Source organism: Pelophylax lessonae, assembly GCF_965119305.1.
Source record: "Pelophylax lessonae genome assembly, chromosome: 7".
Taxonomy (NCBI): Eukaryota; Metazoa; Chordata; class Amphibia; order Anura; family Ranidae; genus Pelophylax; species Pelophylax lessonae.
This window is the reverse complement of record NC_138774.1, coordinates 87,943,034-88,015,122: the sequence shown is the minus strand read 5'-3', so window position 1 is coordinate 88,015,122 and position 72,089 is coordinate 87,943,034. Positions and strand designations below refer to the sequence as shown.

The 72,089-nt window shown below is 42.2% G+C and overlaps 2 protein-coding genes across 2 annotated transcripts; both read right to left on the bottom strand.

Moving 5' to 3' along the window:
* Positions 1–39,195: 39,195 nt before the first annotated feature.
* On the bottom strand, positions 39,196–40,113 carry LOC309560495 (olfactory receptor 8D1-like; the record flags this gene model as incomplete). Its single annotated transcript, XM_082264127.1, has 1 exon — positions 39,196–40,113. The coding sequence occupies one exon, from the start codon at positions 40,111–40,113 to the stop codon at positions 39,196–39,198; it is 918 nt and encodes a 305-aa protein (XP_082120253.1).
* Positions 40,114–66,279: 26,166 nt separating this feature from the next.
* Positions 66,280–67,215, bottom strand: LOC309560287 (olfactory receptor 8G17-like; the record flags this gene model as incomplete). Its single annotated transcript, XM_082263887.1, has 1 exon — positions 66,280–67,215. The coding sequence occupies one exon, from the start codon at positions 67,213–67,215 to the stop codon at positions 66,280–66,282; it is 936 nt and encodes a 311-aa protein (XP_082120013.1).
* Between the last annotated feature and the right edge of the window lie 4,874 nt (positions 67,216–72,089).

The following is a 72,089-nucleotide window of genomic DNA, read 5'->3' as shown; positions in this document are numbered from 1 at the left end:
AAATTAATCATATTGTGATGCTGATGCTGTGCGTAAGTCAAGCTCTTTGTAAAATAAAAAAATTAAAAAAACAATTGAACAGCCAAATATGCACTGCCACTGTATGTTGCTGAGATTGTTCATGCAATTCATATTGTTCTCTGACACCATGTGTAACTTTAAGGCACCCCCAAGCGTGTTAATTAAAATAATTTGTGTATTTTAGATGTTGCCCTTCATGAAAAACTTTCTCCCGCCTCTCTGTAATTTTTATGGTTCAATATTTTTCATTTGGTTTTCAAGAAAATACAAATTAATGTATTGAATAGACAGTCATACCAAGGTGCAAATGCAGAGCTTCATGTAAAGGTAATGCCACATAGACTAAAGTGTATAGGTGATTTTCCATGTCAGATTACACTGAGAAAGTAGTAATGTATACAGTTCAACCAACATTTGAACAAATAGATTTACCCAAACATTTGGTTCCTTCATGCAGAAACATATTCTGGTCTGTCACAAATGAAGGGGTGAGGAAAGATGGGGAGGACAGGGGTAAAGCAAGGACAAAAGGGAAAACATGGAAACATGACACTAATGGTGAGATTTAGTAAATCTGGTACACACAGATGCTGGTGCAGCTGTGCATAGTAACCAGTCATGTTCTATGTCTTATTGGCAAATCTTAATTGAACAAGCTGAAATTAGAAGCTGATTGGTTACTGTGCAAAGCTGCACCAGATTCTGTCTGCACCAGTTTTAGTAAATCTCCCCTAAAGCTCCTACAGACTTACAAAGTCTGTATCCTGATACTCAAGGGGTACCATATTGCCATCAGAGTTGTATAAAGTACTCGAAACCCATACTTGAGTAAAAGTACAAGTGCTCGATCAAAAAGTGACTTGAGTAGAAGTGGAAGTGCTCTATCAAAAAGTGACTTGAGTAGAAGTACTAAAGTATTCAACATTTTTTTGTACTTAAGTATTGCAAGTATTTTTTTTTTTAATTTTGCTACTCAAGTACTGAAAGTAAAAGTACCAGTAGTTTTTTAAAAAAATTTGCTACTCAAGTACTGAAAGTAAAAGTACCAGTAGTTTTGAAAAAAAAATTGCTACTCAAGTACTGAAAGTAAAAGTACCAGTAGTATTGAAAAAAAAATTGCTACTCAAGTACTGAAAGTAAAAGTAAAAGTACTGTGTTATGTAGTTATTAAAGAAAGAAGTCAAACGTTTGAACATCATATTGTTTTTTATTATTTCAAATGATTAAGGACAATCACAATTCCTTTGGCTGTCACTTTTTGTAAACAAAAACAGATAAAGTATGTCCCTCCCTTCCCCCTTTAAAGTGTCCCTCCTTCTCTTCCCTGCATGTTTTTTTTTCTCCACGGCTTATTGGTGCGCAAAATCATATATAAACCAATGTGATATACAACAATATATTCCAATAATGAAATAAAGGAAGAGTGTATGAAATCAAAGTCAATGAAAAGTCCAAAATATTGTGAATCTTCAAATATATATATATATATATATATATATATATATATATATATATATGCGACAAAACAAGATGAATATATTTTCAAGGGTGCAGGAATCAAACAGGTGCTATTCCAAATAATAGGTGCAGACTTCCACCACAATTTTTTGAACTTCATGAAACCTGCCATCTACTGTTCTGGCAGTGGTAATTTTTATAATTGTAAGTGGTAACTATGCAGCACAAAAAAAAAAATATCAGAGTAGAAGTATTGAAATCATTGAAAAAATGTAGTGAAGTAAAAGTGGAAGTAGGAGAAAAAAATTCTACTCTAGGAAAGTACAGATACCGCCTTTCGGTACTTAAGTACAGTAGTGAAGTAGTTCTACTTAGTTACTATACATCTCTGATTGTCATGTATTTACCTATTTGGTCAGAGACTCCAGCTTTGGTTTTCTCACGTTTAATGACCTGTGTGGCTTGAGCTTTGGCCTCTAGCAATAGAGAGGGTAACTGATTTCCATGCTTTTCAATAGTTTGCTTGCCAGCAGTGAGAATTTAGCCATTAAGTGAAATTGTAACGTAAGAAGTCTGGGTTATCGAATATTCAAAAACACATATTTGGGTAGGAGGAAATTGCAGCTCCAAGCAACTTTGTGAATATATGGAGCATTTCTACCCAAAATTGCTAAGCCACAGGGCATGTTCACTAATTTATTGGATATTTCTCCAGTGTTTGTAACCTTGTAAAAAAGGGGAGAATATCCAGGTGCAAAATGGGTGATTCTAACAGGTACTATATACCATTGTATAAGGACTTTGTAGTTGGTCTCAGTAGCCAGTACTTTATGAAAAGTGGCTTTCGTGTTGGTCCAGATAATGGACCAGTCTGCATACTATTGAAAAATGTGTATTGGTACTTTTCCCCAATTCACAATGCCAAGCTCCCCATACTCTTTTTGATAATAGCTTGCCTATTAGCCTTGAAATTGGTATCAAGATCACCTCCTATAATCTTCAATGGGGTTCTATGCTAAGTTTTGGTTTTCATGCTGTATTTGGTTTTTCATTCTGTCTTGGTTTAGAAATATGGAAAAAGAAGTCCCTGCATAAAAAAAAATAAAAAAAATAATAAATTCGAGATTTTGAGGCTGAGAGCAAAATAGGGTACTATTATGAGCTAAGAATACATACCTAAATAGATTTTTACAACTTTATCCAGAGTTTAGTGTCACTTTAAATTTACTGTTTCAGATCCTTGTGCTCTCTACTTCTGCATTGAAAATCTGTGGGTGTACCACAATGCTTCACAGTTTTCAGAGATGTAACTCTGAAATTGCATCTTGGTGGAAAATGTCAATTACACTTTACACTTAACTCCCGCCATCCCTTCTAGTTATTCTCCATGGAGCACTCCTTTAAATCAGTGGTCCTAAACTCTGGTCCTCGGGGCCCACTAACAAGCCAGACTTTAAGTATTACCTTGGGGAGATGCAGACTAGAATACTGCAATCACTGAGCAGCAAATGAGACCACCTGTGATGTAATTTAGTTATCTTGCAAACCTGGCCTGTTAGTGGGCCCCGAGGACCGGAGTTAAGGACCACTGCTTTAAATGAATAACAATTTATATACATTCAAATAGTATTAGTTGATTTTGTTTTTTTATGATTGCAAACAGATTCAGATAAGAAAATGTCAGCCTTTTATTTTCTCTTAAACATTCTTTGTAAAGCGGATTTTACATCATTATTTTTCAAACAGTAAATCATTGGGTTAAGCATAGGGACAACAGCTGTATTTAACAAGGCAAAAAGTTTGTTGTATGTTTTACTGTTAGTTGAAGCTGATGCAATATACTGAAAGATAATTGTTATATAGAACACAAGAACTACCATTATGTGTGAGGAACATGTATAGAAGGATTTGAGTCTTCTGGTTTTAAAGCTTATACGGAGGATACATAAGATAATGTACACGTATGGGATGTAGGTCAAGAAAAATGAAATAGACAGATGTAAAAGTCCAACTATAAATACATAAAGATCTAAAGAGGTTGCATCACTACATGTAATTTCTCTAAGTGGAAAAATATCACAAAAATAGTGATTTATCACATTGGACTTGTAGCAAGTGAAGAATGATAGTAGAAGAGTAAGAGGAATCATTTCTAAGAAACCCAACATCCAACAGACAGAGGCCAAGAGGACACAACATCTCCGACTCATGATCATGTTATAGTATAGGGGTTTACAGATGGCAACATATCGATCATAACTCATGGCTGCCAAAATCCAAAACTGATCACACATTAATGAACATAAAAAATGTATCTGGGATAAACAGGAAATATATGAAATTAATCTTTTTTTAAAAATAAATATTGTAAATATTTTGTGCAGAGCAGTTGTGGAGCAAGACATGTCTAACATCGATAAGTTGACCAAGAAAAAGTACATTGGAGTATAAAGGTGACAATCTAGACAAACAAGCAAAAGGGTGCTGATGTTACAACCAAGAGTGATGAGATAAACGAGAAGAATCAAAAGGAAGATCGTAAACTGTAACCCGGGAACATCCGAGATCCCTCTTAGTATGAATTCTGTTATGGTGTGGTTTATAGAAGCCATAGGCCCTCCTTATTTCATTATCTAAAAATGCATTCATATAAATAAATTAGTTTAGCGTTGGATCAGTTTACCAAAATAAAGTTATGACCTAAAAACAGGGTAAAAATAAAACAAAAATATGGACAGTATCTGTACAGAAATTGTTTACAATAAATGTATTTATATAGGTGAGGTAATTTATTTTCCTTGTCTTTATTAAAATATAATTGTTTCCCTTAGAACCCGTTGTGGAAAAAAAAGTTTTAAAAAAGCTTATTATTTACTTTTTGGTTGAACGAGAAATTACAATTTTCTTCATGTCTTTATTTTTTATCTGTGATCCCATTGTGGATATATTGACCAAGAAAAGCATTTAAAATAGTAATTCAGGTACACCAGTAAAAGGTTATGTTGTTATTTTACTATCAAGGGGATGAGACAAGAACAAGAAGAAAGTACAGAACCTGTAACTTGGGAACATCTGAAATCCCTTTTTGTATAAATTCTGCTATGATGTAGTTTATAGAAGGCATGGGCTCTTTTTTCATTATCTAAAAATACATTCCTGCATTCATTCATTCAAGAATTCAAGAAAATATTTTAGTCCCTGTTGTGGATTTTTTCTTTCATTTCCTTTCCCAGTGACACTGGTACAAGAAATGGGGGATGCAGTTATTAGCAAAGCTGGAAAACACAAGCAACAATGAAAATTGACGTTTCTAACTCTTCCTTAATGTAAGCACCAATTCACAACTAGGCAGTCCATTGTGATGCTTCAATCTGCATTAGGTCATGAATTAACATGCATGCATTAAAGTAGCAAATTCAAATAGACTGCCAATGCACTAAAATTGCCCAAAAATCTGACACAGTGCACTGCCACACACAGTAGTGGTTTACCATTCATTTTGGTGCAATGCAATTGGTGTGTTTCTTTAGTGCATTGGGGTGCCATTGAAAATTAATGGCACCAAATCATATGAACTTATTTATGTTATGTTTGTTACAGTATGTGTTACCGTGCATTGCAGTAACCACAACACACTGTAATTGATAGGGCCCTAAATCTTCTAAATAGACATCTAATGAAACCAATGAAAACCTGACAAAGGCTGTAATCCATACCTGCTATATCTAAAGGAAAATAAAACTTTTGGATGTAGTTGTGGTCACGTTTATGGTCACCGCCAAGAAGACTTTCAAAAATGTGCGAGGCGATGTTGAAAGCCCGAATGGGAGACAGGTAAACTGTAGGTGAGTTTGACCGATGGCAAAGCAGAGGAACTGCTGGAAATTTTCATGCTACAGGGACATGAAAATAGGCGTCCTTCAGGTCTATAGACACTAGCAAGTCTCCTGGCTGGACCGACTGCTAGATAGTCAACAGTGTCTCCATATTGAACCTCTCTTTCCTGATAAATTTATTCAGATGCATAAGATCTATGAAGGGTCTCCAGGCACCGCTCTTTTTCTGTACCATAAAGAGAGGTGAGGAGATTCCTTGCCCCCTCTTGATCTCCGGGACAGGAACAGTGGTGCCCTGAGCTAGCAGAGATTCTACATAGGACAGAAGCATCTACCTTTTTTCTGCCGAAGGTAGAAGGGAAGTGGGAACAAACCTGAGCCTGGGAGCGCTGCTGAAGGCCCAGGAATGCCTCAAATAGATCGTACTGATGGTACAGGAATCCTGGATTGAGGCCGCCCAGACATGCTGAAAGTGGCGAAGGCTGGCCTACACGGACATGTCTTAGCGGGCCCAATCTAAAAAGGCCTCCCGGTCACCAGAAGAATTACCCTTAGGGGCTTTCCGGGAAGCAGGATTGTCCTGACTTCCACTCCTTACGAATTCTCTACCGGGCTTGTAGCTGCGCGCCTCCCTGGCACGATCCATATTTTGCTTCCTGGGAAGACCCGTTTCTTATTGAGCAGGCGCCTGTCCTGGGGAAGGAACCCTGACCTACCACTCATGGCCCGGGTTATAGCGCTATCCAGCTTATTACCGAAGGGGGAGGAAAGCTCAAACAGGATTCGGCACCACACCTAACTAGAAGCAGGATCAGCTAACCAGGGCTGTAGCCAGAGGGCGCATTTAGCAGTGACCAAAGATAGCATAACCTGAGCCACAAGTTGGATAATGTCGATGGACGCTTCTCCCAGGAAAGCCAATGCCATTTTCAGCTTCTAGTCACCTCTTCCGAGACACTTCTGAGGGTCTCATCCACACTGTCCGCCCATATCTCCATTGCTTTGGACATTGCCGCCAGAGCTAAGGCTGGCTTGTAAGCAGTGTTGCTCATCTTAGTTTAAAAAAGTAATTAGTTACAGTTACAAATTACTTCTCCCAAAAAGTAATTGAGTTACTGACTCAGTTACCACATAGAAAAAGTAATTAGTTACTCAGCAAAGTAACTGACTTTTTTTTTTAATATTCTATAATGCAATTACGTTCTATAACATCTTATAACACAATAACACACTGGTGGTGGGGGTCTGAGTCCTCCTGACCTGACTTAAGTAACTTTTTTTTTTTGGTATCTGCTGGCTGCTGCTGTCTCTGGACTGGGTGGCTGCTGCTGGTGTTGGGCGGCTGCCTGGCTGGTGGTGGCGTGGCACACTGGTGGTGGCGTGGGCGCTTGGCACACTGGTGGTGGTGTGGCACACTGGTGGTGGCGTGGCACACTGGTGGTGACGTGGCAAACTTGTGGTGGCGGGTGGCACACTGGTGGTGACGTGGCACACTGGTTGTGGGGGTCCTCCTGACCTGACTTAATTTTTTTTCTGGTATCTGCTGGCTGCTGCTGTCTCAGTCTGGACTGGCTGGCTGCTGGTGTTGGTGGCACACTGGTGGTGGGTGGGTGGGTGGCTGGTGGGGGTCCTGACTGTGACTGTGAGTGACTGAGTTTGTGAGTTTTTTTTTTTTTTGGTACCTGCTGTGCTGGTGGTGTGTGGCACACTGTTGTTGTCCGGGTCCCTCTGGGCCTTTGGCTCCGTCCTCCTCCAGGCCTCAGGCTCTCTCCTCTTCTGGTATGTGCGTTGGTGGAGTCGGTGGTGGACTTCCTGCTGCCCTGTTGTGGTGGACCGGACCGGTGGTGTTAGTACAGATGAGTGATGATGACTGACTGGCTGGCTGCAACAAGCCGCTTACCTGCCTGGTCGGGTCGCCGATCCGCCGCCCGCCCGCCGGACTCTATGGCCTGCCCTCTTCTATGGCGCTCTGCCTGTTGCTGTTCTCCTGTGACTGTCCCCCCACAAGACGATCGTGACTCACTCCCGGGGATAGGCACGGACCAAGGCTGTGGCGGACATTTTCCGAAGTACAGACCTTAGTGAAGGACACCGAGGTACATTTCAAATTAAAACCATCAAAAAACACATTCTGTCTACTCTCTGGCCTAGTTCTACAAGTACAAATATGTTTAAAATAACATTTATATAAAGACTACTTGTGGTATACTGTTATAAACGGTTTAAAAGATTTTCAAAATTGGTACTTTATATTTTTTGGCCAGGGCAGATCCCCCCATAGATACCTCTTTTGAGCAGGCAAAGCCAGGGTGAGGGTTACCCATATAGATTCCCCTTTAGAGCCGGTCAAGGGCAGGCAGGTCCCCCATAGATCCCCTATCCCCATATATCCCCTTTAGAGCAGGCCAGGCCATGGTGAAGGTCCCCCATATAGATCCCCCTTTATAGCAAGAAAGGGCAGATAGGTCCCCCATAGATCCCCCTTTAGCACAGGCAGGTCCCCCATAGATCCCCTTTAGAGCAGGCCAGACCAGGGTGAGGGTCCCCCATATGTATAGATCCCCTTTAGAGCAGGCAGGTCCACCGTCCCCCATAGATCTCCCTTTAGCGCAGGCAAGGGCAGGAAGGTCCCTCATAGATCATCCTTAGAGTAGGCCAGGGTGACAGTCCCCATATAGATCCCCCTTAGAGCAGGCCAGGGTTCCCCTCCCATTATAGATCCCCCCTAGAGTTTGCCAGACACACACACACATACATACACAGTATATACACACACACAATATACATACATACATACATACATACACACGCACACAGTATACATACATACATACATACACTGTATATACACAGTATATACACACACACAATATACATACATACATACGCACACAGTATACATACATACATACATACATACACTGTATATACACACGCACACATACACAGTATATACACACACAATATACATACACACGCACACAATATACATACATACATACACTGTATATACACACGCACATATACACACACACACAATATACATACACACGCACACAATATACATACATACATACATACATACATACATACACACACACACAACATACATACATACACAGTATACACACACACACACCAGCACTTTCCATCTGAATATCCGCTTGATTGAACACATTGCTGCTGCCCCAATTTCCTGGCATGCTGGTACTTGTGGTGCTCCAGCAGCTCACAGACATTGGATCTGGTAATAGAGGAGGGGGTGGGCAGGTAATGAATAGGGAGGTGTAGCAGAGATTGGGGGAGAAGTTTAGAGGATATCCTCCCTCTAGAAGCAGTGCACTGCTCCTCACACAGCTAATCCATCTAACAGCCTCAGAGACAGGAGGAGCCCTGCTTGCTAGAAAAAACACACCCTCTCCCCTTCCCCTTCCCCCTCCTCAGCAGGAATACATATAGTTTATCTGCCCCAGCTCACCTTCTTCTATGAGGCTGCAGGCAGTGTACATTCCTCTCCTCTCTTCTCCAGCTGTCCACATCTCCTCCTCTGATGTTAAACAAGGCGCGCTGGGGAAGGGGGCGTGTACACTGTATTCCCATTGGCTGAGGAGGCAGTGGAGAGGCGGAGCAGCTATAGACTGTTTTTTTTCAGTGAAAGAATGTCGGTAACTGACATTTCAGCCGTCGCAGAGCCTGCAGTGAGACTCCAGTAGTACTAGTCAGTGGCGGTGTGCGGACACCTTGCAGACCCCTGCTCACTCCTGAGTCTCCTCCTCTTCTCTCTCCACTCCAGTACCGCGGACAGCGGTAATAGAGGAGAGGGGAATACAATTACATCTACTGCCATCTAGCGGCGGTAGATGTAATTGCAGTAACGCAGCCGAAAGTAACGGCAGTGGCGTTAAAGGGAAAGCACGAGTAATCTGATAGATTACTCGTTACCCTAAAAAGTAACTGCGTTAAGTAACGCCGTTTACTTAAACGCAGTTACTTCCAACACTGCTTGTAAGTCATGCCCACTGTCAGATAGCTACGTTTAGGATAAGTATCAATCCTTCTATCCAAAGAATCCTTAAAAGACATCGTATCTTCCAAAGGCAGGGTCACATGTTTGATGAGCCTCAATTCAGGCACATCCACTAGAGGTGGGGACTCTAAGTATTTCACTTCTTCTTCCTTGAAGGGATAGAGCTTTGACATTTTTGAGAGCATGGAATTTTTCCTCTCCACCTTGCTCCATTCCTCAGTAATAACCTCTCTCAGCTCTCCTAGAAAAGGGAAATTCACACAATCCTTATCCAGCTGCTTGAAAAACTTTCTCTGCTTGGGCAGAGACACTGCTGGATCTTCCAAACTCAGAGCTTCCCTTACAGGACTTGCCAGGGAATGTGGGGGGGGGGGGGGGGACAAGAAAAACAAAGCCCAGACAAGGATTCTCTGCCTCCGAATCACTGTCTGAAAGGAAGACAGAAGGACGGCTTAGCTGTGAGGATTCCAGGGTATGTTGGCCTGGGGCATCCCTCCTGGAAGAGTTTGGAAGATCCGAGGCTGGACCTTGGTGGCTAACTCTAAACTCACTCAGAGAATCTTTAAGGACACGTCTCACCATAGACTCCAACTGCTGATCCATACTTCCCCTTTCACCCTCCACCTGGGTATAACAATGGTCACAGAGGGACTTTCCGTTTGGGAACCGGGATCCACAACCCTAGCACTTCTTCTCACGCGAGAGGCCGGGATGACGAGAGGATATGGCTGGAGAGGCTGGGTCCTTGCTATGGTGTTTGATCTAGAAGGGGACCTGCGCCTAGAAGAGGAATGTCGGTGCTGCCATCTTGAGTGGCAATCTTCTCTATGTGCGTTGTGCTTTGGATCCGACCTAGAAGAGCTATATAACATAAAAAAAGAAAATAAAGAAATAAAAGAAAATACATGATTCTCCCCCCACAACCCCTACAGCCCGCACCCCCCTGACAGGTACTTGCTGTGAGAGGGCTGGCAACAGGGAGGCGGTGATGTTTCCATCCTGAGAGACTAGAGCAGGACTGCACTGGGAACATAATACATAGCCAGGTCAGCAAGGGGAGTGAGCTAGATAACAAAGATCCTCCTACCTTGAAACAACACTCCTGGAGCCTGGGGAAGTAGCTGCATAGCCCACGAACATTCCCACAGGCTACCAGGAGCTATCCTCTTTTGAAAACGGTGCTCTCCGTGAGGTCACCGCTGATGCGGCACCGGGTAGTACAGCGCATAAGTGATCACCACCAGATGGCGGGTACTGCACATGCGCGACCAAGCCTCGATCTCAGTGGGTGGCTGCGCTGGCGCAGACCTGTCGTGAGGCGGCGGCTTGTAACGCAGAGTGAACCACCTGCTGAGACCGGAAGCCACTGCCACCAGGGAAGGAAGAAACAGAAAAATACTGCCAGAAACAAGGTACAAAAAAACTTACATGCACACCATGACCTTCAGGGTCAGACAAAGGAACACACTGGACTTTAGGCAACACAGGGCCACCCGCAGCAGTTGGTCTATTCGTCCACACACCATTCGCCCGCCAATGGCCAGGCATAGGCTCCTCTCCATTTGCCCTCTCCATACCCTGCTAATAGCAAGTGCTTAGCAGAGTAAGTGACCCGTCATCCCTCGGTCCCCACATGCCAGACCCAGGAACTTTGAACTCCGAGGGTAGGGATTAAGGCACCCCTCAGGTGCACCGGAGGAGACCAAAAAGAGAACACTGATGCTGAAAGGGAGCAAAGATTTATGGGATCAGGGGCCTATAGGGTAGGAAAGGAGGCGGGGCTAAACCCAAACCTATGCTGTCATGGTGTCTGTCAGGAAAAGTAGTTTATCGCAGCCTGTAAAAGCCTTTTGAAGGCAATAATAAGAAAGATTTTTTTCAGTTTCTACGCATTTTTGTGCTTCAGTATACAACTGTCTAATAAATGATTTTTTTTGGAACAATATTTTCTAACTACCTGTTGAGGAAAATATCTCTAATGAGACACATTCGTTTTAACCCTTCTCTACTCTATTCAAAATAGAAAATAAAAATTATTTTAGATATAAAGTACTGTGCAAATGTTTTAGGCAGGTGTGGCAAAATGCTCTAAAGTAAGAATACTTTCAAAAATACATATTTCAATTATTTATTTAAATGCAATTTACAAAATGCAAAGTGAGTAAACAGAAGAAAAATGTAAATCAAATCAATATTTGGGGTGACTAGCCTTTGGCTTCAAATCAACATAAATTTTTACACTTGCACACTTTGTACACTTGCACAAAGTCAGCAATTTTGTAGGATTAAAGTCAGGTGTACAATTAACCAATTATGCCAAGGAGGTGCTAATGTTCATCAATTTCATATGTAGATTGAAACACAGTCATTAACTGAAGCAGAAACAGCTGTGTAGGAGGCTTAAAACCGAGCAAGGAACAGCCAAACTCTGCTACTAAGCTGAGGTTATGGAAGACGGTTTCATGGTACAGGTCATACACAATGACAAGATTGAGCACAGTAACAAGACACAAGAGGTTTGATTTACTAAAACTGGAGAGTGCAAAATCTGGTGCAGCTGTTTGGCAGCGGTCCCCATTCTTTTTGGCACCAGGGACTGGTCTCTTGATAGGAACTTTTTCCAGGGACGGGGGGGGGGGGGCGCAAAGTTCCCCCTTTATATCAGTGTCCACAGCCCCCTTTTACATCACATTTCCCCCTCTAAAACAGTCCCACAGTGTCCTCAGCTCCCCATTCACATCACAGATCACACCCCCTTTACATTACAGTGCTCCTTTACATCATAGTGCCCCTTTACATTGCAGTCCCCTTTATATCACAATGCCCCTTTACGGTTCAGTCCCCTTTTATCACAGTGCCCCTTTACAATGCAGTCCCCTTTATAAAACAATGTCCCTTCACGGTGCAGTTCCCTTTTAATCACAGTGCCCCTTTACAGTGCAGCCCCCTTTATATCACACTGCACCTTTACAGTGCAGTCCCCTTTATATCACAATGCCCCTTTACAGTGCAGTCCCCTTTTTATCACAGTGACCCTTTACATCACTGTGCCCCTTTACAGTGCAGGCCCCTTTACATTTTTAGGGAGATGTCCAGCATTGCAATCAGCACAGAACTAATGGAAACCAATGGGACCCAGGTACACCCATCTACTGTCTGGAGAAGTCTGGCCATCAGTGGTCTTTATGGAAGAATTGCAGCTAAAAAGCCATACCTTTAACGTGGTAACAAGGCTAAGCCACCAACCTATGTATGAAAGCATAGCAACTGGGGTGCAGAAAAATGGAAGCAGGTGCTCTGGACTGTTGAGTCAAATTTAGAAAAAATTGTCTGTAGTAGGAGACAGTTTGCTCACCGCGGGGCTGGAGAGCGATGCAATAAATTAATGCCTGCAGATAATAGTGAAGCATGGTGGAGGGTCCTTGCAAGTTTGGGGCTGCATTTCTGCAGATAGAGTTGGAGATTTGGTCAGGATCAATGGTGTCCTCAATGTTATGAAATACATGCAGATACCTATCCATCATGCCATATCATCCGGGAGGTGATTGGCCCCAAATAGATTCTGCAGCAGGACAACGACACCAAACATACGGCCAATGTTATTAAGAACTATCTTTGGTTTGGCCTCCACAGAGCCCTGATCTCAACATCATCGAATCTGTCTGGGATTACTTGAAGAGACAGAAGAATTTGAGGCAGTCTACATCCAGGGTAGATCTGTGATTAATTCTCCAAGATGTTTGGGTCAACCTACCCTCCACATTCCTTCAAAAACTGTGTGCAAGTGTACAGTATCTAGATGCCAAATATTGATTTGATTTGGATTTCTCTTCTGTTCATTTACTTTTCATTTTGTTTATTGATAAAAATAAACTATTAACACTTCTATTTCCAAAAACATTCTTTATTTACAGCATTTGTTCACATCTGCATAAAACGTTTGTACAGTAGTGTACTTTAACTACTCTTATGTGGGTGTAAATTAGTTAAAGTCATGGGGCCCAATACATTGATGCTGACAATCCCCCCCTCCACAGCGTTATAGCGTGCTTTACTGCAACACACATTCTGTGAGTTTGTGCAATGCAGCTCAATCTATTCTGAATGGCACCCCAACACACATTACAACTGATGTGTTATGCGCACCCAAAAAATATTGTGTGTACTATTTTATAGCAGTGCAACCCACATCTATTACAAAGTTAATTGCACCACATGGCACCAAGGCACATAACATACTATATGTTGCTGCAGTGTCATAGTGTGAACAGGCTCTAGATGTCAGTGCGGACATCTGCTTGGATAAAAGGGGGTATTGGGTGACCACAATACAGATAAGTCCAGGCTAGGTAATCAGGAGGTGGACAGCTAATCAGAGGGAGACCAGGAGGCAGAGATGTAACTAGAACCTTCAGGGCCCCAGTGCAAGAAACCATGAAGGGCCCCCGGATTTCTGGCTGGGGGCCCTTCCCTTCAAGCCTGGGGCTCTTCCCACTGATCCTGGGGCCCTTTACTCTCATTGCGGGGGCCCTTTATTACGGTCCCGCAGCGGGACCCTTTCACAGGTTCTGCAGTGGGCCCCCTTCCTGCCATCTTGGGGCCTCCCCACGGTGGTGGAATGCCAGGGCCCAGGTGCAAGTGTGACCTTTGCGATCCTGGAAGTTCACCCACTGGTGTCAGTGGTTTTTATTTTTTGGTATTTCAATTGTATTATTTTTTATCATTTTATGTTATTTTTTTACAGTGTCACTGACTATGACTCTGTCTATTCAGAAAAAGAAGGAGCTGGTAAATTACATATTTACCGACCCCTTCCTGGTTTTCTATTGTGACACATCCCCTGCAGCAGCCGGCAGGAGTGGGGAGGGAGCACAGTGGGGGGGGGGGAGGTACCAGGGGAGCACACAGGGGCCCAGAGACAGCAGAACACAAGTGAACTGGATAGGAGGGGCAGCGGGGGCAGCATACAGAGGAACCAATCTCCTCCATTTTCCTCCTGCAGCTACAGGAGGAAGAAGGAGGACAGCGATTTATCTACATGCTGCCCCCGCCGCCCCTCCTATCCAGGTGTACAGGGGAGCCGCACAGGCCCCCTGGAGCATGGGGCCCGGTTGCAATTGCAACCCCTGTAATTACGCCCCTGCCAGGAGGTGACCCAACTAAATACCCAAAGCCTAGGCCCCTCCCCATCTCTTGAAGGGGGACACTCACATGATGATATCTCTGGCCAGGGAAGTTCAAAAATTCTAGTCCCAGCTATTTACTGAGACATTGTGAGCTGCTGAGTGAGAAGCAGAGGTGGGGGTGGCATGAGTCTGATTGAAGGCACTCCTGACCAGGCACTATCTGCCTGCATGATAAAAAAGTTCTCAATGAACTATGAGGACGCTGGTGAGCATCCTCGTAGTCCATTGATCTTCCTGTTCTCAGGTAACTGCCTGCCTGTATGAGGGACAGCTATCTTGAGAGCCTGAGATTGCACAATCGATTTGCTGATCATGGGTGCAATGCTCTGCAGGCTCCTTAGTAAATAATAAATGCACATTTATTTTCCTTCAAAAAAATGTGAATTAAGCCCTGGTTCACATATATATGCAGATTGGATGTGCATCCGATTTGCAAGACATGTGGACCAAATTGACTTTCTATGGCACTGGTTCACGTATTTGTGGGCCAGCTGCAGTGCATTTTTAAAAAAAATCCTGTCTGATTTTCAGTTGAGTTCAGGTGCAAATTCAAGTGTCATATACTTTCAAATTCTGTACCTGAATCGCACCAGAACTGGTGAACGAAACTACACCAGACTCCTTTCACACTGAAACCAGCCCCACACATATATTTTTTCAAAAGCTGAACTTAGCCTTTAAAGCTGGTAGGTGCCAGTTATGTGAATAAGACCTAGGTCTACTTAACTAGTATAGAAAGTAGCTATTATTATTATATAGGATTTATTTAGCACCAACAGTTTGTGCAGCACATCACAAAATAAAGATTATTCTTTGTTAAGTTCATTTTTAAGCCTCCCAACTGACAAATCAAATCTTATTCAGTTCAAACAGATACACTAAACTGGATCACATTTAGTTTTCTAAGCACATCATAAACGACTGGCAATTTCTTTAAAATTAAATGCATTTTTACTACTTTTATCCTTTATTCATCACAGCACTGCTGATCCTCTGCAGATTCTTTCCTGTCTATATGTACTTACTCCAGACATAATATTTGCACAAATGTGAAGCTGTGCAGGGCTCTCTAAAACTCAGGGATCATTCTATACTGGACATGGGTTTTTAGACGGAGTTAGGACCTTTTCCAGCTTTAACCTAGATCTGAACATTGTTCAGCTCTTTAAAGCGGTGCTCCAGCCCCCCTATGGGAAAATTAAAAGTCAGCAGCTACACATACTGTAGCTGCTGACTTTTAATATTAGGACACTTACCTGTCCTGGAATCCAGCGATGTCGGCACCCCAGCTGATGTTTTCATCCGCTCTCGGGTGCTGCCGCCTCCAAAGCCTGTAAGGGGAACACAGCCGATTCCCTACTGCGCATGCGCAAAGAGCGCTGTGCTTTTTTTTATGTGTGTAAGCACAGCTACCTGTAGTCCCAACCAGAATCACTTGTGACAGGTAACAATGCAGAGAGACCTGCAACCCCAAACCTGGAAGTGCCTGGACCTTAATGGCAGGATCAATAAGTAATCATTTAATGAAATCTGTATATTAAAAAAGACTGAAACAACTCTTAAAATTACATTAATACATTAACGCATACAGTTTAGTGATCTACTTCAAGTAAACATGAAGCTAATCTTTATTGCTTTACAGTAGCCCAGAAATTAGATTTCTGGAACCAAAATGTATAGTCGCTAATCAAGTATTCTATGCTATTTTATAAAAATGAATGTGTAGGCAAAGTTTTTCATTATTAATGATAATAATAGCATCTCTTTAAAGCTGGGAAAATTACTAACTATGTGAAATTTATTCAAAAACACTTACCTACCACTTAAGAAAAGCTTAAAAAAAATACAGTATGGTATGAGCATTATGACTACTATACTTTAGAAGAAGATGTAATTATGTTGGTAAAAAGGCTAGATTTAGAAAACAAATTTAGAAAAAGAGTCATTCACACTATATTCCAGAAATCTTGCAAATAAAATTGAAACATATTCAGCAACTCTTCCTGTGTGATCCACAGTCAGTGGTTCAATTATTTATGATCTCTTGGCTAAGTTGAGTCAATATCACCTGAGATTCGGGAATCCCCTGAGCTCAAACTTAGACAACTATTGAAAGTTATTCAGTAGGTTTAACAAACTTTTTACAAACTTCTTACACTTATCGTTGTTAGAGCTTTTACATCCGTGCATTGGTGTCCAATTTGCTTCCTGATTCTAACAGATGACAATTAAATAAGAGTTAGGAATACACCAGCACAATATGCTTTAATAAGGAAAATCTTTTATTAAATCAAGATAGTAGCCACTAGAAAGAGTATTCATGTTTTAGGACCACACAAGGAACTTTTATCAAGGTGAAAATGTCACTCTATCAGTCCAGAAGTTTTGGCTTGTATTTAGTGCAAAGAACCAGAGGTGGACAGACCTGATATTTACCTTACTAGTATAATACACATAACGGTCCAGTTATAGTAAATAAATTAAAAGTAACAAACCAATAATTCTTGAGTACATTTATTCCACCATGGTGGTCTATGTAAAAACACATTTTGAGAACTAAAACCATACTGCCTTCTTCAGAGCTTCCAATGCTGTATTTGGTGGTGGAAAAAGGACAGTGGATACTAAAGGAACGTGTTTGTTATTGAAAAGACTTTAGCAGATAGTGTTATTTTAAAAATACTTTTTTCTTAGCCTTCTCATGATCAGGAGTCTGTGAAACCTGGATGTTCAATCAAAATTCAGCATGCAAAGTTCCATTAAGCTTTGGTTGACTTCATAACAACTCAATTTAGAGTAAAACCAGAATGATGACCTCAAATTTATAGGTGATTATATACTCCAGCCTTTCTCAACCTTTTCAACACAGAGGAACCCTTGAAATAAATGTCTGGTCTCAGGGAACCCCTGCTAAAAAATAAAAATCTACAACTCATGACACATTAGGACAGTCAGTGGGAAGAATGCTCCTTACTCTTGTCATCATTGGGAAGAATTACCCCCTTACAGATGGCTAAAAGTGGTGTCATTGGAAACTTATCTGAGAGGGAGAAATTGCCTATTGCTCAAGGAACCCCTAGCAACCACAGGAAGAACCCTATGGTTCTACAGAAAGCCTGGTTGAGAAACCCTGATATACTCTATGTAGCCAGGTGCTTGGCTAAGAATGAGAGTGAGAGAAACATTGTGCTGCAGCTGCTCTCTATGCTCTCACTAAACTGTTCCTGCTGAAACTAGCAACACTGCCTGTCTACAGCCAGTAGGCAGAGCAGAGAAACCTAAAGAATTCAAGAGACCACTATGCTGGCCACAATGGAATGTTGGAATCGAAGTTCAGGAAGGGAGCCATTGTATGGACTCTTATGGACCATTGGACTACAAATCCCAGAGGGAGGCAGTAATAGGTGGAGAAAGGAGCTTTTTTTCTCAGAATGCAGATTGAATATCTTCTGTTGCCATGAGGAAGCCAGGGTGCACCACTACTGCTGCATAACGGGGTCTGATCAGGATCCTGAGTGCTGACTCCAAATGTGCTGACAGCCAGAGTCACATGGGTGTGCTAATCTCTGTGTGTGACCAGATGATGAGCTGTATGGTCATTTATACTCAAACAACCATCTATTTAACCCCTATCTAACCCCTACCAATTCATTGAGTTAATCTACCCCTAAATGGTCTTGTGTCTTGTGATGGAATCCGGACACCCCGGGCTGGGTATCTCCGCCAGTAACCTGCTTCCTAAGCTCTGGAACACGGGATCTGTGAATCTGGCTATAGTTACCCCAAGAACTCGACAGTACAAGTTTTGGAGTCAAACCAGAATCAAACTGTTTATTCAAACACATGCACAAAGAGATATACACTCTGACAACCCATCCCCCTTAGAACCAATACACACAAACATACACATTCCATAATAAGCTTGCTCAAGGCAGACAGGAACAATAGAACAATGGAATGCAGGTATTCAACAATAACAAACCCCCACCCCACTAGCAAGGCTCTATGAAACACTTTTGCAATATCCTAGCAATCTGCAATATATCTTCATATATTTCCTAATGGACACTGTTCAGAAATATTATTGTCCCAAGTGAAAGAGCCCCTCACTCCCCCAACACAAACCACACATACTGAACCCAGGATAACCTGGGTAACACAAAAGGCCAGTGTGGTTGTACAGCGAGTCTGATTAGTGCAGACCCAACTGGGGTTCTTGGTCGCCATGTGCCCCTAATAGACACAGGGTGATTTACACATAAGAGGCACCGGGGAAGCTGGACAAGGAGTCTTCCAACCTCCGCAAAGCAATCTGGGCTCCACAAGCCCCCCAACCAAAGTGACTCACGTCACATCTGTTGCCTGGTACTAATTCACAGATAAGTTAAGGATACAGTATGTTTACTTATGTTTTTATAAGTGCTTGCAGTGATTTAAATTCAACAATGTGTGTCAGAGGACCTGAGGTTGTTCTTGGAGTCGAGGCGCAGAATAGAGAACCCAAATTACAAAGTTACTTCTTTGACAGTGGTGCTACATACTGCATGTATACAGGGCCGCTGATAAGCCAGTACAACCGGCCCTGTTGTACCGGGCCCGGTGTACTGAGCTCTGCAGGGGGGCCCGGGCAACCTCACAGTCACTGCAGAATTAAAAAAAAAAAACGGCTTTATAAATTACACCCCCTCTTAGCCGCTATGTCTATCTTAGGGGGGATTATTATTACTATTTTCTGGGCCCCTCTTTGGTGATCTGTGTTGGTGAGAGTGGAGGGACTTTTTTCCATTTTCGTGGCGCATGCGCAGTGCATTCCATGACCGCTCTACATGTCCCAGCTGTTTGCTCCCATTGTCATACCTTGGCGGACTAATCTTCCTTCATTCAGCTCCCCACTTAGTAATCAGACTCTCAGTGTGAGAGAGAGAGGAGAGGCAAGCAGCTGATCTCGTCCAGGAGGAGAGGAAAAGTTCTCAATGTCCCGCCTTATCTTTTTCCCGGCAGTTGTCCTGGAAATACAGATTCCAGCCGAACACACAGCAGCTCACCCTGACAGTCTATTGATATAGGCTTGCAGTACCTCTCCTCTCCATTGGTAGCCGCTGTATAGAAGGGGGACATTTTTACTAAGGCATGTATAGGCTTCAAGTTCTGAATAGAAGCATTGCCTATGCACACGTGGGCGGCTAAAACACTCCAGGTCTGCCCTCAGCATGTACTGTCAGCATAAGAGGATATGGAAGAAGATGGTGTGAAGGTAGCTACAATAATAGAGATGAGGTGTTTGGCCACAGAGTTGTCTTGAGAGAAGGGGGGCACATTTCAGGCAGTATTTTGTTGAGGGGGGGGGGGGCATTGGAGGCAGTGCTGTGTCCATTCATTCCTAGAAGATGACCCCTGATGACTGGACATTCACCCTTTTATTGCTGGCAGATGGATTGGAAGTGTGTGATTAACCCTTCCCTGGTGGAAATGCACATTTACCCCTTTAATAGCTAGATTAAAGGGTTTTTCATGCATTTCCACCAGGATCTGCTATCAAAAAAGGGTTAATAATGTGCTTCTATCAGGGATCTGGCAGCAAATAAATAGTTAATCATGTCGCTAGCCACCAGGGATCTTATTAGCCTAAGACCCCTGGTGGCTAGAGCCATGATTAACCTTATTATTGCTAGAAGATCCTTCCTGGCCTGGTGGCTGCATATGATTAACTATTTCATTGCTGTCAGATCCCTGATGGAAGCACATGATTAAACTTCTTTTAGGACCACGTCCATAATAAATTAATGTCCCGCCCCTAATTAAAATTCATGCTTCGCCTACTGCAGCTTTAAGCCACTTTCTCATGAACGATCCGATCAGATCCGCCTGTCAGTTTTTTAGGCGGATCTGATCGGATCCTCCATGCATCCCTATGTGGCATTGAATGTCAGTGGAGACACCTCCGCTGACACCCGCTGCCATCCGCTGACACCCGCTGCCAACCCTATTTTCCATCCGTCCAGTGGATCGGATGAGAACAGACAGGCGGTCCGTTCTCATCCGATTGTCCCATAGAGAACAGCGGGGATCTGACAGCTCCGTCTCCACAGACAGAGCAGAGAGGGAGCTGTCATCCGCCTGCTCAGCGGGGATCGGCGGATCGATCCCCCACTGAGCAGCACGGAGTCCTTATGGAAACACTGAAAAAAGGTGTCCCTAAAAACATTTTTGGAATATTGGAAACTATGGAATTACTGCACTGTACATTACTATGTCACCATTTATAACACACACACACACAGACAGCAGTCAGCAGGTTCTCTGTCACAGTGTGTCACATAGCATGGCTGTTGGGTGCTGATTGGTCAACAAGGTCAGCAACCAACAGACGTGCTATGTGACACACTGTGACAGAGAACCTGCTGACTGCTGTCTGTGTGTTATCATAATGCTGGTAATCTTAACCTGCCAGTGTTGCTGTCTGTTATCAAGGCTTCTATCACAAGGAGTGGAATCCGCTTGTTCAACGGGGGATCTGTCCGCTAATCCCCCAACGAGCAGAGCCCAGTCTGCTCTAAGGATGGTTGATGTAAACAAACTGGATGTCTTTTTACACCCAACTGTCCTCCAATCCGATCTGCTAGAGGGGAACAGATCCCCTTCCGTTTTGGTTAGCGGATCAAATTGGAGGTAGGCGGGTGTAAATGGACACAAGTTAATTTAGATCCTTCGCTCTATAGTAGTGAATGGAGGGTCAGAGCAGGACCACCTGTAAAATGTACAGGCAGACCTGATCAGACCTGTTGTGTGAACCCAACCCTAACATTTTCCCTTTAACTGCTTGTCCCACGCCCTCAATACATTTTCTGCGGAAGGGTGGTACAGGCAGGCTGGATGACATACATGTATGTCATCCAGCCTGTTCCAGGTTAGGGACACGCATGCGTGTGCCTGCTGCTAACCCACTCTGTCATTGGCTACAGCCAAATTTTGTCAGCAGGTCCTAGAAAGATTTAGGGCCGAGACATGCTGATCAGCTGTAGCCAATCACAGCACAATGTCCTGTGTTTACAAATACGGGGCTTCATACACAGATCAGTAATCTGGCTATTTCTTCTCCTTGCAAAGCAAGGGAGAAAAAACAGCCAGATCTGTTAGTAAAAACAGCACATGTTACACACAGTGCACTTGTTAGGCACACAGTTAACCCCCTTCATTGCCCCTTGACTTTAACCCAGCCAGCGGCATTAATATAGTGTACACTATAGAATAATTTAGCTGATCGCTGTTTTGGTGTCACTATTGATGTAAGTTTCAGTTAAAGCGGAGTTCCAGCCATTTCACTCACCTGTCCAACGGTCCAGCGATGCGGTCGCCCGAAGCCTCGATCCTCTCCCTCGGCGCCGGCATCACTGCTGTGGGCACCCGGCTGTGACAGTTTGCGGCTTCACAGCCGGGTACCCACTGCGCATGCGCGAATCGCGCTGCGTGCCGTGATTGGCCGGCAATCTTTTGGGACCTCTGACATGTCCCAGAAGATTGCAGGGAGGGAGGGGGAGAGGAGAACTTCCGCTCAGGGCGCCGCGGCGCTCCGAGCGGAAGTGGGAGCGGGTACCTGTCAAAACTAGGTACCCGCTCCCCCCCCCCCAAAAAATGACATGCTAAATGTGGCATGTCAGGGGGTTAGGACCACCTAAAGCGAAAGTTCCACTTTTGGGTGAAACTCCGCTTTAAGCCAGCCATAGATGATTACAATCTTGTCCAGGTTAGCAGGGACCAGCTAAGGCAGGCTGATTGTATCCAAGTAATAGGTCGACATGGGTACAACCTGCCCGTCCGATTTTTACATGCGATTGTTTCAAGTCGGGGTCTAGGGAGGGGCCAGGGGTGGGGTTAAGGGTGGGGCTGAAGGGGGCCCCATCAGGTAGGCTGTACGGGGCCCCACGATTTCTATCAGCAGCCCTGGTTAGGGGTGTCCCACCCACATTAAATAAAGGCCTTTAATATCTGGGGGGGTTCCTCTGCATTGGGGAGAGGTTCCTTCACCAACACGTGTGAGGTACAGGACAAGGGAAGAGTGTTGTGGAGCACTTTGTTTATGGATGAAACCCTTCTGGAAGAAGTGTGAATATTGGAGCGCTGCCATACAAGCTGAGACACTTTCACACCAACTGGATTGTTGTGCAGCACTGGGAAACTATCCGGACATTTTTGTTATCCTCTTCCTATCGGAGCCGATTCTGACACTTCGCTCCAACATGTAAAAAAATCGACTTCTGCTACAACCCCCAAACATTATATATATATATATATATATATATATATATATATATATATATATATACACATTTTTTTTTTTGCAGAGGCCCTCTAGAATAAAATGGTGGGTGTTGGAATTTTTTATTCTGTCCCAAGGTATTTGCGCAGCATTTTTTTGTTTAATGTAAAAGATGATGTCACACTGAGTAAATAGATACCTAACATGTCACGCTTTACAATTCTGGAGATAATGAGAAACAGAGAGGTGAAGCCGCTCAGGTGTGTGTCTCAAACCTGGTGCAGGTCGGATCCGTCGTCCAGAAACATGAAAGGTTTGAAATGTAAGACCGCACTCTGGTTAGTATTTTGTTGAAATCAAAAAATGTTTCCTTTATTCCTCAAAGTAAAAGCAGACAGACAGTGTACAAGCAGACGTGTTAGGTTGACGCGTTTCACTGGAACATCAGTGTGGTTATGAGTAAGCGACTAGGAATGTCGTGAAACGCGTCAACCTAACACGTCTGCTTGTACACTGTCTGTCTGCTTTTACTTTGAGGAATAAAGGAAACTTTTTTTGATTTCAACAAAATACTAACCAGAGTGCGGTCTTACATTTCAAACCTTTCACGCTTTACAATTCTGTCTGCCTGTGGAATGGCGGCAAACTATGGTGCTTAAAATTCTCCATAGGCGACACTTAAATGCCCTGACAGGTTACCAGTGTGGAGTTACACAGGAGGTACTGGGAAATGGGGGCACATGGGGGGGGGGGGCAGAAGCAGGCAGAACAGGGAGGGGGGGATCAGTGCTGGAGAAGAAATTACCGGAACGATGCCCTATGTCTGTCTCTCTTTTCCTGCAGCAGCTGAAAGTTGGCAGGAGGGGGAGAAACTGGCTTTCAGCTGCTGAGAGAGCTGCACAGGGCTTCCTTCTGTAATTTCCCCGGCCCGACCGCACTGATTCCCCGTGCTATTGGGGTCACCCCGGTCAGATTATTTTCTGCCATCTGTGTCCCAGATTTCCCTTCACTTCCTGTCCCCATAGCCAAAACAGGAAGAGGAAATCCCTGCAAATAAGGGGATTCCTTAGGGGCCCCCCAGGTGACCAGAACTAGTGTCCCCATTGGAAGATTTCTCCTCTATGACTTTTCTGGGGACACTTTGGATGATAATGGTAAACAGGATAAATAGAGAGGATGAATCCCCCTCATGGGGACACAGACAGCGATAAAAACCTGACAGGGGCTCCAATCCCTCTCTACTCAGTCCAAAGATAAAAAATACGTTTTTCCTTTAGAGCCGGTTCACACAACATGCGGTCCAGTGCGGTTCTTTTTCTGCATCAAAAACGCATGTAAAGTAGATTATATGGTTTTCAATGGCATGGATCACACCAATGCATTCCAGTTCCAGAAAATAAAGGAGAACATGCGGCATTTTGTCTGCACTAAACTGGAAAGCAGTAAAACGCATCAAAAACACACCGGAATACACAATGTCCTTATTTAAGGTGAAGGAAAAAAATGCACCAGAATGCATCAAAAACACGTGTGCAAAAAAGCATCCGGAACGCATCCAGACTGCATTTCTATGGTGTGAATTGGCCCTGAGTTATCATTTTATTCTTCAGGCCCCGTTCACACCCAGCTGTGTGCGATCCAAGGCAGAATCACCGCAATTCTGCCGCCATTCCAAACACGCTCTGCAAAGCTGACAATTCTTTTTTTTTTTTTTTACAAATTCGTTTTCAATGGCACCTAAACATGGGTGCGGTTCTGCCGCCATTGTTGCGTGACAAATCGTGCGAAGCGCGTCACTGAGAAAGGGGCGGGGCTTCTTCTGGGTGTCAAACCTTGCATGATGCGGTTTTGCAGAATGTTTTGGGTTGGCGGGAAGAACTGCGGCGATTCTGCCTGCGATTGCAAACGCCCGGATGTGACCTCACTGATTTTATGACACGGATCACAATCTGAGCAATCGGGGGATGGGGGGGTCATTATTGTATATAAAGGAGGGGGGATTATTGTATATATAGGGAGGGGAGTTAGCAGATGAAAGAACACTAAGGGGGGGTAATAGAGGAGACCCAGCTACATCTGTAGCCCCCCACTTTCTCCAGACATCACCTCTCTATCTATCAGGCCTTTCTATACACCCCCCCCCCTCAGTCTCTCCATAAAGCCCCCAACCTCCATCACCCTTCTCCTTCCCTCTCCTCCTCACCTGCTCAGCTCTGCTCCCCCCGGCCGCCATTTTCTCCCCCCTCACAATCTTTCATCCGACCTCCTCACATCCACATGACTGATAGAAATAACACATCGTTCTCTATTCTCTCTGATTTCTATTCAGTTAATCAGGAAGGGTGACCTCTATGGCGAGGATCGGTATTACATTGTAGAATGACATCGCCATCTTCTGGCCGATTTGAAAAATAACCATTCAAATGACCCATTACTGTTTCATTCAATGTAAAATCTATAAAATGATATAAAATTTATATGGTTACTGTGTTGTATGACCGACATATCGCCAATCAAAATATAGGCCTGAAATATAGGCCTGAAATGTAGGCCTGAAAAGTGACAGTTGGTGTGAGGCCCTGTGGTTTACCTGCAGCCTGAGTTGTCTCAGGTCACTTCTCCATAGCGAGTTGCCGAGGTGACATCGTCAGGGCCTAGCTCCAGCGATTCACTGCTATTCACTGCTATTTACTGCTACTTACTGCTATTTACTGCGAATATTATAACTTGTATTTATATTTACAGCTCTTACCATCATATTATTATAGTTTGTATTGTATATTAGTATTAATATTCAGTTTTTTTAGCCGTTTTCAGGTACACAGGCATCCAATACCATCAGGATGCCTCGTCCTTCACGTCCCAGATTCCGGCAAAGACGCTCCCGTCAGGAAGGCGAAGAGTCACCAATCGCCCACCGGACGAGGTCCAGAGTTCAACGTCGGCGGAGACAGGAGGACGAGCCAATCAACAGGAGCCATTCACCAAGAGACCGCAACAGGGCTGCTGAACACCACCCAGCACCACCACCGCCCATGGAGCCACGCGGCGAGGAGCAGGTGATTTGTTCCATTTGTCTTTCAGGATATGAAGATGGCGAAGACACCAGGATTCTGACCTGCGCTCACCAATTCCACACCGCCTGCATCCAACAATGGTTTCAGCAGAGCGCAACGTGTCCACTGTGCCGGGCTGCTGTTCCCAACCCACAACTGCAGGGCATCAGACTCGTCAGGATGGAGGAAATCAGCCTTCAATACCTGATCGACAACGACTACTTCTATTCCATACGGGTTGGTGAAAATGGTGTTCGGTATGTGCTATTAACCCCGATACTTTAACATATTTTTTCTTTTTATACAGGATGTTTATAATTGTGTTTTAATAGCTAATGATTTAAAAAAAATGTATAGTATAACAATTTTTTTCTTTTTATACAGGATGTGTATACTAGTTGTAGATGATGTTTCCCAAAAAACAAAAAAAAAACAAAAAAAACCCCCCCCCCCCCCTTCCCTTAAAAAAATGTATAACTATATAAGTGTAGATGTATAGTTTAATCAATCTTTTCTTTTTATACAGGATGTGTATACTAGTTGTAGTTGATGTTTCCCTAAAAAAGAAAGAAGGCCCCCCCCCCCCTTCAGCACTTACCGGCTGCCTGACGTCATTAAACGTCGGTCCTTTAACGCTAAATACCCGGTATTTTTTTAAATGGCGGGCGACCTCCTTTCAGAAAACAGTGGTCCCAGCGGGGGATTCGCCGTGGGATCACCCTTATGGTGCGCCCCCCCCCCTCCCGCCGCGTTCCGGCCGTTTTCCCAGCTTACCGGATCCGCCGTCAGCGAGGAAAATGATCCGGTCCCCGCTCCTCACAGACAGGAAGTCGAGTGAGGGCAAGATGGCCCCCACTCGACTCTATGGTCTTGGAGGACCGGAGCGACGTCAAACATCGTTGCCTAGCAACCGGATTTTTTTTCAGCAATTTTTTTTAGTCTTTTTCACCCCAGATCTCACAATAAAGAGGACCTGTCATACTTATTTCTATTACAAGGGATGTTTACATTCCTTGTAATAGGAATAAAAATGATCAACATTTTTTTTAAAACAGTGTAAAAATAAAAAATTATAAATAAAATAAATAGGAAAAAAAAAAAGTAAAGCGCCCTGTCCCCGTTAGCTCGAGCACAGAAGCGAACGCATACACAAGTCCCGCCCACATATATAAACGGTGTTAAAACCACACATGTGAGGTATCGCCGCGATCGTTAGAGCGAGAGAAATAATTTGAGCCCCAGAACTTCTCTGTAACTCTAAGCTGGTAACCTGTAGAAATTTTTAAAATGTCGCCTATGGGGATTTTTAAGTACCAATGTTTGTCGCCATTCCACAACCCCAGAAGTGGAGGCCACCCCATGTAGCCGATGTTCACATGCACAGTAGGATACAGGAACATGTTTCCAAGCTTCTTCCTCAGCCTGTCTACATTAAAAATGATGACTAGCATCAAGTAGGGTAGCTTAGTGTAGTTAGTGTAGGTCCTGCCCTAGAAGAGTCTACCTTGTCGTGGTGGGCAGGCTTGGAATCTCTTGGTCAAAGCGTGCCAGTGAATGGGAGTGATCCCTACTCTCTAGAGAGCTTCACTTTTGGCCAATTGATTTCACCAAAGGACTCTTGGTTTAATCAGAGTACATGAAAATAGTTACCCGGCAGCACCCGCAATGCTGTTCCAGGTTTGCCAATGGGTGCAGGGCTTGGAAATCAGGTGGAAGATGACACAAGCCTACCAGCGGGGGACACAAGAAGAGGAGGTTCAGGGGCACTCTGTACAATGCCAACGCAGAGAGAAGGTAAGTATAACATGTTTGTTACATGGTGCATTATCCTGCTGGAAGGAGCCATCAGAAGATGGGTACACTGTAGTCATAAAGGGACGGACATGGTCAGCAACAATACTCAGGTAGGCCGTGACGTTTAAACGATGCTCAATTGGTACTAAGGGGCCCAAAGTGTGCCAAGAAAATATCCCCCACACCATTACACCACCAAGACCAGCCTGGACCGTTGACAAAAGACAGGATGGATCCATGCTTTCATGTTGTTTACGCCAAATTCTAACCCTATCATGTGAATGTCGCAGCTGAAATCGAGACCCATCAGACCAGGCAAAGTTTTTCCAATATTCTATCGTCCAATTCTGGTGAGCCTGTGAAAAGTGTAGCCTCAGTTTCCTGTTCTTAGCTGACAGGAGGGGTGCCCAGTATGGTCTTCTGCTGCTGTAGCCCATCTGCTTCAAGGTTCAGTGTGTTGTGCGTTCAGAGATGGTATTCTGCATACCTTGGTTGCCTGTTGCCTTTCTTGAATCAGTCTGCTCATTCTCCTCTGACCTCTGACATCAACAAGGCATTTTCATCCACACAACTGCCGCTCACTGGATATTTCCTCTTTTTTGGACCATTCTCTGCAAACCTGCGAGATGGGTTTGCGTGAAAATCCCAGTAGATCAGCAGTTTTTGAAATACTCAGACCAGCTCATCTGGCACCAACAACCATGCTACGTTCAAAGTCACTTAAAACCCCTTTCTTCCCCATTCTGTTGTTCGGATTGAACTTCAGCAAGCTGTCTTCACCACGTCTAGATGCCTAAATGCATTGAGTTGCTGTCATGTGATTGGCTTATTAGCAATGTGTGTTACCAAGCAATTGAAAAAATGTACCTAATAAAGTGGCCGGTGAGTGTATATACAGCCTATGGGCTCAGAGTAATTCCACAACAAAATAAACACTGGGGTTCTATGCGATGTCCATGAGAGCCTTGGTTTTCCAGGGACTCGCACTCCTGATTGGCTTTTGGCAGCCGCTGGAGCCATCGGCTCTCCCTGCTGTCAATCACTGCCAGTGAGCCAGACAGGAGACGGAGGAGGCGGGGCCAAGCTATGACTCTGTGTGTGAATGGACACACAGAGCTGCGGTTCGGGAGTGCGCCAGCTTGGGTGCCCCCACAGCACGCTGCTTGCTGTAGGGGCACCCGGCAGGAGGGAGGGGCCAGGAGTGCTGGCGTGGGACCTGAGAAGAGGATGATCCGGGCTTCTCTGTGCAAAACCACTGCACAGAGCAGGTAAGGATGACATGTTTGTTATTTGAAAAACAAAAAAACAAAACTTTTATATCGCTTTAATATACATTACAATAAAAGGAGCACAATTACTCCCTAACTACAGAGGATCCGGCCTACTACCAAGTCATTTGGATTCAAGCCCAGGTTATCCATCCAAGGAGTCCAGAGTTTTTTATTCCATTTTATTGGGCCAGCCCCTATGTTTGTAAATGTATTTTTCCATTCTAAGTGTGTTGCCCATGCACAGTAGTGATTTTTTTATATGTGTGCGGGGTTCTCTGATCTCCAAGTGCCTCAGAATAACTTTGCATGCCTGAAACAGTGCCCTTGTTATAGCCCCTAATGGTTAGGTTTAGGCTGAGTGTGTTAGTTCACCTTTACAGATGTAGCACTGCCCCCTATGGAGCTGCTGAGTGTGGATTCCCCTGGGTTACCCATAGCAACAGTCTGTAGAACTGATCACTTTAAGACTTGGCTCAGACAATGAACAATCCAGGGGATTTTTTTTTTTTTTTTTTTGTGTTTTATTTTAGAACTTGGATGGGAGAAGGGATGAGTGGGATACTGCAACTTTAACTATGCACAATTTCTTAGGACAACTGACTGTAGTGTGTGCGGCAAGGCCGCTGCTTCACCTTGCCACTGAAGTGAAGTAGAAGATATAGTTACATAGTTTGTGAGGTTGAAAAAAGACATCAGTCCATCCAGTTCAACCTATGATGTGTGTGAGTTTGCTGTTAACCGTACATTGTATACCCCTGTATGTTGTGGTCTTTAACCGCTTGCCGACCGCCGCAAGTAGATTTACTGCGGCGGTCAGCCCCTCACAGGCAAAGTGACGTATATTTACATCACTAGACTGTGAGGCTCTGGGGAGCGTGTGACCGGCGAACCCGATGTCCGCCGCTCACTCTGCGATCGTCGGGGGAGAGGGAGAAAGGCAGGCAGCTTGTGTAAACAAGCTGCCTGTCATTCTCCCCTGTGTAGAAACACTGATCATACGGTTCTACTATGTAGGACCGTTGATCAGTGTAACTACAGCTCAAGCCACAGCCAATCACAGTTAGAATCACGCCCCTAGGGACACACACAGCCCCTCCCTCTCAAATAAAGTTAACCCCTTCACTGCCAGTGTATTTTTACAGTAACAGTGCATATATATAGCACTGATTACTGTAGAAATGTCACTGGTAACCCCAAAAGTGTCAAAAATGTCAGTCAAGGGTCCGATCTGTCCGCCCCAATGTCGCAGTACCGCAAAAAAAATCGCAGATCGCCCCCATTACGCGTTAAAAAAAAAACAACAAAAATGACAAAAATCTTTCCCTTTGTTAGTAAACGCAATAACTTTTGCGCAAACCAATCAAAATACGCTTTTTGCGTTTTTTTTTTACCAAGCATATGTAGCATAAAACAAATTGGCCGAAAATGTTAAAAAATTTTGATTTTTACTTTTTTTTTTTTGGGAAATTTCATATAAAAAAATGTGAAGGATATTGTTATTTTTGCAAAATTGTCGCTCTTTTTTTGTTTATAGCGCGTGATCAAAAAATCACACAGGTGATCAAATACCACCAAAAGAAAGCTCTGTTTGTGGGGAAAAAAAGGACGTCAAATTCGTTTAGGTACAGCGTCGCATGACCGCGCAATTGTCTGTTAAATTTCACACAGTGCTGAATCGCAAAATACCCCCTGGTCTTTTAGCAGCCAAATCCTCCGGGGCTTAAGTGGTTAAGCTGCCCATCTAATAGTTTTTTGAAGCCATCGATGCTCCCTGCTGATACGACTGCTTGTGGAAGAGAATTCCACATCTTTACTGCTCTGACAGTGAAGAACCCCCTACATATTTTAAGGTTAAACCGTTTTTCCTCTAGTTTTAGTGAGTGGCCACGTGTCTTATTGTATCTCCTTTCTCTGAATAGTTTGTTCCTTATGCTAGGGTCGCCAGTACAGTATTTGTACATTGATATCATATCCCCCCTCAATCGTCTCTTCTCCAGAGAGAATAGGTTCAGTGCTTGTAGTCTTTCCTCATAGCTGATGTCCTCCATTCCCCTAATTATTTTTGTTGCCCTTCTCTGGACTCTCTCCAGTTCCAGCACATCCTTCCTGAGGACCGGTGCCCAGAACTGGACAGCATACTCCAGATGCGGCCGGACCAGAGTCTTGTAGAGTGGGAGAATGATTCCTTTATTTCTGGAGTGAATCCCCTTTTTATACATGCCAGTATTTTGTTGGCTTTGCTTGCAGGGGCTTGGCATTGCATGCCACTGTCAAGCCTGTTGTCCACTAGGACCCCCAGGTCCTTTTCCATCTTAGATTTACCCAGAGGTTTCCCCCCTAGTGAGTAGCTTTTTCCTGAACGAATTCCTCTTCAGAGCCCTAACCTGGCACCCACTTGCTGTGTGTGCTAGCCCTTGTTCACTGACTCTCCACTGGAGTGGTCCCCTTCCTGGTCAGACCCCTGGCAAGCTTCCGGTACTCACAGACACTGTTTTTCCCTGGGTTGCTCTGCCTTCAGCTCCACTCATCAGTATCCTGGACCTCCTGACTCAGCATCACACACTTGGTCCACTAGACCGACTGCCTGTCACCACCTTCCTTGCTGACAGGAGGAGAGACAGCCGTCACCCTCCTCCTTGGACCTGGCTTCCCGCCCAAAGACGCCCTGTCACATGTGCCCCTGGCTTTTATGACCTATCCCAGAATGCACCACTATTGTGCCAACCCACTGGGCAGCCACAAAAGCATGTGTGTCACTAGCTGGGTTTCCTCCACTGTCCAACAGGCTCTCCCATTGGATACAGTGGGGACACTCTCTCAGCCCAGACGAATCACACCCTGGACACATGCAACAGGCAGAACTAACAATCAGGTTCCCCTGATAAGCAGATAGAGCTGCTAAGCTTTTACCAACCTAGCACCTACCTAGGAGGGTGCTACACAGAATAAGTGTAAAGGTGAACTAACATTGTACAATCCCTCCCTCATTCCCTGCTGTATACACCCTCTGTCTATTCTAAGCTGCCAGGGCTCCTGTAGCCGATCCAGCGATCTGGGGATATGAAATTCCCGCTCTTCTCCTCCTTCTCCCTGCAGGAATTCAGGGACAAGAGCAATTATGATTGATCACCGCCATCACAGTGAATTGATCTGGTCTGTCCTGGAAGTGTTATACATAGAAGAGTGAGGATTTCAAATCTCTGGATCACTGGACCTGCTCAGGATTGCCAGAGATAGGCAGAGTAGGGACTGGAGGGATGGGAAGGGTGTACGGTGTTAGTTCATACTTACATAATTTTTTGGTTGAAAAAAGACAAGTCCATCCAGTTCAACCAAGGGACATTTTTTTTCTGTAGAGGTGAATTTACCCTTTAAAGGAAAAGTATAGCCAAAGCTTGTTTGGTTCTACATCTCCTGTGGATCATTGTAGTGCAGTTCATTCTGCACTCATGTGACCAATTTTAAGCTGAAGCCCGCTGTCTCCTGATGTCACTTAGCCAGCTGGGTCAGCATCTCAGCAGTCTGCTGAGAGCCTGAACCATCCGTTCCTACCCCCTCCACAGCCCGGCACTCCAATGAGAAATGGAGGGGTAGAGCAGAGAGCCAGTGACTGACAGCAACCAGCTCTCTGTTAACAAAACAGTGAGAACTGAGTGACCAGCGGTGTTTGATCGCTCATTTTTCAGTCTTACAGCCAGGCAGGGGACAGGTGCAGCATACTTCTCTTTTAAATAGAAAAAGAAAAAAAACATAATGACTTACCACATGGGGTGACTGCAACCTCATCAGATGTAAGGCACAACCCTCTGTGATCGCAGGTGGAGATAACTTCTGTCTTCACACAGGATGAGTTCCCTCCCAATTCTCTGGGGGTCCCAATCCTGTGTCCTCTGGAGGGCTGTCAAGCAGGTGGGGAAAGACAAAAAGCCCGTCAGTACTCTGATCGACAAAGGCCTCTGTTGGAGTGTGTAGTAAAATTTGACATTTGTGTAGTGAATATTTGACATGAGGGCAGAAGCGAGTGCACGGATCTGAATGCAGGCACTGTGCGTTCAGATCTGTGCACCCCAAATGTTGACATGCGACTCTCTCCATGCAGCCGCTGAGTCTGCATCCACTTCTATACAGACTGCCTGCACGCAGCTTCGAGGTGGATGCACACACAGAAAAAAGAAAGTTAGCACAGAGGACAGGTCTCAGCACACCTCTAAACGAGCCCTTAGCCTATCTTAAGCACTTATTTGCAAATGTGTGCAAACTAAACTGTTGGACAGGGTAATTCATTTTGTTGCAGGCTGGCTGGTAAGTGAGGGGGGAATAGGAATTTGTTCTGTCCTTTGGACATAGCTGTAGAAAGAACGAGAACTCTGTTCCAGTCCCCACAGGAATTGGAAGAGGGGGTATAAATGGGCCTCCTGTAGGGGCCTGGGTCCCAGCAATTTAAGAAAGGGGCCCGGAAAGCAGCTTTAACTTTCATAAGCTGATCATGGATGTAAATAGAAGCCGCTTATCAGTATTCCTTTCCTTGCATGAGGATAGGAGAATAGGAGAAGACAGCCAATGCCCGGCGTTGCTAAAAGGAACATGTACACTGATAATCAGGTCAGTGATTATCAGTGCCCTGGTTATCAGTGCAGTCCAAACAGTGATCAGCAGTGCTGCCAATCAGTGCCCACCAGTGCTGCCAATTAGTGCCCACCAGTGTCTCCCTCATCAGTGTCATCTATCATTGCCGCCTACCAGTGCCACCTAACAGTGCCACCTGTCCATGCCTCCTCATCAGTGCCGCCTATCAGTGCAGCCTGATCAGTGCATGTCAGTGAAGGAGACACAGTACCTTTTTCCAAAATTTTATATCGAACTATGAAAACATTTTTTTATATTCAAAATTTTCGGTCTTTTTTTGTTTATTTAGCAAAATACAAAAAAAAAAAAAAATGAGGGATGATTAAATACTACCAAAAGAAAGCTCTATTTGTGTGAAAAAAAATGCTAAAAATTTCATATGGGTACAGTGTTGCATGACCGCGCAATTGTCATTCAAAGTGCGACAGCGCTGAAAATTGGCCTGGGCAGGAAGGGGGTGGAAGTGCCCAGTAGACAAGTGGTTAATCTAATGGTACAGCTACAACATTGTACTGTGTGATCAGGATGATAATGATGATGATGACCATAGAAGGACAGTGAAATGCGTCTTTAGGCCTCATTTAGGATCCATTTACACGGATACATCTCCCTGAACGCATACAGAGTGCGTTTGGGGACCCGCACCCGCATGTTATATTGTGACACATGTGTCCCTGCAGCTGCGTGTCCCAATGCAAATTAATAGGACACTGACATAGGGATGCATGTAAAAAACAGGGTGCTGGATCTTATTCACCCTCCTGGTTTATGTAACCTGATATCCCTCATCACCATCATCATTATGATCATTGTCATCAGTACTACCATTTAATTATCTTGGGAAGCTCATTTATCCAACCCGGGTTGATGTTTTTCATTTGGATGATACTGTGTTTTTAATCTGATTTTACTCATGTTATGTCACACCTTATTACACTGACTTTGCTACCTTGCATTGGCACATGTGCCTAATAACGTTTATTTTTGTTAATTTGCATAACGGTGTCCCTAGTTGACTCCTTCTCTGGGGGGATTCTTGTTCTCTCCATACCCTGTTTTTTTACAGTACTGCTCTGTCAACGGCCACCTGTTGTGAATCCTGGATTTCACCAATTTTTTGGTGCTCCCGTTCACTGGGGCCTTTGGGTATATGGTCTGCTTATGGGGATGCATGGACAACACCTGTGCATCCCCATGTCAGTAAAAGACGGGCGTGCATGGGAGACACATCTACTCCCTGTGCGAATTGGCCCTTACACTTGTGTTTGGGGAGTGGTAAAAACGTGTGGCTCATCTGTGCATATTTACCACGTCCTGATCCCCCGTAGGCCCCATTCACACCTCAGCATTTTGTAGCTTGAAGCTCAAATCTCCAAAACGCTGGAGGAGAAAAAAAAATCAATTATTCTCTATGGAGATGGATGCCTGAAGCCAATCATTTGAAGTGCAAGAAAGTTCTGGAGCTTTATTTGTAGTTTGAAATTGGCAGATTTGAGCATTTTTGGTGCATTTTTATTCTCATAGAAATAAATGGAAACGCACCGTATGCGCGTTTTTGTGCACATTCTCTCCAATCCACTGACACGAGATTAAGTGGAATTGACCTAATTACAGTTGATTTATCGGTCTGCCTATGTCTGCACAGATTCAGCTGATGAGGAGAACTTTCTTACTATGTCACACCTCTGACACTGGAGCTGCATCCAATTGCACAGAATTAGAACATTCAGATCAAGCAGCAGAAAAACACACTACTGCTTACCACCAGTGGGGTTATAATCCCCGAAGGCCACCATTGTAACTAGGTCTTTGCAAGGTGATGATTCAACAAGGTGTTGGAAGCATTCCTCAGAAATTTTGATCCATATTGACATGTTAGCATCATGCAGTTGCTGCAGATTTGTCAGCTGCACATCCATGATCAGGGCCGCTGATAGAAATCATGGGGACACATGCAGCCTACCTGATGGGTCGCCCTTTGGCCCCACCCTCAACCCTTCCCCCAACCTTAGCCAGCTAAACCAGGCAAGATTCTAATCAACTATAGCTTGCTTAACTGACCAACTGACACTGACATCAACAGTGACACTAATATAATGATCAGCTAAGGGAGAGGAGTGCAGAGTATATGGTAGTGGGTAGTATGTGCAGGAGAAGAGTGTGGAGTATACGGTGGTGGGTAGTATGTACAGGATGGTGTCAGCAGGGCAGTGGAGCAATAGACAGTGTCAATTTTTTTTATGTTTATTATTTCATTTTTTATTATGTTTTACAATTTTATTTTTAATTTTTCTTACAGTGCTTTGGTTGGGGGTGGGGATGGGAGGCTGTGGACGGTTATGGCTGGACTGTAACATTAGAGCAGTGGGCAGTGTCAGTAGTTTTTTATTTTTTTTTTATTTATACATATTTTTTTACAAATGCATTTGTTTATTTTTTTTACAATTTAAATTCTTCTTCTTTTTATTTATTATTATTATTTTTTTTTATTCTTTGCTTGGGGGGAGGAGTTTGGCAGTGGATTGTATCAGCAGGGCAGTGGATGGTGTCAGTAGAGAAGTGGATGGTGTAAGTATTTTTTTATTTTATTTTTCTTTAATATTTTCTTTTTTTGGTGGGGGGGGGGGGGTAAGTGGACAGTGTCAGAGTTTTTTTTTTTTTTTTCATTTAATTTTTTATTATTTTTACAATTGATATAAGGGGTCTAAACAGACCCCTGAAATCTCCCCCTTGAGACAGAAAAAGGGACTGAGGACACAGATTCCACAGTCCCTTTCTCTACAGCCTCAGCTTCATTGAAGCTTAATGACCAGTAGACAGAGGCTGACATAAATACCAGCTCCTTCCTCTGTTCACCATCCTGACAGATCAGGGATGATAGGGGGACCAGAGGAGCACACAGGTAGCTGGAGGAGGACACAGAGGACATGGGAAGCCAGAGGAGGGCACCAGGAACTGGAGGAGAACATGGGGAGCCAGAGAAGGACCCAGGGAGCCAGAGAAGCACACAGGTAGCTGGAGGAGGACACAGAGGACCCAGGGAGCCAGAGGAGGACACCGGGAGCCCAGAGATTAAGGGACATTTGATAAGCAGTCAGGGATGATATGTGCGGTGGGAGGGGGCAGTTTCAGGCACCGATCCCCCTGTATGGCTTTCAATGTAGCAGCTGACAGCTGTGGAAGTGAGGGGAGGAGAAGCGTCTGTTAGCTGCTTCATTAAAAGTCACATAGGGAAAACGGTGCCTGTAACTGCCCCATTTGCACTGATCACCCATGAGGCTGCCCGGCACCCCCTGCTGCGCTGAGGACGCCAGGCCTGGTACAACAGGTCCAGCTGTACTGGCTTATCAGCAGCCCTGTCTATGATTCAAATCTCCCATTCTACCATATCCCAAAGATGCTCTACTGGATTGAGATCTGGTGACTGTGGAGGCCATTGGAGTACAGTGACCTCATTGTCATGTTTAAGGAATCAGTGGGGAGATGATTTGAGCTTTGTGACATGGTGCATTATCTTGCTGGAAGGAGCCATCAGAAGATGGGTACACTATGGTCATAAAGGGATGGACATGGTCAGCAACAATACTCAGGTAGGCCGTGGCATTTAAACGATGCTCAATTTGTACTAAGAGTTCCAATGTGTGCCAAGAAAATATTTCCCACACCATTACACCACCAACAGCCTGAACCGTTGATACAAGACAGGATGGATCCATGCTTTCATGTTGTTCACACCAAACTCTGACCCTACCATCTGAATGTTGCAGCTGAAATTGAGACTCATCAGACCAGGCATTGTTTTTCCAATCTTCTACTGTCCAATTTTGGTGAGCTTGTGCGAATTGTAGCCTCCGTTTCCTGTTCTTAGCTGACAGGAGTGGCACCTGGTGGGGTCTTCTGCTGCTGTAGCCCATCTGCTTCAGGGTTCCATGTGTTGTGCATTCAAAGATGGTATTCTGCATACCTTGGTTTTAACTAATGGTTATTTTGAGTTACTGTTGTCTTTCTATCATCTCTAACCAGTCTGGTCATTCTCCTCTGACCTCTGAAATCCACAAGGCATTTTCGTCCGCACAACTGCTGCTCACTGGATATTTTATTGTTTTCGGACAATTCCCTGTAAACCCTAGAGATGGTTGTGTGTGAAAATCCTAGTAGATCAGCAGTTTTTGAAATACTCAGACCAGCCCGCCTGGAACCAACAACCATCGAAGTCACTTAAATCCCCTTTCTTCCCATTCTGATATTTGGTTTGAGCTTCAGCAAGTGATCTTTACCATGTCTAGATACCTAAATGCATTGAGTTGCTGCTATGTGATTTCCACATTAGCAATTTGTGTTACCAAGCAATTGAACAGGTGTACCTAATAAAGTGGCCGGTGAGTGTGTATACAGTATATATATATATATATATATATATATATATATATATATATATATAAAAAATATATATATATATATATATATATATATATATATATTGTGACAGGAAGTCAGGTAAATCTGTGGATGTTGTCAGACGGGAGATACATTTCTGCTTGGTTTAGACAATTCACCAATTACTATAGGGTGTCGGCTGCAGAGGTAGCCAGGAAGGTGTAAGGAAGTTGAAAAACCTTCAGCTATTCAGAATGAGGCAATTAAGGCCTCTATAAGTTATCAAGAGGATGACTACTGATTGGTGCCTCCTGAAGTGATGGGCGCTGAGGAGAGCAGTCAGCTGAAGACTTCTCAAGGTGAGGTCATGGATTATTTCTGTGTGAAGAGAAACAAATGGACATTTTCTGTGTGAAGAGAAAATAAATGGACTATTGATTGTCTGCTGTATGATCAGCAGTGTCTGCCCAGCAGTAGGTTGGGACAGACTCCCTAGGTAGGTTCCTGTGTGTGAAGGTAGACGCCCACAGTGGCAATGGTTTATTTTATTTTATGTTTGTTTTGAATTATGCTGTTTTTGATGCTTGCACTTGTGTGAAGAAAATTGCAAGAATAAACCATAGACTGTTGTTTTCAACTACTCCTCGGCTATCTCCCTGTGTAACGACCCCCCTCAAGGGGTCATCCACACCCGCCACCGAGCTAATCCCTCACAATATATATATATATATATATATATATATATATATACACAGTATTTATGCCTTGATTTGTTGTACATTATTTATAGTTATATTTTAGTATGTGTTATTTTCAAAACTACCGTATGAACATCCTATCAGAATGAGAACAATAACAAGCTGTTTTTTTGGTTTTCTTTGCTTATATTTTGTATTATTTATATAAAATACCAAGTTAAAGGGAACATCTAAGTATTATAAAACATTTTATTATTAGTGATTTATTAGTTACATAGAAATGCGCACATCAGTCTATGCCCATGAGGGAGAACAAATTGAATGTATTTGCCATGCTCCATGCCACGTCATGTTTGGTCAATATAAGCCTTTTTGTAATCTCCATGCACACTTGAATAAAACTCACAAGCTCCTTGCAGATAGTATTCCTGATGGGATTTAAAGCTGTTCTGTGTAGCAAGGTACCCACAGCATCTTTGCTACAGTTGGAATTTTTTGCTATGTGAATGAACATATCGGGGTGTTCCCTGAAATCTGCTGAGCAAACAAAGACACCGAAATATTTGTCATCTGCTAATTTTACAACATTTAAATCCTTGTTTTTATAGCCCTCTTTACATCTTCATTTTTTAAACTGTAGATGAGGGGATTCAGTAATGGGACAGCAGCTGTGTTCAACAAAGAGAAAAGTTTATTAAAATTTAAGTTGTTCATAGAATTTGGTTTAAGGTATTGGCTGGCGAGAGTCACATAAAGCAGAAAAACAACTGTAAGGTGTGAGGAACATGTATAAAAAGCTTTACGCCTTCCGTTGCTGTATGTTATCCTCATAACGGCATGAAGGATGAAAGCATAAGGCACTATGGTTAGAAGGAAGGGGCACGTTGAAAGGACTAGGGCATAGGTAAAAATGAGAAGGTCTATAATGGAAGTATCACTACAAGTAAGTTTCACCAGAAGCATAATATCACAGAAGAAATGGTCTATTTCATTCGATGTAAAGCATGTAAGCCTCGAAATGACCACAAGATGAGGAATAATTTCTAGGAAACTCAGCACCCAACAAAACATAGCCAGCAAAGCACATACTACTTGGTTCATGGCCAAATGATAATGTAATGGGTTGCATATAGCCATATATCGGTCATAGCTCATGGTGGTCAGAAGCAACAACTCAACACATACCAACGATATGAAGACATACATCTGTGCCACACATGGTATGAAAGCCATCATTCTGTTGCCTGTTATGAAGGTAAACAGGATTTTATGCAATGTAACCGTAGCAGATGTAATATCCACCACTGATAAATTACTCAAAAAAAAGTACATTGGCGTGTGGAGTTGATGATCTATAGAGACCAAGAGAAGAATGGTCATATTTCCACCAAGTGTGATTAAATAAATAAAAAGAACCAGAAGAAAGATTGGAACCTGCAGCTCTGGAGTGCCTGAAATCCCTTTAATGATAAAATAGTCTGGAGAAGTCCAAATTGTAAAATTCATTGATAACATTTAAATTAAGCTCTATTAAGATATAAAAGACATAATTAAATGCAGCTCCACATTGATTAATGTATCCTTAAAATTGTTTTTGAAATGCAAGCCATGTAAGGACTTGAATCTTATGCCTCGTACACACGCAACGATTATCGGCCGAACGATCGTCCGACTTTTGTCCAGAGTGGTGTTTTCTTGGTTGGAATGTGCCTAATAATAAGTGACGATTGGTATCGGCGCTACCTAATATGTGACTGTAAATTAAATCATTAATCATCAGATTTAATTTACAGTCACATATTAGGTAGCGCCGATACCAATCGTCACTTATTATTTTTCACATTCACCCTTGCACCCCTAGGGTTGGTTGGTGGCAGCTTACACCTACTTCTTACACTATTCATATCCTCTATATTTGGTAATCCATAGCGCTGGACACTCTTTCATAACATTGGAATGTGCCTAGACTGCACACGAATTTTCTCGGCCAACAAAAATCTACTTCAGAAGTGATGTCAGGTGCTGGTTTACTTTCCGTGTGTTTTTTCTTCTCTGAGCATGCCCAGTCTTGCTCATCAGATTTTTGTCTGCCGAAATCTGTACTGACTGACGGAAAATCGGCCGTTGTGTTGACGGCCAACAAAAATTTTATAGCCGACACACCAGATTTTTTTCGGCCGAAAAGTTGGAGTCGGTTGTCGGAAGCATCATACTAACTAGCCAAAAATCGGCCGATCGGACGTTGGCCAAAAATTCACGGCCAATAATCGATGCGTGTGTACGAGGCATTACTTTACTTTATCAGCCTTTTGCAATCTTCTATAGAGCAGAGCTCAGACTGGGAGAGGAAGAAGCAGCACAAGGAGCCAATAAGTTGTGCTGCAGTGAGAGGGCAGAGTTATAAAGAGAGTTTCTTAGTCTGCTGCTTCTCCTTTAAGTGTTCAGTTACAGGTCTGGGGAGGAACAGGATCTGTAAGAGTGGCTTAGGCCTGGTTCACATGGGGTGATTTGATCCATGCCCCGTGCAGAGCCATATTTTAGCAGAACAGGCAGCTGGGACACAGCAGCTGCCTGGACACATGGACCTGGATCCGTGCGAGTGTGGGGGCATAGCCCTGAACGCACCCACATGGATGTCATAATGGGAGCAAAGCCTGTGTACTTGCAGTTGCTGCAACCCATTAGACAGCTGCATGACTGCCAGCATAGGGCTGCATAGAACACCCGGGTATGCCCGTGCTGGTAAAACACAGCACTGCATGGGGCACAGATCAAATTGCCTTGTGTGAAAAAGGTCTTAAATGCAGCAGAAATAATTGCGGTCTTTTACCTTAGCAGACAAGGCTGTACTGTGTGGCAAAGCTGTGTAAATCTCAGGACTAACTGGGCAAAAACCCAAATCTTTTGGTAAATGAAATAATAATAATATCAAAAATATGAATTAAGTAAAATAGATAAATGAGCAGGTAAACATTTAATCTACGTATTTTGCATTGTTTGCATAGAGGTTTATAGTGAACTGAACACTAAAAAAATTATGCTGAGTCAATGAATGACAGGTATGCTATAAGCCAGTCGTCATTAAATGACGGATCGAGCGCCACTCCTGTCCGGACCACCAGACCGCCAGCCTAAAGTGCACATCCCTGCCAATTGGCAGTCATTAGTGCCCATCAGCGTGCCCCTTAACATAACATAAGGGGCACGTTAATGGGCACATTTTATGTTAAAGGGCACATTGATGGGCATATTTTATGTTAAGGGGCACTCTGATGTGAATAATTTATGTTAAAGGGGCATGCTGATGGGCATATTTTATTTTAAGGGGCACTCTGATGGGAATCATTTATGTTAAAGGGGCATGCTGATGGGAACATTTTTCGTTAAGGAGCATGCTGATGGGCATATTTTATGTTAAAGGACACTCTTTTATGTTAATGGGGACGCTAATGGTCACATTCTATGTTAGGGGCATGAGGAAGGGTACATTTTATGTCAAGGGGTACGTTGATGTTAAGAAGCATGCTGATGGGCACATTTAATGGTAAAGATAGTTGTTTGTATTCCATACATAAACCAGAGCAAATGTAAAGCTATTTTAGTTCCACATGTTTCATGTCGTAACTGAAACTTGACAATAATATTTTAGTGACCAGACCTCCTTGAATTTTAATTCAATACCCCTGCTATAAATTGATTATTTATAGAAATAATAACATTTATTATTATTATTATTAATATTATTATTTAAAGAAGGTTATAAAGAACACAATGTGTTTACACCTTCTTCACATCAAACTGAAAGTAGATATACATAGAGGAAACTTTCTAATTTTATGCCTACCACACAGTCAACAAACAACAAAAGAAATTCATGTTCCATCACTCACTTTTTCATCCCTACAATTTTACTGCAGATTAGCTGTATACAAATGTTTCTATATGTACATATACATACATAGAGTCCCAAAAATAACATTTGTTTTATGTGTCCAAGCATACTTCTGAAAGGTACCCAGGAGTTTAATAATTTTTTCAAACTCTGTTTATTGAACTCAAACTGTGGTATACAAGTAAAAAAATATACACAATTACAGCTGAGTATAGGAACTCATCTGGATACAGATATGTATGCAGCATAAAAATAAAGAAATAAAAACGGTGACAGTCTCTTGTGAGTTTTGGGGGTTTATTTACTAAAGGCAATTAGGCTGTTCACTTTGCAAGTTACATGTTGCAAGGGAGTTTGTCCTAGAGCTTGTGAATAAGGAGAAGCTCTGCTGAGTTCCATCTTTAAATCATGTGCAACCAACCAAATTCCAATTTTTGTATTTTCCTTGCATGTGATTGGATATTTTTTGCAAAGTGAAACTTCTCATTCGCTAAGCTCTAGGGAAAATTCCCTTGCAAACTAAACTACTTATTTGCCTTTAGTAAATCAGTGTCCTTGCCACATACACACATTATATGACATAATTCCAAGCAGTATTAGTTATGTTTTAGTGGCAACTATTGACGCTTTTCCACTGCATGGAACCGAACGGTTCGGCTCGCTTTTGTGCTTTTCCACTGCTGTTACCGCATGGTATGGTGTAGGAACGGTTCGGTATGGTACGGTATGGCGGCGCTTTTCCACTGCATGGAACCGAAAGGTACGGCTCTCAAAAACAGTACCACCTCGATTGTGGTTCCAAGAGGTACCATACTCGGTACCATATCCCACAATCCTTTGCATGCAGTCACTACTAGCCACTGATTGGTCAGAGAATCCCACCCACCCTGTTATTATCCCACCCACTTAACTTTAGTACTACTTTAGTGGAAAAGCAAACCATACCGTACCATACCGAACCGTTCCAACCCCATACCATGCGGTACCAGCAGTGGAAAAGCAAACCGGGCCAAGCAGGGCCGAGTAGAGCCGAGCCGGTACTTGCAGTGGAAAAGTGCCATATTAGACTGGGGAGATCATCTCAATCTAATGGTGGTAAATACACCATGGGACCTGAATTCTCATAGAGAATCACCTGATTGATTGATGATATCCACTGGGCTACAGTAGGAGAGAATTGGTTCATCCATTTAATGGCTTTACACAATCTGAGAGGGTTACAATACTTCATTTACCAGATGGTAAACAGGGGGATAGGTCTCTAAGAAACATACTCTACAGGGTCTTTATCAGGTTTCTGCAGGAATACAACAGTAGCATCATACATAGTTTTAGGCAATGTCCCATTTGAAAAAAAAAACCCTTATAAACCAGTTTATTACAGAAGCAATAATGTCCGGATACCTCCTCTATACCCTAATGGCAGTCCACCAGGGCCTGAGGCTTTACTGGTGGCTAAGGCCCTAAATAACCTGTTTAATCCCATCCTATATTATATCTTTGTCCAACTTCTGCACCTAGGGTGTGGACAGGTGAGGGAAGTCTGGATTTTAGTCTAGACTGGAAATGTCAACCTTTTTTAAATTTCTGTCTAACACATAAATAGCAGATATTAGGAAAAGATACCTTCTTGAGTATGTAAGTTTCAGCAAATGATCATATATAATCCACATGCATGCCCACATGCTGTCCTAAGCTAATGATGGAAAAGCAAAAAACATATTTGTACTATTAGGGCATGCTGAACTTTAAGTTCACATGCACATTTTTTAAGCTGTTCAGAATGATTTATTTTGAATGATAATTTGTGCCCCTATACAGGCTTTAGGTTGGTACATCCTATCATTTTCTAGGGGACATTAAATAATTGAATTGGGATATATTTAACCCCAATATTATTATTATTATTATAATATAGGATGTATATAGCGCCAATGGTTTATGCAGCGCTTTACAATATAGAGGGGGTACAGTGTAATTACAATACAGTTCAATACAGAAGCAAAAGGAGGGCTCTGCTCATGGAGATTACAATCTAAAGGGAGGGGGAGGTGGTACAAAAGGTAATAGCTGAGGGGGATGATCTGATGAAGGTGACTTGGGCTGGGGTAGGCTTCCCTGAATAGGTGAGTTTTCAGGGATTGCCTAAAGGCAGACAGTGTAGGAGCTGACCAGACATCCTGGGGCAGGGAGTTCCAGAGGATGGGAGAGGCTCTGGAGAAGTCCTGAAGGCAAGCATGGAAGCAGATGAAGAGGGAGCAAGAGAGCAGGAGGTTATGGGAGGAGTGGAAAGGACGATTTTGGCAATATCTGCAGATGAGGTTTGTGATGTAGCTGGGGGTAATGTTGGGGATGGCCTTGTATGTTATAGTTAGTATTTTAAATTTTATATGGTGGGGTAGGGGAAGCCAGTGAAGAGATTGGTAGAGAGGAGCAGCTTTCACAGATCAGTTAGTAAGGTGTTTTAGTCTAGCATCAGCATTCATAATAGAGTGAAGGGGGATAGCCTATGTAAAGGTAGGCCAGTGAGGTGGGAGTTGCAGGCAGGAAATAAACAAAAGAGTGAATAAGTTGTTTTGTGGTGTCATTAGTCAGGAAGGGGAGAATTCTAGAAATGTTGCAGAGGTTAAGGTGGCAAAAGGTAGCCAGTGATTTGACGTGTGTGTGTGTGTGTTGGGTGTACGGGAGGTCAGAGTCTAAGATTACACTTAGCACCTTGGCATGTGTGTGTAGGGATCAATGATTTTGCTGTTGATCTTAATTGTAAAGTCATGGGGAGGGGATAGGGTAGGAGGAAATATTACAAGCTCAGTTTTAGAGATTGAGTTTGAGGAAGTGGTGTGACATCCATACTGATATGTGGCTCAGTAGGTTTGTCATACGTGAGGAGATTGAGGGGGTGGGTTGAGGAGTCAGAGAGATAGATCTGGGTGTCTCCAGCATAGAGGAGGTATTTGAAGCCATGGGAGGTTATCAACTGGCCCAGCGAAGTGGTATAGAGAGAGAATAGTAGGGACCCAAGGACGGAGCCTTGGGGTACCCCAACAGAAAGAGGAAGAGGAGCGGAAGAGATGGTGTTGTATGTGACATTGAAGGTGTGCTGGCATAGGTAGGAGGAGAACCAGGAAAGAGCAGAATCACATGGGCTAATGAAGTGGAGATTGTTGAGGAGCAGTGGGTGGTCAATGGTGTAGAAGGCAGCAGAAAGGTCCAAGAGTATGAGTATGGAGCACTGGCCATTGGTTTTAGCAGTTAGTAGGTTGTTGATGAGTTTTAGTAGGGCAGTTTCGGTGGAATGTTGTGGACGGAAGCCAGGCTGTAGGGGATTAAGAAGGTTGTTGTTAGTGTTATTTCAATATGTTATTTCACAAGGTCATGTCTTAAAATGAATGTAAACCCAAGAACAAAAATAGATAGTATTGTAGCTTACCTGTCTTTACAGTAGATGTGGTGACTGCATTTGTTTTCTTTTCTTTTTTTTTTTTTTTAGATTTTTTCCTTTATTTTTACCTGATAATCCTGCTATTAACACACCTGTCCTAAGTGTTTTTTAGTCCAAGGACACTTTCAATGATATATTTGTCAGACCAAAGGCGAGCAAATAAAAGAAATGCATTGTTAGAGTTTACTTTAAAGACTAAGCTGCATTTTAAATTCTAGTTGGGCAGAGACCAGCACTGAGATTCCAGACCCAAAATGTACTAATTTGCTATTTCTCCGCATTAAAAAGATAATAAACTATTAGGAAAGCCACTATTTTTCATGAATCAATATTTTATCTCTGCCTTGGTTCCTGGTTTTCTGCTCTGATCAACAGACCACCCATAGAACCTTATAACTATCACTAGGCAGAAGCTAGTTGTGTTTTAGGACTGATAACTCCTACAATAACCTCTGCTAACTGACACCTATATAAAATATAATATACTAAAGTATAATTCAATACTAAATCTAAGGACAAAAAGACAAGAGAAAATACTTATTTACTATTGTGAAATGTGTTTAAATAGATTATAAATACGAATACAAATTAACTACACATAATTTTTCTTCACTTAGTTTAAACTAGTTATTTTTTAAAGGTTTATGAAAAAACATTATACAGCTGAAATATTAGAAGTACCATGTGGTACTAAAACAAAAGAGCTATCCTAACAAAAATCTCTTATTTTTACAGTTAACATTTATATTCTACCTTCTTTTAATTGTAATTTTTAATGTACCTGTTGATTATCATAGAGAAAAGATTGATTAAAAACTAAAATAAATATTCAGCTTCTGTCCTTATACAATGTACAGGCAGAGAGAGAATAGCGATTCAACTATTTATCCTCTCTTGGCCAAGATAAGTTAATTGCCCCTGAGATTCCTAAATCTCATGAGATCAGACTTAACTATGGAAAGTAACTCAATGGAATGAAACATTTTATTGCCTTAATAAACTTTTCATAATGGAGTTATATACACTTTGGTCAACTTGGATGTAGAAGAAACAAATAAGTAAATAAAATAAAACTTAAAAGGCAAAATAAGGCATGGAAAAAAAACTACAAATCTTGGAAATCAGTTGCAGGGATCACCTCAATAGAAGACCCAATATATTAACCACTTCAATACCGGAATCTTTTACCCCCTCCTGCTCAAGCCAATTTTCAACTTTCAGCACCGTCACACACTGAATGACAATTGCGCGGTCAGGAAACACTATAATCATATGAAAGTTTCATAATTTTTTTCACACATATAGAGCTTTCTTTTGGTGGCATTTAATCATTGCTGTTTTTGTTTTTTGTTTTTTAAAACAAAAAAGCCTGAAAATGTTGAAAAAAATAAACATGTTTTTCTTAGTTTCTGTTACAGCGTCATCACATAACTGGTGTGGCGGTGATCAGGCACACTGACTGGTGACAGTATTTAAAAAAAAATAATAATAATTTTGTTCGATTTATACATTATTGTTTATTAAATTTTTTTCTTTTTCACTGTACTACTCTGGGGAAGTGATCAGGATTTTTTTTCACACACAATGGTGAATTTTACAGTTATAAGCAAACATTTTTTATCTGACTGAAAACTACTCATTCAGTATTACTTTTGTGATTAGCTGTGATTGGCCATAGTTAATCACATGGTACAGTTGGGCTGTGATTGGCCCTCTCTGTACCATGTGATGACTGTGACCAACCACAGAGCTCATCAAATAGTACACAATGAATGGCATGAATCAAGGTCTTTCATTGTGTTTATCTGTCCTGTGATCTGCTTTGATTGACCACAACAGTCACATGGTACCGGCAGCGGGTGGGTACAGTGATCTGTCATTGGCCGTGTTTGATGGACATGGCTGGTCACAGATTGTGGCGGAGCATGGCCCCATCCTGGGAGGACATCATATGACATCCTTCCAGAACAACAGTGTTTCCGCCTAGCTGTCATTTTGCAATAGGCTGGGCGGGAAGGTGTTAAAGAAGTTTATTTGTACATCTGCTTATATGCAGTGGTAAGGATCAAATCTGCCTGATATGATCGAGAAAGTCACCCAAGCATGTAAGCACCTTTACTATCACCCAGTTTAGAGACCAAGCAAGTTTAAGGGCTCTTTCACACGGGCGTTCCTTTTTTTTTGCCCGATCAGGTCCTTTTTTTTTTTTTTGTAACGGACACGGATGACACTTGTGTCATCCGGTCCGTATGTCCGTTTTTCATCCCATCCGTTTGCGGATGAAAAACTGACATAATGCATGTCTATGTAAATACGGATGTCTGCTGATGACACCACTGACATCAGTTTTTGCTTCAGTTCCGTTTTTTGAAAGGAAGAAAAAATAGGGTTCTCCTCCGTTCAAAAAAACTTAACTGAACTGAACTGAACTGAACTGACAAAAAACGGATGTCAGAGGATGATCATCCGATGACATCCGTATTTACATAGAGATACATTATGTCCGTTTTTCATCCGCAAACGGATGGGATGAAAAACGGACATACGGAATGCCCATGTGAAAGAGCCCTAAGGCTTCTTTCACACGGTCCGCCTCCGCAGGTGGATCCGTGTTGCTCAGCGGGGATCGATCCGCGATCCCCGCTGAGCCGGGCGGATGACAGCTCCGTCTCCCCTTGCAGAGCGGAGAGGGAGGTATCTCAGCACCCGCTGCCCTCTATGGGGGATCGGAGGAGAGCGGACCGCTTGTCCGCTCTCATCAGATCCCCTCCGATCCGATTACTGAACGGATGGAAAAATAGGGTTTCCATCCGTCCAGATTTCAGCACAGGATCGGATGCGGATGGCAGCGGGTGTCAGCGGAGGTGACCTCCGCTGACACCCGCTGCCCCATAGAGCTGCATGGAGGATCCGATCAGATCCGCCTAAAAAACTGACAGGCGGATCTGATCGGACCGCCCGTGTGAAAGAGCCCTTAAGGAAAAAGAAAAATCACTTTTAGGTTAAGTTACTTCAGAGAAACAATAGCCATGCATTATCTGGATTAACAGAGCACAGGATAAGGCTTTAACATGGAGTATAATTTAGCCTGCATCAAACACTATATATTTTACAACTGCATAAACTAAAAAAGAAGTATAATACACTGCAAACATTGTGGTACACAGGAATGGCCTGGCATAAAAATAAATCCTAAATTTGTCAGCTGTGTAGTAACTGAACAAATAAAAGCTGTCGAAACCTGACAGAGAACTGGACTAGAGGCAGCAAAAGGTGGAAACACTTGCAGACCAGCAGTGGTGGCAGGAGATAGTAATGGTGACAGGCAAGCAGCAGTAGTAGGAGATGGTAATAATGGCAGGAGATGGTAATGGTGAAAGGCCAGGAGTGATGGAAGGCGATGGTAATGGTGGCAAGAGGGGGGTCACAATTATGACAGGGCAGTAGTGGTGGTAGGAGATGATAATGTTGGCATGCCAGCATTTTTGAAAGGAGATTGTAATGATGTGTGCTATAATAATTTTTTTGGGACAAATTGAAATAAAAATGTGATTGTTAGGATCAGTTGCCGGGTTGGATACTCATCACTGATCCAGCACTGGTTAATTTTTGTAAAGGTGAGATGGTCAACTGTGTGGGGACCGGTGGATTCTTTTTTCTGTTACAAAACCATCTACCTTGGCCAACAAATAGGATCTTGACACTCTTTGGGAAAGCTGTTTAGAGGCTCCTCTTCAGCACCTTTTGCAAAAGGAGCATGGAGCGCTCTCTGTGTTTGGAAGGGGCAGTGGCGGTTCTACATTAAATTGCTCCCTGGGCAAGACTCCCTCCCGGCGCCCCCCCCCAAAAAAAAAAATAACATGACAACATAACAATAAATGCAGAGTGCCACAGCATTGCCCCCAATAAATGCAGAGTGTCACAGCATTGCCCCCAATAAATGTAGAGTGCCAGGTATAGAAAACCGCTTAGCGGCACAGGCTAGCATTGATCAGATGATTTTTTTTTCCTCCAGGTTCGTGTGCTGAGTGCCACCCCCCACGTGTCATGAAAAAAATGCCGCCCCGGGCGGCTGCCCCGTTCGCCCATGCCTAAAACCGCCACTGGGAAGGGGTAAAATATATCCCTGGAAACCTGCCCAATGTCTTCCTTCTCCTCACTGCTGACTCCCCAATGCTTCTTCTCCAATGACTGGTGCTACTCCACAAGGATGGAGTCAAAATAAAGCAGGTCCGGAGACAGCAGGAAGTCCTCCTCTTTCTCCTGCTGCTGTGCTTCAAGTGCCCAGTCTATTGCACTACACATTGTTTGTTTCGAACATGAACAGCAGAGGGATTGTGTCATTGATGACATGGCTCACCTTTCTGGTTGTCTCTTAACAATGACAGCAATGTCATGAAGGTGCCATCCAGATCTTATTCACACAAGTACTCATTTGCAAGCCACTGATTCAGGTAAAGCCACTGCAACAAGGTCAAGGTTAAGATACTTGGGATAGGTATATATCGCATATTACATGGTTGGCACTGCAGGCAGCTTATGTTGGTCTGCTGTAGGACATCCTAGAAGCCTAGGTTCCTAACTCAGAACCTCTGCCCCACCAGGTTGAGAACATGTGCCGGGCAAGGCATGTGTGTGAACTTTCCTTGCCAAAGGGCATAAAGCATGTTGGTGCCTTTGTCACACACAACCTTTAATAGCACAAGATGGCATAGGGTCAGCCACTTCTCAGCCTGCTCCTGCAGAGATGACAGAATCATGGCCCCAGTTTGGTTCCTCTCCCCAGGCATAATTTTGCATGGGCTGTTGTATAGGCTGTTAGTCACTTGGGAGGGACTAGTGGCATGGGGAATCACCGGATGAGGCTACTGAGAAGTTAAGGGTAAATTTGACTGACCTGTAGCAACCACCAAGTTACATAACCATCAGCTGGTGTGCCCTGTTAGAGTTTCTGTGAATATAAAATTAAATTTTCATTGTATTTTATCATTTCTATCATTTTTATCTATGAGACACGATTTCAAGTAGGTCAAAGGACAGTGTCAGACTAAGTTTAAAGCGGAAGTTTAGTCAAAACCCAGCTAACGCTAAACCTACTCTCTGCCCCATTCTAAACCTAAGCTGTCTAGCCCTGTAAAGAAAAAAATGGCGAAACTTACCAGTCTGCTCCCTAGTGTCTCCTTCTGTGTGGCGGAGAGAACCAAAAACGGCTGTGAAATGCCTGGGAACTGACGTCTCCCATAGAGTTACTATGGGGCTTCCGTTGTTGGCTGCCTCTCCTGCACACTCCCACACACTGAAGCTGCTGCTGACAGCTCAGCATGGGACTGGACCAGAGCAGCTGCAAAAAAGGTAAGTTTAGTGATTTTGTCTTTACAGAACTAGATAGATTAGGCTTAGAATGTGGCAGAGGGTAGGTTAAGCGTTAGTTAGGTTTTGACTAAACTTCCACTTTAACTATACCAAGAAGCAGAAACTGAATCAATTTGTTCTGCAAGCATGTTGTTTACAAATCAGTTAAATTAGGAACTTTTAACAATGGGGAAAAGTTGACTCCCTAAGCAAGTTAACCTTGTTGGATAAAAATCCTATGGTCCAGCTGGTCTTTCATTGTTTTGGCAATAAGGGAAGTAAGACCTGAAGAGAAGAGATATATGTTCTCGACGTGTGTGGTTCGTTTAGTTCTGAATTAAAATTGGGACAATTTTTTTGGTATTTGGAAATTCGGATGTACTTGAATTTCCGAGTTGCAATTGTAATGAATTTAAACAAATCCGAAATAATGAAACAAAACTTCACAAAATTTGGATATGGATCTTGGAATTTAATTTGAAAAGTTTTAGAATCAAATTCAAATCGTTTTCTGATTCAAATAGTTTTTGAATTCAAATAGTTTTTGAAGCGATTTCGAATTCAAATTTCCAAAGAGAATTAAATAGTAAAACAGAACAAAATAGAATACAAAATAAAAGAACTGAATAAAATAGAATAGAAAATAAAGAAATAGAAAATAATGAAATATAATAGAATAGATTAAAAAATAGAATAGAATAAAATAGAAAGAATATAATTTCTTCTGAAATTCGAATTTCAAATAGAATGAATTTGAATTCAAATACAATATAAAAGAATAGAACAGAATAGAAAAATAGAATAGCGTAGAATAGAAAAAAATAGAATAGAAAAGAAAAAAGAATACAATATGATAGAATAAAATATAAAGAATATAACCTTTCTCATATAACCTTTCTCCAAAATTAAAATTTTTAATAGAATAAATAAAAATTCAAATAGAATAGAAAAGAATAGCATAGAATAAAAAAGAATAGAAAATAAAATAATAAAATAGTATTAAAAAAACAATAGAATATAATGAATATAACCATCTTCCAAAATTAAAATAAAAAAATAAATAAATTTGATTTTGAATAGAATTTGAATCAAATAGATTTCAAATGAAATTTGATTAGAATGGAATTCAAATGGCATTCAAATTTGAATCAATTCGAATTTTTTAAAATAGGTCGAATTGAGTTCAGTTCAGAAAATTTGAATCAGTTTGAATTCGAATAAACGAAACGAATTCTGAAAACGAATTAAACAAATTAAACAAATTTAATTAAATGAATTTATGTATTTAACTAATCGTAATAAAACGTAACAAATTTTTTCGTCTGCACATGTCTAAAATGTTCCAATTTAACCACTTCCATACCGCGCAATTTCAGGCACTCTGGTCCTACATGTGAAAATCATCATTTTTTTGCTAGAAAATTACTTGGAACCCCCAATCATTATATATATTTTTAGCAGAGACCCTAGGGAATAAAATGGGGGTCCTTGCAACTTTTTATGTCACACGGTATGTGCGCAGAATTTTTTCAAACGCGTTTTTTGGGTGAAAAAAACTGATTTATGAATTAAAAAGAATTAAAAAGAAAAAAAAAAAATACACTTAAGTTAGCCTAACTTTTTTTGTTTAACCACTTGCCCCAGCCCGCCGTCAAATGACGGCGGGACGGTGTGGCCATTGTTCTGGGCGGACGTCATATGACGTGACCCATTAAAGCAGGGCAGGCGCGCGATCGTGTGCGCGCCGCCCTGCACTGCCGGTGTCGGTGTGTCCCCGGGACACAGCCGGTCACCGGCAGGGGGGAAACAGCCAATGGGCATGGCTGTTTCCCACGTGATCGGCTGTGTTCCAATGACACAGCCGATCACAATGTTAAAGCCTGGAATCAGACCGCGCATGCTCGATCGGGAGCGCGCAGCGCGGTCATGTCGGTGGCTCTGTGTTCCCTAGGAACACAGCTAGTCACCGGCAGTAGTAAACAGTCACTGACAGTGACTGTTTACTATGTGATCGGCTGTGAATCCATTCACAGCCAATCACAAAATGTAAACAAAGAGCAGTAACTCACTGTTACTAGCTCTTCTCCCCTCACACAGTTTCCAGTGTGAGGAGAGCAGAGCTAGAAATAGTGAGTTACTGCTCTGTGTACCTGTGAATGTAAAATCACAAAAATAAACTTGTCCCCACACAGTCCTCAGCCCCCCCCAATTGCACCTGTCACCCAACAGTCACCTCATCAGTGCCCAGAAATTGACACCCATAAGGCGGAAATCGCTGCAACATCGCACAGCGTTTGGGGTGCTATTGCAAATCACAGGCAACGCACAGGCGTCCCGCGATTTGTAATGATTTCTGGATCGCAGGCAGAATCGCAGTGATTCTGCCTGCGATCGCTACGCTCACATGTGAACGTAGCCTAAAGTGCACCTGTCACCAGAGACTGCCATCAGTACCGCCGTGCACCATCGCCCGTCACCTGTCACCCATCGGTGACCATCGCCCGGCACCTGTCACCCTATCAATCACCTGTCACCCCATCAGTCATCGTCATCTGTCACCCTATCAATCATCGTCACTTGTCACCCCATTAGTGATCGTCACTTGTCACCCCATCAGTGATCGTCACTTGTCACCCTGTCAGTGATTGTCATCTGTCACTCCATCAATCATCGTCACTTGTCACCTCATCAATCATCGTCATCTGTCACCTCATCAATCATCGTCACCTGTCAACCCATCAGTCATTGTCACCTGTCACCCCATCAGTCATTGTCACCTGTCACCCCATCAGTCATCGTCACCTGTCACCCCATCAGTCATCGTCACCTGTCACCCCATCAGTCATCATCACCTGTTTGCCATATACATGCAACCACTTACCGACCGCCTAACGACTATATGCGTCGGTCATTAAAAGCTAAATACGGGTTATGGCAGCAGATAGCTGCCATAACCCCGGTATTTTTTTAAACGGCGGGCGGTCGGCTTTCAGATAAGGGTCGTCCAAGTGGCGGATTCGCCGCGGAATTACCCTTACGGTGCAGGGGAAGAGGTGCCCCCCCTCCTGCCGCGTCCCAGACATTTTCCCAGCTTACCGGACCCGCTGGCAGCGGGGAAAACTATCCAGTCCCGGATCCTCAGAGACAGGAAGTTGAGTGAGGGCAAGATGGCCCTCACTCGACTCTATGGTCTTGGAGGACCGGAGCTACGTCAAAAGTCGTTGCCTAGCAACCGGTTGAAAGGGCCGTTTTTTTTTTCCTTTTTCAACAATTTTTTTTTTCTTTTTTAGTGTAGTTGTGAGGTGTGAGGTCTTTTTGACCCCAGATCTCACAATAAAGAGGACCTGTCATGCCTATTTCTATTACAAGGGATGTTTACATTCCTTGTAATAGGAATAAAAATGATCAAAACATGTTTTTTTTTTAAACTGTGTAAAAATAAAAAAATAATAAATAAAATAAATAGGAAAAAAAAAATTAAAGCGCCCTGTCCCCGTTAGCTCGCGCGCAGAAGCAACCGCATACGCAAGTCCCGCAGAACATATGTAAACGGTGTTCAAACCATACATGTGAGGTATCTCCGCGATCGTTAGAGCAAGAGCAATAATTCGAGCCCTAGACCTCGTCTGTAACTCTAAGCTAGTAACCGGCAGAAATTTTTAAAATGTTGCCTATGGAGATTTTTAAGTACCAATGTTTGGCGCCATTCTGTGAGCATGCGCAATTTTGAAGCATGACATGTTGGGTATCTAATTACTCGGCGTAACATTATCTTTCACATTATGGAAAAAATTGTGCTAAATTTACTGTTTTCTTATTTTTTAGTTCAAAAAAGTGAATTTTTTTAAAAAAAATTGCATTTGGAAGACTGCTGCGCAAATATGGTGTGATAAAAAATATTGCAATGATCTCCATTTTATTCTCTAGGGTCTCTGCTAAAAAAAATATATAATGTTTGGGGGTTCTAAGTAGTTTTCTAGCAAAAAAAATTATTTTAGCTTGTAAACACCAAGTGTCAAAAATAGGCCCAGTCTTAAAGTGGATAAATGGACAACTTTGTGAAAAGTGCTACTTGGATGTTAGGCCTCTGTATGTGGCTAGGCTGTGTAAAAGTGTTACACATGTGGTATCGCCATACTCAGGAGGAATAGCAGAATGTATTTTAGGGTGAAATTTTTGCTATGTACATGCTATGTGTTAGAAATATTGCATAAATGGACAGCTTTGTGTAAAAAAAAATGCGTTTTCATTTTCTTTCCACATTTTCCAAAAACTTGTGGAAAAAAAATGACATATTCAAAAGACTCATTATGCCTCAAAAATTATACGTTGGGCTGTTTGCTTTCCAAAATGGGGTCATTTTATGGGGGTTTCCATTGTCCTGGTGCTCCAGGGCCTTCAAAAGTGCGATAGGTTGTCAGGAAATGATATGTGTTATTTGTGCTCCTAGAATGCCAGACGGTGCTACTTGGATGTTAGGCCTCTGTATGTGGCCAGGCTGTGAAAAAGTCTCACACATGTGGTATCGCCATACTCAGGAGGAGTAGTAGAATGTGTTTTGGGGTGTAGTTGCAAGTATACATATGCTGTGTGAGAGAAATAACCTGTTAATACGTCAATTTGTAAAAAAAAAAAATCTTCATTTTGCAAAGAGTTGTGGGAAAAAATTACAACTTCAAAAAATCCACCATGCCCCTTATTAAATACCTTGGAATGTCTACTTTCCAAAAAGGGGTTATTTGGGGGGTATTTGTACTTTCCTGACTTTTTAGTGTCTCAAGAAATGAGATAGGCCTTCAGTACATCAGGTGTGATTAAGTGTGATCAATTTTCAATGAATAGCACCATAGCTTGTGGACTCTATAACTTTCACAAAAACCAAATAATATATACTTATTTGGGTAATTTTTTTACCAAAGATAAGTAGCAGTATAAATTTTGGCCAAAATTTGTGAAGAAAAATTACTCATTTGCTAAATTTTATGACAGAAACAAAGAACAATGCGTTTTTTCACAATATTTTCAGTCTTTTTTTATTTATAGCACAAAAAATAAAAAACCCAGTAGTGATTAAATACCATCAAAAGAAAGCTCTATTTGTGTGAAAAAAAGGAAACAAATTTTTTATGGGTACAGTGTTGCATGACTGAGTAATTGTCATTCAAAGTGTGAGAGCGCTGAAAGCTGAAAATCAGTCTGGGCAGGAAGGGGGTGAAAGTGCACTGTAGGCAAGTGAAAGATGATGTTACGCCGAGTAAACAGATACCTAACATGTCGTGCTTTAAAATTGCGCACACTCGTGGAATGACGCCAAACTTCAGTACTTAAAAATCTCTATAGGCGACGCTTTAAAATTTTCTACAGGTTACCAGTTTAAGAGTTACAGAGGAGGTCTTGGGCTAGAATTGTTGCTATCGCTCTAACGTTTGCGGTGATACCTCGCATGTATTGATTGAATTCCGTTTACATATGTGGCCGCGACGAACGCATTCATTTGCTTCTGTGTGTGAGCACGGGGGCACTTTACATTTTTTTATTGTTTATGTAGCAAGGTTTCTAGGCCTGTGGCCTGATGTGGGTCTGCCATTAGAACCGGTACTCTCTCCAGCCCATGTGAGCTGCAGCCCTGGGTGTGATAACTGAAGCAACAACAAGTCCGGCATCTATGTTTGTGGTTTTTATTTGATTTAAAGGGGATGGGAGAAGGGAATGAGTGGGATACTCCTTGCGGCTCAAACTAATTACACATGGGACTTTGTTACTGAAAAAATGCCCGTTGGCACTTCCTCGACACCAGCTGGCGCCAGCCAAGGCTCACTGACTCTGAGAACTCTCTGTGTAGCTGAAGAAGTGTTGAATCCCCGACTTATAGTCCTGTAGATACAAGACTGAGCTGTAGAACTCCTGACACTGCTGTGCTGTGGAAGTCACTAAATACTGTTCCCCGCTAGGTACAGCTTGAGGTAGTATCTTGTAGAACTTTGTGTAACTGTCGCTTTACTGACACTCTCTGTACAATTCGGGGCCCAGACTGCCGGTACCCCCTTTACAACTTCAGGGTCCTCTACCTAGGCACTCTCTTTACAGCTAGCTGACACTGGATCCCAGAACCTCTTCCGGAGTGGTCCCCTCTAATACTTCAGGTGAACCCCAGGGGCAATCCTCAGTACTCGCGACCTGTGTAGGCTTTCCTGGGACTGGACCCCTCTCTCTCTCTCCGCAGGCTCTCAGTACACCAGATCCCCTCAGCTCAACTCAGCACTCTCTGGATACTCAGGCAACACCCCGAGACATCCACCTTCCTCAGACAGGAGGAGCGACAGCTGCACTCTCCTTCCTTGGACTCTGCTCCCGCCAAAGACAATCTGTCACGCACTTCCCCCCAAACTTATACCCACTCCCAGAATCCTTTGCAGCCTAATCTGCCTTCTGGGGTAGTTACAAGCTGGGATGTGCCCCCTGATTGGACTTCCCACACTGCCCTATGAGAAGCCTCTCACAGGATCCAGTGGGGATACTTCTCCCCTCAGGAGGCACATCTATAAGTCTTGACACCCTACCTAACAAATCACAGTCCTGCTGTTAGGCAGACAAGGCCCACTATATATTTTACCTAGCACCTACCTGTAGGGTGCAACATTTATTTTATTTTTATTTTTTTATTTTTACACTTTCCCCTTCATTTTTTTTTTTGATCACTTTTATTCCTATTACAAGGAATGTAAACATCCCTTGTAATAGGACTAGTGAATGACAGGTCCTCTTTGTAGGGAGATCTGGGGTCAATAAGACCTCAGATCTCTCCTACAGGCTAGAAAGCCTGAAATAATGATAAAAAAAAAAAAAAATCTCGGCTATTCAGCCGAGATCAGTGCAGTATTGAAAACTGCCAGGCCGGGCATGACATCATCACGTCGTGCCCCGGGCCTCCGAGAGTCATAGAGACTGCCAGGGACCATATGGTCCTCGCAGTCTCTATGGTGACAATTTAGACTGCTTTTTGGCGGCGGGAGGGGGGGGGGTGTCGCCTGTAAGAATGATGTTTAAAATGTTTAAAATATTAATTATATACTGAAAATAAGTTGTATGCTTAAACTACTTCCAATCCTCCACTTTAGTATGTGTACATGATAACACACATATTTTTAACAATAATAGTTACCCACAAACACAGCTGTAGCAATATTGTAATGGTGTCCCCTTTTTTTTTTTAAGATAAGATGATATCTTGTGTAGATCTTTAAATTAACTTTCTCTACATTTTCCAGTCTTTTTGTACAATGTCCCAAATATCAAGTTTTATACTGAAATACAAATACTGAAATATTGAAGAACAATGGCCACCTGTGTTCACAGAAACTTATTAATTACCACACGTTAGAAGCCTTTCAGCCCCTAAAAGATATTTTATGATTTTAGGTAAACTAACATAGTTATATAAAAAAAAGTCACTTTATTTGTTACCAGAGAGATTCTTTTGACTATTTCACTTTTCCTGTCACAATTTTTGGACTTAAATATTGGGACCAGTTCTTAAACATTTCATCTTTGCAATGGAGTTATCAAATACACAGAATATTTATGCACAAGCAATATGCTTAGTTCCTGATGACGCGTGGGACGCAAAACGACCGTAGAGCTATTATCTCAAACGCTTAAGGTCCAGCCATCACTCCATCTTGTAGTGTGGCTTTTGAAGCGAGTCTATTTAAAATAACATAGTTGTACCTGTATAGAAAAATATTTATTTATCCTATAACAGATTAGTTACGCCGAGATTTTGATTTTTCCCCTGATAACATAGGGATATATATTTTTTGTCCCAGTGTGCCATCTGGTGGTCAGGTCAATTATTGCTTAAATACACAAAACGTTAATCAATAATCTGGGCTACGAATGAGAAATAAGATTACACCCTCTGGGCAGTTTTTTGAGTTGTATTATTTTCACTGAATAAATGGCAAGTTAGGTAGACAGAAACACATAACACACCCATCATCTACAGGGATTCAAGAACACATCATTAGACATTCTGGGACCCACATCTTCCAGCTTATCTAGAAGTCATTTTGGGAAGACAACTCAACCTATTGATAGGCAACCATGTTAAAGGTCTGGTCAGCAGTCATTTTAAAGCCTTTTGTTTTACCCAGCAATCCCCTACATCCACTTTTGGAAGGTAACTATATCATATTAATCTCTTGGTGATTTTTGTTTGCTTAACTAATAGGCTACTTGCAACAATCTTTGCTTTTATTTACTCTTCCTCTCACAATAGCATAACCTCGAGAGTTAGATCAAATTTTTAAATATTTTTTCTTGTTTTTTTCTTTAGCCGTATTGGCGCACGTTTACATATTTTGATACTTATTCATTTGTCAGGAGAATAACTGTTGGAATCCGTAAAATGCAGATTTTTTTCTGCTAGGTAGTTATAAATAGCTATGCTGTCTAAGAGGGGAAATTCATTATTTATTTAATTCAATATACAGTATCTCACAAAAGTGAGTAAACCCCTCACATTTTTGGAACTATTTTATTATATCTTTTCATGTGACAACACTGAAGAAATTACACTTTTCTACAATGTAAAGTGGTGAATGTACAGCTTGTTTAACAGTGTAAATTTGTTGTCCCCCTCAAAATAACTCAACACACAGCCATTAATGTCTAAACAACAAAAGTGAGTACACCTGCAAGTGAAAATGAACAAATTGGGCCCAAAGTGTCAATATTTTGTGTGGCCACCATTATTTTCCAGCACTGCCTTAACCCTCTTGGGCATAAAGTTCACCAAAGCTTCACAGGTTGTCACTGGAGCCCTTCCACTCTTCCATGACAACTTCACAGAGCTGGTGGATGTTAGAGACCTTGCGCTCTTCCACATCCCAGAAGGCTTCCTTCTGGGATGCCAGAAGGCTTCCTTCTGGGATGACAGCCATGCAGACCAATTTGATGCAGTGTGCGGCGTATGGTCTGAGCACTGACAGGCAGACCCCTCCATCCCTTCAACTTCTGTAGCAATGCTGGCAGCACTCATACGTCTGTTTCCCAAAGACAACCTCTGGATATGACGCTGAGCACGTGCACTCAACTTCTTTGGCTGACCATGGTGAGGCCTTTTCTGAGTGGAACCTGTCCAGTTAAACCCCTGTATGGTCTTGGCCCCCGTGCTGCAGCTCAGTTTCAGGGTCTTGACAATCTTCTTATATCCTAGGGCATCTTTAAGTAGAGCAATTCTTTTTTCAGATCCTCAGAGAGTTCTTTGCCATGAGGTGCCATGTTGAACTTCCAGTGACTGGTATGAGAGAGTGAGAGTGATAACACCAAATTTAACACTTCTGCTCCCCATTCCGACCTGAGACCTTGTAACACTAACGAGCCACATGACACTGGGGAGGGAAAATGGCTAATGGGCCCAATTTGGACATTGTTACTTAGGGGTGTACTCACATTTGTTAGCTGCAGTTTAGACATTAATGGCTGTGTGTTGAGTTATTTTGAGGGGGACAGCAAATTTACACTGTTATAAAAGGATGTACACTCACTACTTTACATTGTAGCAAAGTGTCATTTCTTCAGTGTTGTCACATGAAAAAATATTTACAAAAACGTCAGGGGTGTACTCACTTTTGTGAAATACTGTATATACCCAGGCTTTAGCTTGATACCTTAAGTAATTTGTTGTGAAGATAATTTTAGTGTCTGTGTCAACCTCTTAATCCGACTGTTAGTGGTATTTGTAAAGGGACTTACGGTAAATACATTTTGTTTATTTTTTTAGCCCGCAGTCCATACTTACACCCAATCGTATAGTGTTAACTTCTGCATTGGGCAAAGTAGCTTGAGAATAAATAATTATCCAGTTTAATAATTTTTAATAAATTATTTTTGTATTGGAGGTACTGTTGTTCATCAAACAATTAAACAAACAATATGGCCGACTAAATTAATCATTCAACTTCCCTGATAGCCCCATCCGTCATCCTTCCTGGCTGTCAGTAATTGATTCAGTAGGCTGTGAAAAAGATTTAACATTCATGGCCATGCTAGTGGGACCCATTAATCGGTTAGTATGTGGGTCCTGCCACTGATGAAAAGGAAGAGGATTGTGGGCCTTTGCCTGCTGACTGGTATCATCATCTTCCATTACCACGAGCTTTGTGGTGAACAGTTATGTGTTTCCTCATGATCCCCATGGTGTGCTCAAGTAATTTAGCTGACTCCTCTAAGCCAGTTTTTGGGGCTGAGGTGGGATTAGATGTTGAAGAGGAGAATAAGAGTCTGAGAGGAGGAAGAGCAGGATAATTAAGGTTTGGTTATCATCTCCACTAGCTCTGTTTGTCCGCTAGCTCAAAAGTTATTGCATTTTTTATAAAATATCAAACAGGTTTATACCTACCTGCTCTGTGCAATGGAATTGCACAGAGCGGTCCCTTGTCCTGTTTTGTCACCATGGTTGGTACACATCGCAATGCAAGTCATAGTGACTGAAGAATGTGTGTAGACTTTCCATCTGCCATAGTTTTCATTGAGTTTAGGTATAGAATGGATAATGAAAACACCAGCTGATGATGGACAAAAAGACTCTTCAATTCATGACCATCAATTACCAGAGAGGATTAGAGCTGGCAATACATCAGTCATAACTGATAGAAGTGAGCATATAGAAACCATTACAATAATAAAAATTAAATAAAAGCAACTGGACCTTGCAGGTAGTTAAATTAATCATTTTATACCCAGAACAAGAAAACTTATTTGATGCAGGGTGTTGAAAACATGTCCAAATATCATAAGCTGGCTAAGAAGAAGTAAATTGGAGTATGGAAATGATGGTTAATACAGACAAGAAGAATGATAGCCATGTTACCACTGAAAAAGACACATTATTGATACACGATTTGAACTTGCAGCTCAGGAACATGTATCAGTAAACATCAAGTTTCTTGATATTAGGGCCCTCAAGTGCAGTCATCGACATCAGCAAAATGCAGTGAATATTTAGTGTCAGAGACAACAGACACATGACAGGATAGACTCAAGGACTATGGGCATGACACCAGAGATGGTCAGAGACTGTGGACATAATACAGAAGATGGTCAGAGACTGTGGACATGATACAAGTAATGGCCTAAAACTGATACAAGAGATGGTCATTTACTGTGGACATTATGCAGGAAATGGTCAAAGACTGGGTATACACTGCAATACAGGGGATGGACAGAGATGGCGGACATGGTACAAGAGATGTTAGGACACTACAGACATATTACAGAAGATGGTCAGAGACTGCTGACATGATACAAGAGATGATCAAAGACTGCGGACATGATACAAGAGATGGTCAGAGACTGCGGACATGATACAAGAGATGATCAGAGACTGCGGACATGATACAAGAGATGATCAGAGACTGCGGACATGATACAAGAGATGGTCAAAGACTGCAAACATGATACAAGAGATGATCAGAGACTTTGGACATGATACAAGAGATGGTTAGAGACGTTGGACATGATACAAGAGATGGTCAGAGACGTTGGACATGATACAAGAGATGGTCAGAGACGTTGGACATGATACAAGAGATGGTCAGAGACATTAGACATGATACAAGAGATGGTCAGAGATGTTGGACATGATGCAAGAGATGGCCAGAGACTGCAGACATAATACAAGAGACGGTCAAGGGTTAGAGAGGCTGGATTCACCCCTTTTTTATGCACAGTGTGGGACCCACTGATAATAGGGTACTTTGACGCAGTGGTGGGCTTGAGCACGATATGGCCATATGGTGGGACTAAATCCCCATTTTTATTTATGGATTGTCTCCATATTTGATAGTCATTTCTTTTGCATGTGTGCGCTATTCTTTTTTAATATACATGTCGCTTGGTCCATATCTGCACTGGCTTTAGATATACATGTTCAGGGTTTGCTCCCCCAATTTTTTGCTTGTTTATGATACAAGAGATGATCAGAGACTTTAGACATGATACAAGAGATAGTCAGGACTGGGGACACGCTGCATGAGATGGTCACAGACTGATGACACATTACATGAAAATGCTAAAAACTACTGCTATAACAGGGAGATAGGGAAAAACTGATAAGTGCCTGCAGGGGCCCCCGAGGGACTATACAGAAAATGCCAAAAGGCTGCATGCGGCCCCAGGGCTGCAGGTTGGGCACCAGGGATCTAAATATACCCAATAATAAAATAAAATAAAAACCCATAAAACTTACATTCTGTATTTTTTATTTGATTAGATATAAATCACTTTAGGAATTGCTTATTTGCCTCAAATTCTTTAAACAATGGCTTTTATTTCAGGCCAGGTAGGAGACCAGCATTTGTTCTTCCATCCTCTGGAACCCATGTGTGGAGAATAAAATTCTTCTAAAAGGATTGAAACCTAACTTTAGGTCTCTTGTCTAAAATGTTGGTGAGCTGAACAGAATTTTTAATCCTATGTTATAATTTAATGGAGTATCAATAATTTTATTATTTGCAAAGCAGGGTGTTTAGACAAATTCAATACACGTTTGGATGTGTTTTTTTAGCTAACAGCACTCAGGTTAACCTGGATGGACAGATGTATTTATTCAACCTTTCCAACTATGTACTGTAACTATGAACTGGTGTGGACATATACAGTATCTCACAAAAGTTAGTGCACCCTTCACATTTTTGTAAATATTTTATTATATCTTTTCATGTGACAGCACTGAAGAAATTACACTTTGCTACAATGTAAAGTAGTGAGTCTACAGCTTGTATACCAGTGCAGATTTGCTGTCCCCACTCAACACACAGCCATAAATGTCTAAATCGCTGGCAACAAAAGTGAGTATACCCCTAAGTGAAAATGTCCAAATTGGGCCCAAAGTGTCAATATTTTGTGTGGCCACAATTATTTACCAGCATTGCCTTAACCATGCTGGGCATGGAGTTTACCAGAGCATCACAGGTTGCCACAGAAGTCCTCTTCCACTCCTCCATCACAACATCACGGAGCTGTTGGATTTTAGAGACCTTGTGCTCCTCCACCTTCCATTCGAGGATGCCCAGCAGATGCGTAATAGGGTTTAACTCTGGAGACATGCTTGACAAGTCCATCGCCTTTACCCTCAGATTCTTTAGCAAGGCAGTGGTCGTCTTGGAGGTATGCTTGGGGTCATTATCATGTTGTAATACTGCCCTGGGGCCCAGTCTCCAAATGGAGGGGGATCATGCTTTGCTTTAGTATGTTACAGTACATGTTGGCATTCATGGTTCCCTCAATGAATTGTACTCCCCAGTGCCAGCAGCACTCATGCAGCCCCAGACCATGACACTCCCACCATCATGCTTCACTGTAGGCAAGACACACTTGTCTTTGTACTTCTCACCTGGTTGCCACCACACACACTTGACATCATCTAAACCAAATAAGTTTATCTTGGTCTCGTTAGACCACAGGACATGGTTCCAGTAATCCATGTCCTTAGTCTGCTTGTCTTCAGCAAACTGTTTGCGGGCTTTGATGTGTATCATCTTTAGAAGAGGCTTCCTTCTGGGATGACAGCCATGCAGACCAATTTGATACAGTGTGCGGCGTATGGTCTGAGCACTGACAGGCTGACCCCCCCACCCCTTCAACCTCTGCAGCAATGCTGGCAGCACCCATACATCTATTTTCCAAAGGCAACCTCTGGATGGGATGCTGAGAACGTGCACTCAACCTCTTTGGTCAACCATGACGAGGCCTGTTCTGAGTGTAACCTGTCCTGTTAAACCGCTGTATGGTTTCGGCCACCATGCTGCAGCTTAGTTTCAGGGTCTTGGCAATATTCTTATAGCCTAGGCCAGTGATGACAAACATTGGCACTCCAGATGTTTTGGAACTACATTTCCCATGATGCTCAACTACACTTCAGAGGGCATGAGCATCATTGGAAATGTTTTTCCAAAACATCTGGAGTGCCAAGGTTCGCCATCACTGGCCTAGGCCATCTTTATGTAGAGCAACATTTCTTTTTTCAGATTCTCAGAAAGATCTTTTCCATGGAGTGCCATGTTGAACTTCCAGTGACCAGTATGAGAAATTGAGAGCGATAACACCAAATTTAACACACCTGCTCCCCATTCACACCTGAGGGTATGTAACATTATAGAGTCACATGGCATCGGGGAGGGAAAATGGCTAATTGGGCCCAATTTGGACACTTTCACTTAGGGGTGTACTCACTTTTGTCGCTAGCGGTTTAGACATTAATGGCTGTGTGCTGAGTTATTTTGAGGGGACAGCAAATTTACACTGTTATACAAGCTGTACACTCACTAATTTACATTGTAGCAAAGTGTAATTTCTTCAATGTTGTCACATGAAAAGATATAATAAAATATTTACAAAAATGTGAGGGGTGTACTCACTTTTGTGAGATACTATACATTGGTAGGAACAGTGAGGGTACCTGATGGAGGGGAGGTTTAAGGGAAGGCTGCTGTATTGATTTTTATGTTAAGCCGGCCATAGATGGTTTCAATCTCGGCCGGTTCAGCAAGAACAGCTGTTATAGCCACTAGCAATAATCACTGTTTTTTCCTGGCTGGGACAGCTTCCCCCGCCTTAGGTAAGGTGATAACAGCAGATCAGAAAGGTGTTCTGCAAGATGCTTCCCTAAATCTGTATATCTTCTTACTACCAATATGCTTCAGAGGTGACCACAAAAAAAAAAAAAAAACAACACAAAAAAGCAATCATAAGCTGTTGATATTACATCTTGATACTACATTTGTTACCCCAGTGTAATGTAATGCCTTCAGTTGTCTTACAAAAAAATGATAAAAACATAATTGATTATCACCAACAGTTAGCTTTTCCATATAAGAGACTAGATTTTCTTAAAAGCTAGAAACTCTTATTGCTATACAGATTTATTATGTAATGTAATCATTTAGGACAATATATCTAACCACACTTTAAAGTTTTTTTTTTTTTACATATTTCTTTGATATTTCAATGTCTTCCCCAGGGCCAACTTCACATCTTTATTCTTTAAACTGTAGATCAAAGGGTTTAGCATTGGAACAGTAGCTGTGTTGAAAAGTGAAAACATTTTATTGGAGTCTAAATTTCCTTGCCATGTTGGTTTTAAGTACTGACAGCCCAAAGTGATGTAAAGGAGAGCCACAACCGTGAGGTGTGAGGAACATGTATAGAAGGCTTTATGTCTGCCAGTGCTTGAATGAATTTTTAGTATGGAGAGAATAATAAAGATGTAAGAGAAGAAAGTCAAAAGAAAGGGAAAAATCGAGAGGAAGATCCCATTGATTAAAATGTAGAGTTCCAGTGATGATGTGTCATTGCAGGAAAGTTTTATTAATGGCACAATGTCACAGAAGAAGTGATTGATTTCATTGGATTTATAAAAAGTAAATCTTGATAAGTAGATGAGTATAGGAATAATTTGAGAAAAGCCAAGGACCCAACAGAAGAAAGCCAAGATGATGCATACCTTTCTGCTCATGACCATGGTATAGTGTAGAGGTTTGCAGATGGCCACATAACGGTCATAACTCATAGCTGTCAGGATAAACAAACTGTCACAGGAAAATGATGAAAACATAAACATTTGGATCATACAAAAAGTGAAAGATACAATTCTATTATGGGATACAAAAATAGCAAGTATCTTATGAAGAGTGATAGTGGTTGAAGACATGTCTAGGATAGACAAGTTTCCCAGGAAGAAGTACATAGGAGTGTGCAAATGGCTTTCTAGACAGATCAGTAGAAGAATAGTCAAGTTACCTCCAAGTGTCATAAGGTACATTGTTAATACCAAGAGGAAGATCGGAACTTGTAACTCAGGAACATCAGTAATACCTTTTATGATGAAGTATTTTAGTGCTGTGTAGTTTGTAGGACACATTAAATTTGATAGGCCCCTGGATAAATTTAATCAGCTTATCAATTCTCAATTTTGTTAAAACAAATAATAGTACACATAATTATTAAACTAGCATGTTTCACATTAAATGTAATTAGAACGTTTAGAACTAATACATACATGTAAGTGATTTATAACATTTTCAGAATCTTAATAGCTTGGAATAGGATGGGTTTCTGACTGTGTGTGATATAATTCATGATTTAGTAAGAAAGTTTGCTACATTTTTTGGGCTAACTAATCACAGTTTGGCTGTTAAAGTTTAGTAAATTCCCAAGCTCATGGCGGGCATATTCAAAGAGCCTTTCTTTATAAATAGCATCAAAAGCTTATATATAAAGCCAAAACTTGTGTGGTGAGTAAGTGGTTAGAATCTCTGTCAAGTGTTTAATGTTGTTGCTGATCCAATTAGAGAGAATCATCCTCTCTATTTGTACTGATGACCTCTGTCCCTTAGACTAAAAGTGAGGGAAGATCCAAAGTTTTAAGTTGTTACTAGAACAGGAATAGTGGGGAAATCATCTAGTGGGGTCACTTTTTTCCAGTAAGGCCATTCCAAAACCATTTCATACCTTATCCAAAATGAAAAAAAAGGAAAAATGTTTGGGCTTTTGATATACCTTAATCTTTAGGATATAATTTATTTTATCAACTGTATATGTACCTAAATCTAAGTATACATTTTTGGAGGTGTTAAAAATCAGAAGATAAAATTAAGTCAATCTACATGATATCACAGGTCAGTAATGACATTCTCATTTGTCAGCTGTAACAGTTGAATGACAGGCAACCGACATTGCTTAAAAAAGTAATTGAACTTGACAGGGATTGAGTAAAATAGTGTATGTGAAACTGGAAATAATTACTGCCAAAATATACTGTAAAACTCTCAGTGTTCCAAACACAAAATAATAAAAGTATGACCTCCATTGAATCTTGTGCATAACTTTATCAGAGAATTGCATATTAAAAAAGAATAGCGCACACATGCAAAAAAAATGACTATCAAATATGAAGACAATCCATAAATAAAAATGGGGATTTGGTCCCACCATATGGCCATATCGTGCTCAAGCCCACCACTACGTCAAAATACCCCATTGTCAGTGGGTCCTACACTATCCATAAAAAAAGGATGAATCCAGCCTCTCTAACCCTTGGAGATAACACTCCTTGCTGGGAGAGATGTGCTAATGCACTACAAGGGACTCCTCCTATATCTACTTCATAGTCATATTATGTATTCGGTCTGACCAGACTTCTGGGGTTGAGCACCCCACCCCACCCCCCACACACACTTGTACTTTATCAGTGTCCACTATCAAGTAGATATAGGAGGAGTCCCTTGTAGTGCATTAGCACATCTCTCCCAGCAAGGAGTGTTGTCTCCAAGGGAGGGTTAGAGAGGCTGGATTCATCCTTTTTTATGGATAGTGCAGGACCTACTTACAATGCGGTACTTTGACGTAGTGGTGGGCTTGAGCACGATATGGCCATATGGTGGAACCAAATCCCCATTTTTATTTATGGATTGTCTTCATATTTGATAATCATTTCTTTTGCATGTGTGCGCTATTCTTTTTTAATATGCATGTCGCTTGGTCCATAGCTGCACTGGCTTTAGATATACATGTTCAGGGTTTGCTCCCCCAATTTTTTCTTGTTTATATCAGAGAATTCAAACAGTTTACGTTTATACTTACAAGTTACATAGTTAGTGAGGTTGAAAAAAGACACCAGTCCATCCAGTTCAACCTATGATGTGTGTTTGCTGCTAACCGTACATTGTATACCCCTGTATGTTGTGGTCTTTACGGTGCCCATCAAATAGTTTTTTGAAACTATCAATGCTTCCTGCTGATACCACTGCTTGTGGAAGAGAATTCCACATCCTTACTGCTCTTACAGTGAAGAACCCCCTGTATTTTAAGGTTAAACCGCCTTTCCTCTAGTCTTAGTGAGTGGCCACGTGTCTTATTGTATTTCCTTTCTCTGAATAGGTTTTTCCATATGCTAGGGTTGCTAGTACAATATTTGTACATTGATATCATATCCCCCCTCAATCGTCTCTTCTCCAGAGAGAATAGGTTCAGTGCTTGTAGTCTTTCCTCATAGCTGATGTCCTCCATTCCCTTAATTAAAGGCCAGACATTTACAGTATCTCACAAAAGTGAGTACACCGCTCACATTTTCATAAATATTTTATTATATCTTTTCATGTGACAACACTGAAGAAATTACAATTTGCTACAATGTAAAGTAGTAAGTGTACAGCTTATATAACAGTGTAAATTTGCTGTCCCCTCAAAATAACTCAACACAGCCATTAATATCTAAACCGCTGGCAACAAAAGTGAGTACACCCCTAAGTGAACATGTCCAAATTGGGCCCAAAGCGTCAATATTTTGTGTGGCCATCATTATTTTCCAGCACTGCCTTAACCCTCTTGGGCATGGAGTTCACCAGAGCTTCACAGGTTTCCACTGGAGTCCTCTTCCACTCCTCCATGATGACATCACTGGGCTGGTGGATGTTAGAGACCTTGTGCTCCTCCACCTTCCATTTGAGGATGCCCCACAGATGCTCAATAGGGTTTAGGTCTGGAGACATGCTTGGCCAGTCAATCAGGTTGGCCCTCAGCTTCTTTAGCAAGACAGTGGTTGTCTTGAAGGTGTGTTTTGGGTCATTATCATGTTGGAACACTGCCCTGCGGCCCAGTTTCTGAAGGGAGAGGATCATGCTCTGCTTCAGTATGTCACAGTACATGTTGGCATTCAGGGTTCCCTCAATGAACTGTAGCTCCCCCAGTGTCGGCACTGCTCATGCAGCCCCAGACCATGACACTTCCACCGCCATGCTTGAGTATAGGCAACACTTGTCTTTGTACTCCTCACCTGGTTGCCGCCACACACGCTTGACACCATCTGAACCAAACAAGTTTATTTTGGTCTCATCAGACTACAAGATATGGCTCCAGTAATCCATGTCCTTAGTTTGCTTGTCTTCAGCAAACTGTTTGCAGGCTTTCTTTTGCATCATCTTTAGAAGAGGCTTCCTTCTGGGATGACAGCCATGCAGACCAATTTGATGCAGTGTATGGTCTGAGCGCTGACAGGCTGACCCCCCTTCCCTTCAACCTCTGCAGCAATGCTGGCAGCACTCATACGTCTATTTCCCAAAGACAACATCTGGATATGACGCTGAGCACGTACACACAACTTCTTTGGTCAACCATGGCAAGGCCTGTTCTGAGTTGAACCTGTCCTGTTAAATCGCTGTATGGTCTTGGCCACCGTGCTGCAGCTCAGTTTCAGGGTCTTGGCAATCTTCTTATAGCCTAGGCCATCTTTATGTAAAGCAAAAATTCCTTTTTTCAGATCCTCCTAGTTTTTTTGCCATGAGGTGCCATGTTGAACTTCCAGTGACCGGTATGAGAGAGTGAGAGCGATAACACCAAATTTAACACACCTGCTCCCCATTCCGACCTGAGACCTTGTAACAGTAACGAGTCACATGACACTTTGGACATTTTCACTTAGGAGTGTACTCACTTTTGTTGCCAGTGGTTTAGACATTAATGGCTGTGTATTGAGTTTTTTTGAGGGGACAGCAAATTTACACTGGTATACAAGCTGTACACATACTACTTTACATTGTAGCAAAGTGTCATTTCTTCAGTGTTGTCACATGACAAGATAGAAAAAATACTTACAAAAATGTGAAGTGTGTACTCACTTTTGTGAGATACTGTATATAACCAGAAGAACCCTAAACTGTGTTACCAAGCCGCAACATTGTATATGTATATATATATATATATATATATATATATATATATATATATATATATATATATATATATATATATACACATATACACACACACTGTATATATATATATGTATGCATTCACACTGTATATATATATATATATATATATATATATATATACACAGCATATACACTGTATATGTATATACACTGTATATATATATATATATATATATATATATGCTGTATATATAAATATATACGTACAGTGCCTTGAAAAAGTTCTCATACCCCTTGAAATTTTCCACATTTTGTCATTTTATGTGATATACCAACACAAAGTTGCACATAATTGTGAAGTGGAAGAGAAATGATAAATGGTTTTCTAATTTTTTTATAAACAAATATCTGAAAAGTCTGGCATTCATTTGTATTCAGCTCCCTTTACTCTGATACCCCTAACTAAAAACTAGTTGCCTTCAGAAGTAACCGAACTAGTAAATAGAGTCCACCTGTGTGTAATTGAATCTCAGTAGAAATACAGCTGTTCTGTGAAGCCCTCAGATGATTAGAGAACCTTAGTGAACAAACAGCATTACGAAGGTATGACACAATTGCAAACCTATCAAGACATGGCCGTCCACCTAAACTAGCAGGCCGGGCAAAGAGAACATTGATCAGAGAAGCAGTCAAGAGGCTCATAGTAACTCTGGAGGAGCTGCAGAGATCCACAGCTCAGGTGGGAGAATCTGTCCACAGGACAACTATTAGTCATGTACTCCACAAATCTGCCCTTTATGGAAGAGTGGCAAGAAGAAAGCCATTGTGAAAAGAAAGCCATAAGAAGACCCTTTGCAGCTTGCGAGAAGCCATGTAGGGGACACAGCAAACATGTGGACGAAGGTGCTCTGGTCAGATGAAACCAAAATTAAACTTTTTGGCCTGAAAGCAAAACGCTATGTGTGGCAGAAAACTAACACTGTACATCACCTTGAACACACCATGCTTTTCTTCAGCATGGACAGGGTCAGAGTTGATGGGAAGATGAATGGAGCCAAATACAGGGCAATCTTAGAAGAAAACC